Source organism: Gobio gobio (assembly GCF_949357685.1).
Source record: "Gobio gobio genome assembly, chromosome: 4".
In the NCBI taxonomy this organism is placed as follows: Eukaryota; Metazoa; Chordata; class Actinopteri; order Cypriniformes; family Gobionidae; genus Gobio; species Gobio gobio.
The window spans coordinates 24,671,812-24,743,900 of NC_137100.1; the positions used below are offsets into that span (position 1 = coordinate 24,671,812).

Below are 72,089 nucleotides of genomic sequence, written 5' to 3' on the forward strand. Positions count from 1 at the left end.
GTCATTCTTAAAAAAGGAAGATGTGTTCTGAGTTTTGCCGACCGGATACGGCAAAAATTTAATCTATCAACTAGCTCCGCTTCACCGTCTCCGTTGCTCTGGTTGGTTGTAGCGCTATCCTATTGTGTGCAGAGGGAATTTGAAAGACAACCGTTTATCCCACATCTTGATGTGGGTCTGGCTTGTCAGGCTACCAAAATGTCTGACTTCCACAACAATCTATGACTTGTATTCTCCATCTCTGCCATCACCCTCACTGCTTCTGTCCTCCTTGATCTTCAACATTCCTTTCTTATGATGGCCTTATTTTCAGATGCACTACTTTCACTATCATCAATACTTTCTGGAAAATGTACAGCTTTTCGTCTCTGTTGTCTAAAAAACTTCATTAACATCAACATAAAAGGTAGAAAGGTTATTATACTGCCTGACAGTACTGAACAATACTGCCAGCTACACAGAAAATAGGCTATATATCCCCTAAAAGGACTTGTCGTTTATGCATAATGCATATATTTTTTGGTCTTTGAGTTATTGTGCATTATTAATGAGCATTGCAAATGACCAAAAACTTTAGAAAACACATTTGGATGTTTTTAAAATGAATGTATAATGTATTTCCTAAAATGAACTCACAATGGAGCCTTGACAACATGTGACCTAACATGTGCTAATGTCTCTTTCAATTCCTTGTTGCCAAAAATGCCAAGCACATGGCACATAGATTTTAATTGTATTGGCTGAAGGGGATGTCATATGATAATACTAAATGTATTTTTGTATTGAATATTTGTATTGTATTTTAAATACAATTTCCTCCAATGTCCTCCACTGAGACATCAGAGTCTCAATTTATATAAATAAATTAATATTTTTTTGTTTTATTAAAGCTACACTATGTAACTTTTCCGTCCACTAGAGGTCGCCTGTTCAAAACAAAGGCGTAGTTTGATGACGCCACGTTTGAGCGCAGAATCTTGGGATATGTGGTCTTCAACTCACAGCCGGTGGAAAAGGGTCAGGATAGGACTCGGGCAGAAATCATGTTCATGGATGCGATTATTAACATTACTGTAGTATGAAGCAGAGCAGGACCGAGTGTTGTGGAGCTGAGCAAGGCCGCAGGAGCGATTGAAGAGCGGGACTGTTATTATGGCATAGTTGCCGGCGGGACTTTTATTATGACACGGTCGCCGGCGCCACTTCCTCTTTTCCAGTCATGAGTATGAGGTAACGCAACTCTGTTTATCGTATTAGATATATCTGAGTGTGTTGAAGAGGAAGTTATGACGTTCGCTCGGCGGCTGCTATGACACTTGTTCACACTGCAGTGAGATTACAGCTTTTTCTGCTAAATAAAACCGGAAACCGAGGGTAACACAGATATGATGCAATCGACAGGCGACTCCCTCAAACGCATAGCTCACACGTCCCGGTTCCTTGGTTAAAATAGCAATTTCTCACGATTTACAAATAGTTGGAAACATTTGGGATATTCTAAGTACTCAACTGAACAAAATATATACGTAACACAGGCCTATAGTGGTTTTTGGATATTTTACTGCAAAAATCTTACATAGTTCACCTTTAAGTATGCAAAAAAACAATTATGCAATATTACACAGTCCTTTGCACTTTCATTATTTATTTTAAGATGTTTCATTTATTATAGTGTTGAATGTAATATATAAGATTTATTTTCCACCCACATATTAATCACTGAACATCAAAAATAACAAAAATAACAGAAATGTCCAAGCGCCAGAGCTGATGTCTGAGCCAAAGATCGTCCCAGAGCCTGAGCCCAGCGGAAAATCTGACCAGGTGCATGAGCCGGCAACATTGACCATCCCGTTGGGACTGCTGGTGGAATATGAGGAGATGGAGTGGAGCCCTGTCCCTTCTATGCCTGTTTCGTCACCTGGCACCATGCCTGTTTCTTCATTCTCCACCAAATTATTGATGTCTTTGATGTTCCCATCCTGCCTACCATTCCCACCTCCAGAGAGACCGTTCCGGTCCTTTGTATGTGAATCGGTCCTCCACCTCTTTAGCTAATGACATTCAGCTTCTATGTCCCACTGTCTCTTCGGCTCCATGGCTCTGCCTGGGTCTCCACCACCATCAGCTCTGCCTCAGTCTTTCATCCCCTTGGTTCTGCCTGCCAAGTCTCCACCATGGCTCTTCCCTCTCGTCCTGAGGTTCCTGTTGGGGGTTCCGCCCTGGCTCCTCCTACCATTGTCTCCTCTCTGGCTTTTGCCTCCTTTGTCTCCTACCTGGATTCTCCCACTGTTGTCTCCGCCCTAGCTCCTGTGGTTGTCCCGTGTTCCAGCCCTTTGTCCTGCATCCAGCCTCCTCCCACCCTCCTCTGTTGGACTTTGTATATTGATGTAGTAAGGCGCATAGTAGTGTAATGGAGGCCAGCTAGTAGTTGCTGTGCGAGTAAACCTCACTCCTCTGATCTCAAGAGATGCTCTAGCGACCAATGTTTGGGGTGGCAGCCTTTAGCCTCCTTGTTAGAGCGTCCGACTCTTATGCCGGCGGACCCAGATTCGAGTCCCGCTTGAAGCGGGCGGTTCGAACAGGAGGGGTTACATTGGTGCCATGACCCTGATGAGAGTGAGGTTTAGGGGGGTGAGGGTAACGGAAGCCAGCTAGTAGTTGCTGTGCGAGTAAACCTCACTCCTCTGATCTCAAGAGATGCTCTAGCGACCAATGCTAGGGGTGGCAGCCTTTAGCCTCCTTGTTAGAGCGTCTGACTCTCATGCCGGCGGACCCAGTTTCGAGTCCCGCTGGGAGCGGGCGGTTTGAACAGGAGGGGTTACAGTTACGCCTTTTTGAGGTGGGGGAAATATTACAGGTGATCTGGTCTTGTGTTTGTTTTGGGTGAACTTTGCATGTGTTTAGTTCTTTTCTACATGGTTTTTCATTGATTTCATTACGTGTTAATTTCTGATGTTAATTTCAATTATTAGTTTGCCTGTGTATTCTTATAGCCTTGGTTTGGATTCAGTCTTGGTCCGGTCTCTTCTTGTTGGTTTTTCCATTCATGTTTTTGGAGAGTTTGTTTTGTTACATTTTGAGTTTGTTAATAAATCGAATTCCTGCTGCGACTAAATCCAGCCTTTTATTTTACCTTGCTGCAACCACTCGCTGACACACACATGACCTGGCTGTTTGTACATGTTGATGGCTCTAGGTCATTCCTCTGCTCGGTGGCTCGAGCCCCACTGTGTTGTCATTTGAATACAGATACAGAGACAGACAGCACATACTCGGCAGCTGCTGCACACCAGGAAATTGTGGGCAGGACAAATGAAAGGGAAAATGAAAGCAGCCGACACAATGATACAGCTGAAATTCAGGTAAAGACACAATACTGAACGGTTAAAATTAGTGTGTTCTTTAACAATGCTGTTAGTAGATGCTTGTCCTACTTTATACAGAGACCACATTATAGTGTCACAAACGCATGCCAGAACAGAGCTAGAGATCGTGTACTTTATAACAGCAGATGTCAATGTATTAACGTGAACAGGCTATCACTTTACAGAGTGAGGTCAACCGAGAACGCTCAGCACTGCTCTGTTTTGCCATGCATGTTATTTTAGGAGCACTTGATTGTTGTCTTTTATTTTAATTAGCATTTGGATCATTCTAACATGTGCTAACAGTGCTTTGCCAATGGCACATGCTCAGTGTGAAATGTAAAGTAATGATGAAATGTGCATATGGGTCATTCAAGAGAGGCAAACAAGAGGCAGAATTTTCAAAAAAAGTGTTTAATATGCTATATTGCGTAAAAAAAATTGAAGCTTATTGGTACCACAGACTCCAATAAAGCGTGACTTGTCAAAAATATATGAAAATGAACGAGAAAGGATAAACTCACCATTTACTCTTCAGATCAACCATCACGTGCAATGAGCACACAGAAAGAAGTCAAAATTGTATTCCCTCTTTTCTTAAAGGGATGATATCCATTTTTGTAACACCATTTTTCTTAAAATATAATAAATGATGTATTTTTAAAACTAACTCATTTAAGTGTACATCTTAAAATGTATGTTTGCCATACACTCTGTTAAAATGTTATATTGTTGCAATTACTTCCCAAGATAGCTCTTTGTTTAAAGTGGGAACATGTAGATTTTTGTTAATATCTATTTTAAACACAGATCTTTATATCAGTAATTTAAAAAAATAAAAGTATATTTTAACAATGCACAACACAGTTTTACCTTACAAAATACAAATATGCAAACATTTTATTATGCATATTTTTTTTTTCATAAAGTAGAGGGACACCACTTGTCACATCAAATGAAGAATGGCCCATACGGTGATTTATTGGTATTAAGTGCTGTAAAGACAAAGAGAACTTCAATTATTTACACATGTGAGCCTCAATTTCACTTTTCTCTCCACAGGGTACAGTGACTGCCAATATCTAACCATTCAAAAATATGAAAGTGATCGCCATCCAATTCAATAATACCAAAAACCAATAACCACAAGTTATATTTCAATATGCATCTCTTGTTTTTAATCCTGCTCTTTCTGGAGTCACACTTTTGTGTCCAGTCTACTGACAGCAATAGTCCTGTTGGAGAAAACATGGCCACAAACGGCCTTCCTTTTCCATGGAGTAAAATGCGCCTGCCAAACTACATAGTGCCTGTACATTATCATCTGCTTATTCATCCCAATCTCACCACGTTGAGGTTCAATGGTTCTGTGAAGATTGAAATTGATGTACAAAACAACACAAACTGGGTGGTGCTACACAGCAAGAACCTTAAGATCTTCACAGCCACTGTTCTGAATGAGCATGAGGCCCATCTGTCAGACAAGGTGCTCTCTGTGCTAGAATATCCTCCACATGAACAGATTGCCATCTTCTCCCCAAAGATTCTGACTTCTGGGGAAAAATACTTCCTGTATTTGGAATTTGGTGCACCATTAAGTGATGGGTTCTATGGATTTTATAAGAGTACCTATAGGACAAAAGCAGGAGAGACAAGGTATAGTTAATTTTTTTCTGAAACATAACATTTCTTAAATCATACATAAGCATATTGCAAATATTTGTTAACAAATTTTCCCCCTTAAAGGGTCCTGGCATCCACCCACTTTGAGCCCACATCTGCCCGCATGGCATTGCCATGTTTTGATGAACCCACTTTCAAAGCGAATTACACTGTCAGAATAAGGAGGGGTCCATCACATATAGCTTTGTCGAACATGCCATTAGTAAGCTCATTTCATACATCTACTTTACCAATGTACACTGTAAAAAGTGGTAACCTGTAATTGTTGTTTTAAAGAGTTATTAATAGAAATATTAGTTTTGTTGGTATAAATTAATGTATTTATGTTTATGCAATGTGATGTTAAATAATATGTCTGACTTGAATAAGTTTTTTAGGTTACCAATTTTTAAGTGTCCAGACCCATTTGTAGAATCAAATTTACTTCAACATTTTAATATTAATAATTGCTAATGATAATGGTATATGATTGTTTGGTAACACTTTATTTTGATGGTCCCTTTAACACATTTTGTTGACTATAAGTAACTCTGCAACTATGTATACATGTCAACTAACTCTCATTAGAGTGTTAGTAGAGTATTAGTAGACTGGCAAAGTTACTTATAGCTAGTAGAATGTCTGTTAATAAATATTAAAGAGTTAGCAGATATTAAGCAGACGGTTTACTAATGCTCTAATGAGAGTTAGTTGACATGTAGTTGCAGTGTTACTTATAAGCCCCGTTTCCACAGAAATTACCCGGAACAATTTGTCCCAGGAACTTTTTTCCCCCAGACCTGTTGTTGTTTGCATTTCCATCACGGTCTAAAGTACCATGAAGATTAGGTAAAATTTCCGGTGACGTGATTACGCACGACTTTCCAGTTCTCGCTGGATTTCGTCCCCCGCATATAAGCTTGATATAAGCCTGAACCTTGTCGCCGGCCCATCGGTTGTATTTTTTTAAACTCCATTGTTGATTCGAATAGCAAACAACTCTTACTGCAAGCAAATTGTAGTTGAAATAAAATGCTGCATGGAGTCAACCAATCAAAATGCTGCGTGAACTCAACCAATCAGCATGTTCAGCGGCCAAGTCCCACCCCCAAAAGTCCCTGAACTTTGAAAAAGTACTACCTCGCGAGTAGGGACTTTTTGAGGGGGACATTTTTACCCGGAACTACATTTAGACCCTGGTCCCTGTGGTCGAAACACACCAAGGCAACAGAATGTTCAAAAGGGACCATTAAAATAAAGTGTTACCCCTAAACCAAACCCAAACCCTAATGTAATAAGTACATGTTATTAATCGGTACTTAATGTATAATTACACTGTAACAAGGACACCTTAAAATGAACCAATTGTTTTATATGAAACCTTTTTCTTTTTTTTTTATGAACAAATACATCTTTATCTTTACTTTACAGGAACAAACTGTGGAAATCGGCAACGGTCTGTTTGAGGACCATTTTGAAGCGAGTGTGAAGATGAGTTCATACCTGTTGGCCTTCATTGTCTGCGACTTCAAATCTGTTAGTGGGCTAACTGCAACTGGAATTAATGTAAGTAACTAGAACTTAGAGAGGGTTAAAAAATATGAAGTAGAAACGTGAACACAGCTAATTTTTCTGCTTTGTATGAAGTTTTCATTGCAGGCTCTCAGGTGAGAAATGCATCTTGACTGCATCTTGTTTTGTCTTCTCCCAAAGATTTCTATCTATGCAGTTCCAGAGAAATGGCATCAGACGCACTATGCTCTCGAGGCTGCTTTGAGGCTTTTGGAGTTTTATGAACAATATTTCAACATACTTTATCCCCTGCCAAAACTGGGTGAGTACATCTTGCATTTTCTTGACCTTTCCTTCTAAAGTTTCATTGCATATGTTATATGATGTTACATTGATGTTTGTTTTATGATGTGTGCCAGATCTGATAGCTATTCCAGATTTCCAGTCAGGCGCCATGGAGAACTGGGGTTTGACTACTTATAGGGAGACCTCTCTTCTGTACGACCCTGACATCTCATCAGCCTCCGATAAGCTCTGGGTTACCATTGTGATAGGACACGAGCTAGCCCATCAGGTTAGATATAAAATATGTTTTTCTTCACCTCATCTGTTATTATCTTTCTTCAACTAAACCAATGAAATTACATGTAAGTCACTTTACCTTTTTTCCAGTGGTTTGGAAACCTGGTGACTATGGAGTGGTGGAATGACATATGGCTGAATGAAGGCTTTGCTCGATATATGGAATTCATCTCAGTTGGGACAGTATATCCAGAGCTTAAAGTTGTATGTCAGAGCTTCAAATATCTCTATCTATAATGTAAAGGGCAACGTAACGCCGCAGTCATTATTGCAGAATAAACCGCAATAAGTAATTAAGATTGTATCACACTGACGTGGCTTATTTTGCAATGATGACCCACTAACATCTATCTTATTACACAGCTACTCACCAAATATATAAATACACGGATATTAAATACCAAACTGAGTTGCAATATATACGGTAACACTTTAGTGTGGGGAACGGATATTCACTATTAATTAAGACTTTTGCCTTAATAAACTCCTAACTTACTGCTTATTATATTTAGTAAGGTAGTTGTTGTAGTGGTTAAGTTTAGGTATTATGTACGATTAAGGGATGTAGAATATTGTCATGTAGAATAAGGCATTAATATGTGCTTTATAAGTACTAATAAACAGCCAATATGCAAGCTAAACAACAAGTTAAAAATAAGAATTGTTACTAAAGTGTTACCGCAATTACTTTATAATTTTACCTATATATCATCTTAAAGCTTCTTCCAAAAAAAGAGCTAATTTTAACCCAGCTAACAGGGAATGGTCTAAGAACTTTGGCTAATGTTCTCTCAAAGTTATGAACAAACGTTCTTCCAGTAACGTTAATAGAATGTTCGTTCAAAGTTATCTGGTCTTTAATAATGTTCTAACATTATTATACATCATTCATGGAAGGTATTTTCCTGAAAGGTTTTAGTTGGACGTTCATCACATATAACGTTCCCATAATGTTTGCAAAATTATAACGTTTCCTTAACGTTCACATAACCAAGATATAATGTTTTCATAACTTAATATGAACATAAGCAAAATGTTCATAAAAGAAAACAATTGTAAAAAATCAATCATACTTTGGCCAAAGTGAATCAAGTAGAGAGCAGAGCAATAAATTAAATAAATATCCACACTAATACTTCTGTAGCTAGTTTTGAACAGGGTCTCACATGCTTTCTTTTACATGTTAGGAGGACCACTTCCTGGACACCTGCTTTGGAGCTATTGGACGGGATTCTCTAAATTCTTCCAGGCCAATTTCCAGTTTAGCCGAGAACCCTACTCAGATAAAGGAAATGTTTGATTCTGTGTCATATGACAAGGTTGGAAAACACTTTAGCAATGTTAAAACATTATCACTATTGCAGGTGAAGAGGAGTGCCAACTCTGAATTATTTTGTTTCATTTTATTTATCTACTTCATTATTGAATATTTTAGGGAGCATGTATTCTCCATATGCTAAGGCATTTCTTGACAGATGAAGGCTTCCAGAGTGGCATAATTCGGTACCTTCGGAGGTTCAGGTACAGCAATGCCAGAAATGAAGACCTGTGGGACAGTCTTATTAAAGTATGTCACTTCTTCGTCCTCTGCCTTTTTCTGTCATACATTTCTAATTCAGCATCACAACAAAAACTCTCTTCACTCTCTGTACAGACATGTTCTGAAGAGGAATTTACAGCAGGAGAACACTGTTACAGCAGTGCTCAAGCTACTAAAAATGCGGTAAAGTGTTGCATCATAAATAAAATATTAGGTTTTTGCTATTTAACATTCACAGCACTCCGTAAACACAGACGAAAGACATGCTTCAAAATGTTTTCTTGCACCTTGAAGGTGATAACTCTTTGTGTAACTCTACATTGCAGTATCGTTTTGCTGGGGAGCACGTAGACCTGAAGAAAATGATGTATACTTGGACGCTACAAAAGGGCATACCGCTGGTCACAGTGAAGCGGCAAAAAAGGAAACTTTATATTGGGCAAGAACGCTTCATAAAGATAGTCCTGCCTGATGATCCCTCATGGCATTCACTTCAAGATGGGTAACAACACTACATCGTTTCTTTCTTTTATGTTTTATAGTTATACTGTATGCCATAATTTTAGGTAAAAATGTCTCTTATATGACTTTCCATAGCTATCTGTGGCACATCCCTTTGACATATAAAACAAGTCACTCTGGCCATGAGATGAAGCACATATTGCACACAAAATCAGGTAAGATTTGGGGAAAAATCAATCACAAATATATATATATATTCTATATAGAGAAGAAACTGGTCTAGTTGCCAATGTGGGTTGCACTTTATTTTACAGTACGTGTACTTGCAGTGTACTTAAGAAAGTACTGTGTAATATAAGGTAACTATATGGGTTAAGGTTAGGTTTAGGGGTACTATCAGGGTTAGTACCTAGTTATTATCCAGATATTGAAATTACTATAATAAGTACATAGTATGTACACGAGGAACAGGACTGTAAAATAAAGTGCTACCAAAATGTGTTTTCTCCAGCAGTGGTTTAGTATGTTGGTTAAAAAAAAATTCATCTTAAATGTTCCCAGGAGTTTTTCATAAATGTCCCAGATGTGGGCCAGATCTGGGCCGACACTTACTAGTTGCTGTCTGGGTTTCAAACGCAAAATTTAAGTGAGGAGAGTATTTAAATGAATCATGCAAGGTGATTTACTAAAGTTTTACTTTTATTTGCACCATTGTTTACTGCCCAAAAAAAGCATGTCTTAAACCAGACACTAACTGGTTGCGTTGGTCATAATGGAAATGATCTGGTTGCGTCTGGGTTCTTTAATTTGCACGTCGTCAGTATATTACGCACAGAACTTTTTTGAAATTGCGCTTACTGTTTACTGTTTAGTAAATCTGGCCCATATAGTGTAAAAATTAAATGTATCTTTCTTCCTGGGAATATTCACGGGTGTGAGAAGTGACAACTAGCCCCATTCTCCCCAACAAACATACTGTACGGTCACTGTGATTTTGTTGATCCTGGAACAACATCTGTCCCCTAAACTTAACCCTATCCATGATATATGCCTAAAATCAGAGTGAAATGATAGGTAAATAATATTTATGTAGGAAAACCTAACACCTGGTTGTAAACCTAAATTTCACATAAACTGTAAACTTCTGTCCCTTAAATCTGATTGGTTGATTGGAATTTTGTTCCAGGATCAACAAAGATGTTGATGGGAATACTGGGTAAAATCACGTTCACCTGTACGGTCTATACATTTTATATATACCAATCTCTCAAACTCAGATGTGTTGACGCTGGATGAGGAAGTAGACTGGGTGAAGCTCAACACTGACATGAATGGATATTACATTGTTCATTATGATGAGGAGGGCTGGAACGCCCTGACAGAGCTTCTAAGAGTAAACCACACTGCTCTGAGCTTTAAGGACAGAGCCAGTCTCATTCATAACGCCTTCCAGCTAGTCACGTGAGTTACTATGCAAGTCCACTGCTCTCATAAAGCATGTCTCATATCACAGGGAAAACAGGAAACTCTATAATAACTAGCAAAAGGAGCATAATTGTATTATCCTATGAGCTCATTTGTAGTGTTATTTATTTTCTGTTTCATAATTTCCAGTGCAGGACGACTGTCACTAGACAGAGCTTTAGATCTGATCAATTACCTGAAGTCTGAGACCCACAATGTTCCTCTCCTGCAAGGGCTCGGCTATCTACAATCATTCTACAAGCTGATGGAAAAGAGAAACATAGCTGACGTTACTCATAATCTGAAGGTATGACACAAACATTTCCTGGAGTCTAATTGAATTTACTGTCCTCATTCCTCCACATATCCGTCAAAGAGTCTTTCATTTCAGGAAGGCAGCTTGCAGACCCACCCGTTGAGTTCAAATGAGATCCTCTGAGATTTCTTGTCTGAGTTTATTACGTCTTGTATGTGCGCACAGCCACTTTATGGTCTGGTTTTGTCCTGCAGACGCACATCTTGCAGTATTTCAGAGGTGTGATTGACAAGCAGTCGTGGAGTGATGATGGGACGGTCTCAGACCGGAGACTGCGTGAAGAGGTTCTTTCCCTTGCATGTGATTTTGGTTATCCACCTTGTTTGGAAAAGGCTAAACAGCTCTATGATGGCTGGGTGGAATCCAATGGTACAATCAGGTGACTTGGCAACACAGTATTTGTTTCTGCAATGATACCCTCCAAAATATATCACATTTTTAACATTTTAAATGATTATGGCAGAAGATTTCTTAACACCTAATGTTTTACAAACTATACAGCTTACCAACGGATGTTTCGGAAACGGTTTACATGATTGGAGCCCAAAATGACAGCGGTTGGGCCTACCTTCTGGAAAAGTATGGTGCTTCCATGTGTGAGACAGAGAAGAGCAAGTTTCTCTCAGCTTTAGCAAGCAGCAAAGACTCTGAAAAACTATCAAGGTACATTGTTATCAACACATTAAACATCATATGTACAGTGTATGTACACTAACATTCAAAAGTGTGGGGTCAGTAAAATGATTAATGTTTATTCATCAAGAATGCATTAAACTGATTGTAAAAACATTTATGATGTTTGAAAAATATATATATATTTCAGATAAATGCTATTCTTGTAAAAATGTATATACAAGAATGTTGGAAGAATAAAAAAGCAACGCAACTGTTTTCAACATTGATAATAAAATGAAATGTTTCTTGAGCACCCAATTCAACATATTAATTCATTCAGATTACCGTGTCCGAATCCACTTTTGCTAGTTTAACGATGGAAAAAAATGGTCGGCGCGACATACGCGTGGTCCAATAGGGTTGTACCTAGTCTCTTAATGAGTCATGGGTGTGTTTTAAGCGTAATGTGCAATAACCAATCAGAGTCTCATTTCCCATTCCCTTTAAAAGCCATTTGCGCTTGCACCATGGCGAATGCGCTATTTACGTGGTGGAATTTGACTGGTGGAAAGACTGAACACTTCTCCAGAGAGGAATCCTTTTATTTTTAATATTTAAAAAATTTTGTGTGCTGCTGCAAGTCCCTGTGTGTGGAATAAGCAGAGTGTACGCGCGTTGTGCATCCGCCTACAGGCGCATATTATTAATGTGCCCTTTGAATAACACAAAAAACACCCAATAATGACTTTAGACCAGGTTTTTGTTGGTCAATGGTGCAGTCGTTTTCAGTTGCCTGAAAATAGCAATGTGCTGAACACACCTTGTTTTCAGACCAGCAAACCCAAGGGCGAACAGATGGGCGCGAGTGCATTTGGTATTTAAACAATGTGGTGCTGGATGTGAAAATGATAACTGCGCTGAAACTAGCAAAAAACACTTGCGTTGCGTCTGGCGTCGGGTGTATGATAGGGCCCTAAGTCTAAATGAATGCCTTGTATGTCTCCATTTTTTCTGTAGGTTACTACAGCTTGGAATGGATGGAACTGTAATAAAAACACAGAATTTACCCAGTCTTATATATATGGTGGCCAGAAATCCAGTGGGTCATTTTCTAGCATGGAATTTTGTGAAGAAACACTGGAATGAACTAGTAGAAAAGTAGGTGCAATCCACTGCTTCTTATTTAGGTTATAAAGCTGTTATATAGCTCTAGTTGTGATTTGTTCATTATGAATAAGGTACTCATCTCTCTATCAAAGGTTTCCGCTGGGATCTTTTGGAATCAGAAACATCATTGTTGGCACTGTAACTCAGTTCTCATCCACAGAGGAGCTGAGAGAGGTGGGTTGTTTATATGTTGTTTAGAGGGAATGATCAGCTAGTTTTGATGGTTCATTTACATGTTTCTATTGATTCTTTTTGTGTTAAGGTTGAGGCTTTCTTCAAGTCTGTCTCAGAGCAGGTATCTCAGCTGCGTGTCACACAGGTGGCAACGGAAAATGTGGAGAAGAACATAGTGTGGCTCAGAAGGAATCTAGAGACCATGAGGACTTGGTTGCAGCAAAGACTCAATTAAATCATGAAAATCAGACCAACATTTCAGACTAGTATAATGTTTTTTTATATTAATCAGTGTCTGGATCAGCTCAGAAACTCTACGTGACTTTCCAAGGTTTCTATTATTTTGCATTTTTTAGATTGTGTTTTAATTTTATTTGGTAACGGCTTGTATAATGCATGATGTGTTTGCTTTTTCTGGTTTACTTTTATAAAGAGGTTTAAAAACAGATATGCTTTTTTCAAACCTCTAATGGTTTTGCCTTTGTGTTTTTCTCTGCCTTTGATTTGTCTCATGACAGCTGTGCCACATTTTGTACCTAATGTTAATAGGAGACTGCCTATTAATTAGTGGCTTAAAATCATACTTGAAGATACTGAAAATGAATGCACTGAATAAGGTTTGGAAAAAAAACAAAAAAAATCAATAAACATGTTTTATATAATGAATGATGCAACTGAGTCCAGCCTAAAAACAAAAATGTGTTCTTATGAAACATTAGTCAATGACAGGAAATGGACCTTTATTTTGACCTCTTGACTTCCACTAAGCTTGTTTGTTATTATCACAATCACTTCCATACACCACAAAGTGATGTTTCAGCAAGAACAATTAGATAAAATAACTGGTAAATAATTTGGAATTGATTCAATACACTACAGATAAACTAACATAACACGCCACAGCGATCCAGCACCCACACCACAAACTCTGCAAAAGTCCTTTAAGGACCTTCAACGGGCAGGCGTAAGGCACCCAGGTTTAAAAAGTCTCTTGTGTGTATGAATTTGAGCTTTTTATGGTAAGACTGAAATTGCACACAATTTGTTGCTTGCACAGATAGTCCCTTGCATGGTGATTCACAGTATTTGTTGTCTCTTTTAAAAGTAAGTCTCGTGTTTTTGTGAATTTTTAATCCATTTAATACTAGAACAGGAAACTTACCAATTACTTTTAAACTTTATGTAATCCATCAATGGCACTTTTAGCGCATGGATTTGGACCGCCGTCGAGAGGATGCGCGCAACCCTAAGCGTAAACCTCGGCTAATGGAAGAGGATGAACTGCCATCATGGATCCTGATGCAGAGGTGGAGAATGAATGAAAAGATTTTCGGCCGGGGATTTTGTCACCGCAGAGATGTTGACTACAGCGACGCGTTGACCAAAAGCAGTGGCTGAGGGTTCGCTGCTTGTGTTATTTTCAGTTCATTATAGTCATACCCATGACAAACATGTAAAGTGACACATGGCATAGATATAATCCCATCCAGATGTTGAGAGCTTTTGTTACCATAGCAACAGGCTTGATCTTTTTGCTCCAAACAGAGCAACTGGACAGCAGGTAAGTCCATTTCTTGTTTGGGTTTGGTGTTCTTAAACAACATAGAAATACAACCATAGAAAACTAAGGGCTTAAATACACACAGAGTAATCAACAGAACTAAGAACAGGTGTGGATCAAATGAGTAACCATGGAAAGAAACCAGCAGACAGAACTCAGTCAAACTAGAGTATGGCAATGAATGGAAATGAAACCAAAACAGAGCTAGACCGTAACAGAGGATACTAATTGTGGCAGTTTCGCGAATGTAATTTTTGCCCAATCTCGCCTGATCCTGATCTCCTTTTCATTAAAGGGGGGGAAATGCTGTTTCATGCATACTGAGCTCTTTACACTGTTAAAGACTTGGATTCTCATGCTAAACATGGGCAAAGTTTTTTTTTTAAAAGTTGGACGTTTTCTGTTCCAAAAATACTCCTTCCGGTTTATAAGTTTCGGAAAGTTTTTTTCGAGTATGGGTATATGTAACGTCAGATAGGGCGGAATGTCCTTGTACGGGCCGTACGGGCTCTTCTCCCGGTAGGGCGCGCGTGCGACTAGAGCGAGAGAGCAAATGCACGCCCATTATAGCGCTGTGCTCGGCTTTAGGGAAGCTGGCTGCGCTGCAGTCATAGGACGTCACAAAATCAACAATGTCAACAAAGATGTGTGTTTTTGGTTGTCCGGGAAACCCAAGACAACCCTGTACAGCTTCCCAAAGAACCCAGCGTTAATGGGGTCCCTGCATTTCGGCGACGATCGTTTTATAAACAAGGCCCAGTTCAGCTCCGGATTTGTAGCTCGTCTAACGCTGAAAGATGGAGAGGTAGATCTGATTTTGGATCATATATGTGTGGCTGAATCCGATTGATCGCCATGGTTTATTTTAGGATAACGTTTTTTCCACGTTTAAGGATATCACAGCTTTCTCAGCTCTCAACGCAATCGCTGCACGCTCGTGATTCTTTAGCTCCGCCCACACGATACGACTCCAGCCGCTCGTTTTTTTCCGGAAAGACTACACAGCGTATCTTTCTTTTATAAATATAATAAAACTAAAGACTTTTCGGAGATATGAAGGATGCAGTAGGCTACTACTCTATAGGCACTCAAGATTGACATGAGATTGACTGAAACTGAGTGTTTCACCCCCCCTTTAAGGGCCATACATTTTCAATAGGAGACAGATCTGTATTGCAACAAGGTCAGTCAAGCACATCCACTCTACGGCACAGTGTCTAAGAAACCACTCTGTTGTAGCACATGAATGAACCTGGCATTGCCTTGTTTCCCAGGAAAGGTGTAATCTTGATGGCAGTATATGTCTCCGTGCAATCCCAATATACACCTCCATGTCAGTGGTACCTTCATGCACGTCACCTATACTTGTCGCTGATGAAAATCTGGATAATCCCTTTCATCTTTGGGACTGAGAACTTTTTATTTTTCCATAAACAAGCTGAAACGTGGACTTATCTCACCACAGCACACATTTCCACTGTCTTTTGGACCATCTGAGATGAGCTCGGCCCCAAAGACCTCTGCAGCATCTCTGCATAGAATTGATAAAAAGCTTTCTCCTTGCTAACAAAGATTCAAGTTGCATTTCTTGATGCAGCTGCGGACTGTATTAGGTGACAATGGTTTTCCAAAGTCTGCCCGAGTCCATGTGGCTCTTTCTCATGCAATTCCGTCTGAGGGCTCAAAGGTCATGCACATTCAACAGAGGTTTCCTGCCTTGCCCTACATGGCCTGAGATTTCTCTGTAAATTTCCCTGATTCTTTTCACAACATTATGTATAGTAGATGGTAAAATACCTAAATACTTTGCAATCTTGCCTTGAGAAATGTGATTTTTGAAATGTTTGAAAATTCTGTCATGAAATTTGGCACAAAGTGGTGAGCCATGACCCATCAAAGATTGAGCTTTTGGTGGATGCTTCTTTTATAGCCAAATACAATACCCCCCTCACCTATTAACAACCTGCTAATTGTGGACTGTTTTAAAACAGTTTAACTTGGATATTCTGTCATCTTTTCTCAATTTTGCTTTTTTTTTTTACTTTTTGGTGTGATCATGCAGCCATTAAAATTTGTTTATAGCCTATTTACAAAATACAGTTAATTTGGCCAGTGAAAATATTAGATTTTTTTTCTTTGTACTTTTGTCAGTTAAATAAAGAATCAAGAGTATTAACATCACAGATTCTTGAAGTAGGCATAGATCTTCATCTGCAGGACAGCCAAAATCCCTTCAAATTCTCCTAAACTGTTCAGCAGACTTATGATTACATTTCAGATTTGAAATCACCAATGAATTCCACCATATTGCACGTTGCACTTACTCCCATTCATAGGCTGTGTCCGAAATCGCATACTCTCTTGAGGTACTTATTTTGAATCAGTAATTCATTCACTGTATAGAATGAATGTGTGTAGGATGAATATACTCTGGACATAGCCTACCACATTCGCCATGTTGACATTATCATGTGACCTACCGGCGTCAGTTACGTTGCTTTCACTGCCATTCATAAATCCTCTCCCGTGGCCTCATGGGATAGTAAAGTGTCCATCGTATGCACACTTAAGAATCTCACTGGAAGTAGGTCATCCGGGTACTATTTGCCTACTTTTTTTATGATTACTACGAATTAGGACATAATTTTGTCACATACTGTTTTTCACCTACTATAGTATTATAGGGAAGTATGCGATTTCGGATGCAGCCATAGTATGAGTGCACTGTCTTTGTATATCTAAAGTCTTTGAGGACAGCTGTCTTCTGTCCCCCTACGTCATACTGAGACAAAATCTGAAATTAGTTGTTTTGGGAGCTGGACTGCAAAAAAAAAAGAAGAAGAAGAAAAAAAAGCTGTTTTTGGATTAACATTTACGTTTTGAGTTCTTAATCTTACAGAATATTTTTGTTTTCTTTTTTTATTTTGTTTTATTTCATTTAATTTTATTATATTTTATTTTATTTTTATAGCAGACTAATGAACTCTTATCAGATCAAGATCAAAAGATCTCAATACAATCAAGGGACAAATTTGTTCACAGAAATTAGTAAAATACAAATAGCTAAGTTTTTAGTTGTACAAATAGAGAATGTTTCTGTCAGGGTTACAGTGTTGTGTGTTATTTAGGTTATAATACTTATAACTAGCTGTATAAACAGTGGAAATCTGTGGAATTTCCCCATAGATAGCCAAGTAAACTGTGAGTGAGGACACCTTTAACTGTCGCTAGGAGGCAGTATTGCTTTACTTCAGTTCATAATACACTCGACTCAAGCCAGCCATGATGTATCTTTTTTTAAGGTCTATGCTGTCAACGGAAGCATAGGCCTAAATAAATTAAATCATTAACATACAAAGTATTTAAGGATTTATAATCAAATTACATGTCCCTTCCATTCCCAGAGTACTTCAATCAAGTTATTGTAAATTTTAAATTGCCAGCTTAATAATAAATAAAACCACATAATTAAAACCACATGTTGCCTAATTATTTGTATGCCTATATATTAATCTGGTGATATGGTGGTTTATCAGTCTGGGATTGTAGCTGTTTTCACAGTATAAAGCTATGTCTCCTCAATAAACAGGCCCATAGGCTGGACCTACTGCTGTTCTTGGGATACAATGACCCAACTATTTATAACGGTTCCACTGGTGCACAAATATGCTGCACACTGCAAGCTCTTGAGAATACACCAGCCTATTGTAATGTGTTTTCACAGAGTGAAATAGTTTGCATGTGATTGTCCAAATGACTGAACAGTGACACCATTACAGTTGTCAGTCTGCCTTAGCGCATGGAATCCGCAAACCATTTAGATCATCAGGAATATGGAGCTATTGGTATGAATTCATCTTTTAATGAAACCTTTTTTATTTGTTATTTTTAATAGGCTAAGTATTAATCAAACCAGTTGTACCTTTTTAAATCTTTTTATTATTATTATTACTACCTTCTATATATGTGTCTGTGTGATTGTATACGCGAAGCTGTCATGAATGAGGATAAAATTATCAATATGTCAACCAGCCAGTCATTTCAGTGGCTGTATTTCTTGAGTGCAGCAGCACTGCTGTCTTAAAGCGATAGTTCACCTTTAAAAAAAAAATTAACATTCTGTCGTCATTTACTCGTTGCAATAATACTTCTGTGGAGCACTAAAAGAGATATTAGGTGGCACGTTAGGTAGAAGAATCAGATATCAGATGTAGTAGTAAGTCTTGGTGAAGCTTCCTAATCCCACACAGAAAACCAACATGGCAGATAATAAAACAAGACAAGTGATAAATAGTGTGTTTGTACGTGTACATTTGTTTTCTATATTCACTTTCATTCAATTTTCCCATATTTATCATTGAAGTCATTCGGGTTCAGAACAGCATGACAGGATGTCCATTTTGGGGTGAACTGTCACTTTAAGCGGGACAGCTGAAGGGGGAAGTAACACTCGTGTTGCTTGTTTCGCAGCAGTGATTGCCACTTTCAGCTTGTCCACTGTTGTATCGGAAAAACAGTGTGCAGCGATGGCTCAATAAACCACTGATCGATCATTTTAATGCTGTGAAGTGACAGAGCTGTTGATCAGGAAAACAATGCTAAGCTAGCACCAGTTGATCTGATGCTTTCCTGCGTTGAGTGAATGTGTAACTCTTCACCTTTCCCAGGATTAAACATCAGCACTTTCATCTGAAAAAGGATTTGTTAGTACTTCAGACGTACATTTAAACATTTAATCATGGATGCGTTTGAAAGCGGTAAGGCTGCAGCTAATATGGACTCTTCATTTAAACGCGAGGTCGTGCACCTCAAAAAAAGTTATCGGCTAACATGCTACCGCTAGCCGCTTCGCGTTTTATTCATAATGCGATTTAATTTCCTCATGTTCTGCTCTTGTGTTGTCATAACATATTTTACCGTGGTCCTTAATATGAGCAAATTCATTTACAGTTTGTTATGAAGCTGGTTTGGTTAAGTATTCAAAGATAGGATTTATGTAAACTTCAATCTGGCTAACATTTTAAATAGCCATCAGTGCATCAGCTTCACAATCTGCTGTTAACAGGTCATGACATGAACTCTGATTAAATTAAATTGTATAATTGTTTATGAGGGGAAGTGAATATAATCAGTAAATGAGATCAGTAATTTATTTGTTTTGATGACTGTCATTCACGTGATGTCCCACAATGCTCTGTTGTCAGCATCCACATTTGACTTTATATTCCCTTCAAGTCATCATCACATCTGATTTGTCAGTCTGCGTGCACCAGACTTAAATCTCCAAAAAGTCCCAGGGTTCATGTTTTGCCCGAAATTTTGTCCTAATCTTTGCAAGGTGACATCTGCTGCTTTGTGTTTTTATGGTCTTGCGCAAGTGTGGCACGCAGGTCAGCTGGTTGTCATTTTTAGTAACTTTACTGCCTTTGCTTATCTCCTAGCTTAGTTAGCTTAAAGGCACAATATGTAAGATTTTTGGATTAAAATATCCAAAAACCACTAGAACCATGTTATATATTTTGTTGACTTGTGTACTTGCACTATCCAAAATGTGTCCAAGAATGTTTAAATCCAGAGAAATAAGCAATTTTAACCAGGACACGGACCGTGTCGGTGCATCGCCTGTCAATGACGTCATACCCGCGTTACCCTCAAGTTCCTGTTTAATATATTATCCCTTCACAGACAAGGCTTAAGTTAGTGCCAGACTAAAATGCTTGTTTGAGCTGTTTTAACTGAAAGCAACTCATCTGTCAGTGCCATTGTTTTGTCACAAGATTCACACCAGTAATGTTTATTTCTAAGGCATGTTTATAAAAGCTACTTAAATGTCCTAATTGAACTGAGGGCTTATCCTAGCTTAATCTAAGCCCTGTCTGTGACACCGGGCCTACGTGTTTTATTAGACATGTGAGCAACTGTTTGGATACATCGGCAAAAAACGAATCATTGCTATATAGCTCAACACTGTTAGTCTTCTTGTTTAAATCTAATATTCATGATTTACCGCGAGTATCATGTTTTACCATGCCTAATATCGACCTAACAAATGTCTCATAGTAGCCGCCAAGAACGCACAGAGCAGCATTATAACATAGCTTCCAATACACTCAAATGTATCTGATATGATAAAACAGCGCTGCGTATGCATGACCGGAAGAAGCGGAAGCGGCGACTGTGGCATAATAAAAGCTCCGTGAAATAAAGGCGTCATCATGCTACACCTTTGTTTTGAATAAGCAACCTCTAGCGGTAAGAAATTACATATTGTGACTTTAAAAAATGTTCTGCCATCTAACAGTCACTGAATATAGTATGTGCTGTCTGTAAATGGCAAAGCTAAATTTTATTTGTTCTTGTTGACTTCCTGAATGAGAATTTGGCTGTTAAGAAAGTTTCGCTCTCAAAAGTCAAGAACATATGATTTGTCCCATTTTTTTTAACACTTTTGGGCCCCACTTTATATTAGGTGGCCTTAACTACCATGTACTTACATCAAAAAATAAGTACAATGTACTTACTGTGTTCAAATTGTATTGCAAAACACCTTTGTTGATATTGAGGTGGGATACAGGTAGAGTTAGGGACAGGTGTGGTGATATGGATAAGTTTAAGGGTAGGGTTAGGTGTAAGGGAAGGGTCAACTGTGTAATTACAAATGTAACTACAGAGATTAATTACAGATATAATTACATGCAGGTATTTTTTAAATGTAAGTACAATGTAAAAACATGTATGTACACAATAAGTGCATTGTATCAAATTATTAATTAAAATGTTAGTACATAGTAGTTAAGGCCACCTAATATAAAGTGGGCCCCACTTTTGTTTAAAACAGTTTTGTTTAGAAGCATCACAATTTTTTCATAGATTACAATTAAGCACATTCCTCCCCGTTCTGATTACTGCAAGAAAAAAAGAAAAGAAAACTGTCTTACTGTCAGGATCATACAGTAATGAGAATCCCCACTGTGAGTAATTGGGATCATTGTGCTAATGAGAATTTGAGTGTGAAATGTGATTGAAGTTACCATGAAATCAAATACCATTATTGTTCATTATTATAAAAATTATCTATGATTTATCGGTGTACATAATTGTTTAATTAATTTGCCCATGTAATCTTTTTAAAGTCAGCATGTAAAATAAGTTATGAAAATATTTTCTTCCTTATTGCGACGTATATCTTAGTGAAACCGTCTTTTCGAACCAGAAAAATATTGGATGGACCATGATTTTGTCCATCAGGAATTGATTGGATTGTTTGTGTTTGCTATTGTGACAGGTTGTCCCGCCCTAATGCTAGTAAACAAGTCTTTTTATTAAAAAATTTGAGGTCACATGAAGAAAAAAATGCACAGAAAAATAATTCCTAATAATAAGCACTGCAATATTCCATACAAAACAAGAATTGTCTATTTTGTTTTCATGGTGACTTTAAAGTGACTTTAAAGAATGCCTTCTGTGACATTAAAGGATTAGTTCACTTCAAAATGAAAATGTCCTGATAATTTACTCACCCCCATCTCATCCAAGATGTTCATGTCTTTCTTTCTTCAGTCGAAAAGAAATTACGTTTTTTTTTTTTAGGATAACATTCCGGGATTTTTCTCCATATGATGTATTTCAATGGCAACCAACGGGTTGAAGGTCCAAATCTAAGCAATTTCGAAGGGCTTCAGAGGCTCTGCACGATCCCTGTTGAGGAATAGGGTCTTATCTAGTGAAACAATTGGTCATTTAAAAAAACACATTTATATACTTTTTAACCTCAAATGTTCGACCTCGGTATTGTGATTTTTCACAGCTGTGATGTACATGGAAGTACCGACCCAGTGTTAAAACGAACGTGCAAAGACTAAATCAAACGGCCTTTACTAAAAAAAATTTACAACAATGATGTCGGCTTTCCGACGGGATGACGTCAAACGTCATGAAGAATCCCAACACCGAAGTCGAGTGTTTGAAGTTAAAAAGTATATACATTTTATTTATTTTGAAAATGACCGATCGTTTCTCTAGATAAGAACCTATTCCTCGGCTGGGATCGTGCAAAGCCCTCTAAAGCCCTTTGAAGCCCTTTGAATTTGATTTGGACCTTCAATCGTTTGCAATTTCTGAATGGTGCCCATTTACACGGATCCGCGAAAACATCTAAAAACATTGGATTATGCATGCCAGGCCAGTAGTTGGCAATGTCACTTTGTAAAAAAATAACTTATTTCTAATTTGATTTAATATTGTGCCGGTTCAGAAAGATATGAGTACTTGTATACGTTCTGTATTTTTATATTATAATGTGATATAATTAGGCAATATCACAAGAGCAAGAGAGCAAGATTTGGGCATGACTGCAAACATGATATTGCTATTGTTTTTAAAAAAAATTTAAACATTCTCAACATTATTTATGCATTTGTAATTTACCAATTCAGATGCATCTTCTGTACCACCTCTACAGTGCAAAGAAGAATTTTGTTGTTTATGATTTCAGTTGATTGGTAATAGCTCTATGTAGTGTCTTATTCTAATTATATTTATTAATTAAAAATAAGTCATTTCTCAGGCTGTAATGGGGATTTTTATTAATTTAAGGAGTGTTGGTCTGGTCTTGGTCTCAACCCCTCAAAGTCTTGTAGTCCGACATTGTTGTTATGGTTGTCAAGTACGCGCTTATGAACGCGTAATAAACATACGCATGACGTCACCGGTTTCACAGATTCACATTTTGGTAGTTTGCATAGACGATAATGATATAATTTTCAAAATCTTGCGCCTTGAAACGTATTTTCAAATGTTTTCGTTTTCAGGCCCCCTAAAATGTCTTTGTCATCTAAAGGAACGGCAAAAACGCATAAAAAGTTGTCAGTTTTAGTTGGGACGTGTAAATGCCCCCTTAGTTTATGCTGTGGTGTCAAAATTGCTATCAAGAATTGAGAAATTTCACTGGTATCTAAAATTTTGGTATCATAGCAGCCTTATTTCCTGTAAAATAAATCCTGTAATATCATGTAACTTAAATATCGCTATCGTGAAAACAAAATTACTCGTATAAGGTCTTGGTCATATCGACATCTCTTAATCGTGTTAAATAATCGTGATAACAATATTGACAAAAATAATTGTGATTTTTGCCATAATCATGCAGCAACCTGTCATTCGCATGAGGTCACAGCAACAATTCATTGATCTAATCAATTAATGATGGACAAAATCAAGTCTAACCCTTCATTTTTTTTCTCATTCAAGAAGTCGTTTCAATCAGATATACGTCATCGCAGGGAAGAAAGACGATATCAACTTCCTCTCCATGCCGACTTTAACTGACATAATTATGGTATCTTAAAGCAGACAAAATAGGCTGAATTTGAATTACATATGCAATATATATTATTAATTTATGAAACATGACCTTGATTTGTTTCTGTGAGATTTATTAAGGAACTGGAGCAAGTGTTTGCTTATATATGTGCTTATAACTGAATAGTTCACAAACTCTGAGCGGTGCTAAGCAGTAAATCAGTCATGTTATTGGTAAAAAGGAGTTGATTCAGGTTACTTAAAGAACAAGAGTATTTGTGCAGCAGACCCGAGTTTGACCTTGGGTCAGCAGGTTGGACACATTAGTGGATTCAAGCAATGTGTTAAACAATAATTTGATCACTGTTAACTCAGACAGTGCCTTGATTTGTTATTGAATTAATTTAGTCTAATTCTCTGTAGAAGGAGTAAAAGAGGAACACCGCGGTCACTTTATTTTGCGTCAGGACAAATCTTATGCAGACGATAGTTTAGCAACATTGAATTGAGTTTGAAATAGGTTATGCTCTACATTGGTGACAGTCTGTGGTCATCTGTGGAAGTATTTACTGAACCTTTACTGAAGAAAAGTTGCTTTTCTTTCATCTTTAGTTTCACTTTCTTTTGTTTTCTTCCTTTTATCCTCTGACTTATACCACTTGTGTAGGCAGAATACAAAATCACTCAACTGTTCATAAAAGCTCTCGGTTATTTTAAATGGCATCGCACTTGTCAACAGGAAGCCACAGCCAACAACCGCGCTTTTGTATTCACTCATGTTTTTCTGTTGCTACTGTAACCTACAGAAAGAGCTCCCCTGCCCAGGAACATGATTGAGAACAGCATGTTTGAGGAAGAGCCAGATGTGGTGGATTTGGCGAAGGAGTCCCCATCCTACCCCATCGACTCAGATGATGTGGTCTATGAACCCCGCACCTCGCGACTGTTAGTCCGAGGCCTTGGAGAAAACGACCTGGACGAAGACGAGGAAGATTACGAATCCTCCGCCCGTCTTCTTGGCATGTCCTTCATGAACCGTAGTTCCAACCAGCGCAGCGCTTCCTCATCCTACACCCGCCACCAGCCTTCTGGATCGTGCTCGAAGCCTTCAGCTAAGACTATGGTGGTAGGTGTTCTCATCCTGGTAGTGTTGGTCTCCTTGTTCATGGTCATTTACTTCGTTCCAGGCTGCACTTTCACCAGAAGCTGCCCAAAGACCAATTCAACCATGGAGCGCATCGCTCCTATTTCTACGAGTGGAGAACTTTTCCCATGGACAGAGTTGAGGTTGCCGTCCAGTGTGCATCCTGTGCATTACGATATTTCACTCCATCCAGACCTGAACCGCATGACCTTTCAAGGCAGTGTGTCAATCAAAGTGGAAGTGTTGCATGAAACGAAGATTATTGTCCTACACAGTTCTGATATGAACATAACCAAGGCCACTTTTCAAGGTAAAGTGGTCCACGTCCTGGAGTACAAACCTTGGCAGCAGATCGCCATTAAATTTCCAGAAGATCTTGAGAAGGGGCCATATGTTTTAAACCTTGACTACACAGCAAACTTCTCCAACAGCTATGATGGCTTCTACAACAGCTCCTATGTCGACACAACTGGTACAAAAAGGTATTTGCAGTCCGATTAACTTTTGTGTAGCATACTGAATATTTAGTATAAATGTGAATGAACTATTCAGCTTTTGTGTGTTGTTGATTGACAGTTACTTCTACTTGGTTATATCTTTATGCCTCTCAAACACTTTTTTTAATTCACTCCATCTTTCTTCTAGAGTTTTGGCCGCTACTCAGTTTGAGCCCTTGGCAGCACGCAAGGCTTTCCCTTGTTTTGACGAGCCAGCTTTTAAATCAACTTTTCTAATTAAGATTACCAGAGAATCCAAGTATATAAGTCTTTCAAACATGCCCAAGGTAGTTTTGTTTGTTTGTATATTTACAGTTTTCCCTTTAAATTAAGTGGCTAATACATACAATCTTTAAATTGCTGTTTGTTAGATCATATATTTTTTATAACATATTTTGTTATATCTCTTTTTTTGTCGTCTTAAGAGACTGTTACATAATATTTTAATTTATTTTTTAATTTAAATGGTTATATATATATATATATATATATATATATATATATATATATATATATATATATATATATATATATATATATATATATATATATATATATGCACATACTATACACACTGTAAGTATGTGTGTGTGTTCTCGTATATATGGTTTATGAGGACACAAATGTGTAATAGCATGGGTATTACTAATGTAAACATGGTTTATGATGACACTACCTGTGTTCTTGTACACCAAATGGCTTAAAAACATACTAAATGTTTTTTTTTTTTTTAATTCAGAAAATTCAGAAAGTTTTGTGTGCTGGGTAGGTTTAGGGGTAGGGTTAGCGTAAAGGGGTAGAATATACAGTTTGTTCAGTATAAAAACGTAATAGTCCACATAAACCACATATGCGTGTGTGTGTGTGTGTGTATATACACTACCATTCCAAAGTTTGGGGTCAATAAGATTAAAAAAAAAAACCTTTTATTCATCAAGGATGCATTAAATTGATCAGAAGTAACAGTAAAGACATGTTAACAAAGATGCTGTTTTTTCTGTTACCTTTTTATTCATTAAAGGATCTTGAAAAAACTGTATCACGGTTTACAAAAATGTTTTAAGCAGCACAACATCATTTACATCGTTGTTGATAATAATAATGTTGTTTCTTGAGCGGCAAGCAGCAACTGGAGTAATGGCTGGTGAATTTCAGCATTGCCTTCACAGAAATAAATTACGTTTTAAAATATATTACAATAGAAAAATTGTAATAGTAGCTAATTGTAATAATATTTCACACTATTACTGTTTTTACTGAATTTTTGTTCACACATGCAGTCACGGTGAGCATAATATACTTATTTCAAAAACAAAAAAAAACTTTCTGACCCTAAACTTTTGAATAGTCGTGTGTGTGTGTATATAATAAATATATATATATATAAATATATATATATATATATATATATATATATATATATATATATATATATATATATATATATATATATATATATATATATATATATATATATATATATATACACACACACATATAATATTTGTTTTTATACAACCCCAAATCAGAAAAAGTTGGGACAGTATGGAAAACGCAAATAAAAAAAAAAAGAAGTGATTTCTAAATTTACTTTGACTTGTATTTCATTGCAGACAATATGAACACAAAATATTTCATGTTTTGTCTGGTCAACTTCATGTCATTTGTAAATATGCATCCTTTCCTTTCATTCAGACCTGCAACACATTTCAAAAAAAGTTGGGGCTAGTAATGAGGTAAAATGGTTCAATAATGATGTGATTTGAAACAGGTGATGTCAACAGGTGATTGTAATTATGATTTGGTACAAAAGCAGCATCCAAGAAAGGTCTAATCCTTTAGGAGCAAAGATGGGCCGAGGATCGCCAGTTTGCCAACAAATACGTGAGAAAATTATTGAAATGTTTAAAAACAATGTTCCTCAAAGAAAGATAGGAAGAGATTTGGATATTTCACATTCAACAGTGCATAACATAATTAAAAGATTCAAGGAATCAGGAGGAATTTCAGTGCGTAAAGGACAAGGTTGCAAGCCTAAGCTGAACAACCGTGATCTCCGATCCCTCAGGCGGCACTGCATCAAGAATCGTCATTCATCTATAAGCGATATCACCACATGGGCTCAGGACTACTTTGGCAAACCTTTGTCAAGTACCACAATACGTAGTTACATCCACAAATGCCAGTTAAAACTGTACTGTGCCAAAAGGAAGCCCTATGTTAACAGTGTCCAGAAGCGCCGTCGACTTCTCTGGGCTCGGAGGCATCTGGGATGGACCATCACACAGTGGAAACGTGTACTGTGGTCAGATGAATCAGTATTTGAGGTATTTTTTGGGAGGAATGGACGCCGTGTGCTCCGGACCAAAGAAGAAAAGGATCATCCAGACTGTTACCAGCAACAAGTCCAAAAGCCAGGGTCTGTCATGGTATGGGGTTGTGTCAGTGCCCTTGGCAAAGGTAACTTGCACTTCTGTGAAGGCACCATTAATGCTGAAAAGTACATAGAGATTTTGGAGCATAATATACTGCCTTCAAGAAGACATCTTTTCCAGGGACGTCCATGCATATTTCAACAAGACAATGCAAAACCACATTCTGCACACATTACAAAGTCCTGGCTGCGGAGGAAGAGGGTACGGGTACTTGACTGGCCTGCCTGCAGTCCCGACCTGTCTCCAATAGAGAATGTTTGGCGCATTTTGAAGCGCAAAATAAGACAACGAAGACCCCGTACTGTTGCCCACCTTAAGACTTGTTTGCAGGAAGAATGGGACAAAATTACACCTGAAACACTTCATCACTTGGTGTCTTCAGTCCCTAAACGTCTTTTAAGTGTTGTGAAAAGGAATGGCAACATTACAAAGTGGTAAATGCTTTACTGTCCCAACTTTTTTTGAAATGTGTTTCAGGTCTGATTGACAGGAAAGGATGCATATTTACAAATGACATGAAGTTGACCAGACAAAAAATGAAATATTTTGTGTTCATATTGTCTGCAATGAAATACAAGTCAAAGTAAATTTAGAAAGCACTTTTTTTTTTTTTTTTTTTGCGTTTTCCATACTGTCCCAACTTTTTCTGATTTGGGGTTGTATATATATATATATATATAGACACACACATAATATTTAAAATATTAATATAAAATATATATATTAAAGTAATATTTGTTATTTTGTTTTATAAACATTGTCAGATTTTTGTATTGATACTTTTATAGCTTTGTAATTGTATTGTCCATACATTTTTGTTTGTAATTTTTTTAGGTCAAAACCACAGATTTAAAAAATGACCTTCAAGAAGACGAGTTTAAGGAAAGTGATATAATGAGCACTTACCTGGTTGCATTTATTGTGGCTGAATTTAGTAGTTACAGCACGACTGTCTCTAATACTACGGTATGTATTATTTTCATTATTGTCTTGTGTTGAAAATATTCTGGAAACATATTGCATTATGGTATAGTTCATTTTTTTTTCAAATATTGTGCAGGTGTCTGTGTATGCCGTTCCAGACAAAAAGGAACAAGTGCATTATGCTCTGGAGGCAGCTGCAAAACTGTTGAAGTTCTACAATAAGTTCTTTGAGATCGACTATCCGTTAAGCAAGTTAGGTAAGACACCTTTCCAACTCTTCAAACAGGGATTATTAGATTCCTAGAATAGCTGGATGTACACGCTAATGTAATTTTTACGAATAACATGTTTAATTTTCACCTTACATGACCAAGTTTTCATTTAAAAATCAATAGATTTAGTGGCCATACCTGACTTCCTCGCTGGAGCCATGGAGAACTGGGGACTAATCACATTCCGTGAGACAACTTTGCTAGTAGGGAATAATTCCTCCCCTATAGACAAGCAACTGGTGACTTCTGTCATTGCTCATGAACTTGCCCACCAGGTAATTCACTTTATAAATAAAGCAACATTCTCAAGACAAGGGTAATAATAGTCACGTTAATGGTTTACAACAGTGTTTCTCAACTGGTTTGGCCATGGGACCCACATTTTCCTATGGTCATTAAGTCAAGTCATGTCACATTACCTTCATTTATATAGTGCTTTTTAAAATACAGATTGTTTCAAAGTAATTTTATAGTAATAATAGGAAAATGAATGCAACAAAGATAGTTTTGGCTGTACAGCAGCTTTAGAAGAAAGTCACTGTCCTGTGAAAACGGTGACGGCATGCACATACGCATTACCTTTTTAGTCTATAGGCATGCGCGTTTGAATGCTTATGTGCGTAGTCTTTCTTTACAAAGTGACATCACCAATTACTTGTCTGGTATGCATAATACAGCATTTTTAGTCGTTTCCGTGGATCCGTGTGAACGGGAATCATTTTGATAACGTTTTCATCTAGCCTGACGTAGGGATGGGCAACAGTGGTCGAGTAATCGAGTACTCGAACGTAACAGCGATCATCGATCATGAGAACGATGATTGCCCTGACTTTAAAAAAAAAAAAGGTCTCTTTTTTTATTGGTTATTGCGTAATTTTGCGCGGTACCTGAGGTCTGATTGGTTAGCGTTATACAGCACGCCTCTAGCCTGGTTAAAACCAGACCATTCTCAGTAGTAACTGAGTTATGGTCTGGCAAAGCTTCATAGACAAATCATTTCCAAAGGGGCGTCACCAACGGGCGTCGCTCAAATGCCTCTCGGCGCAATTGGATAGACCTCAAACCAATCAGAGCGATGAGGGAGATGACGTATGCAGAGCGACGGAGAAAAATCTGACTGGCCGTTTCTTAATATGCGTTCTTGTCTGTACTTGTGTTCTCAAATAGGAAATGTCCCCGGTTTCCATTTCAGAAATCTGGTCACCTTACCTAAACCACATATTAATGTTTAATATATTATTTTTAAAATGTAAACGAAAAGAGGCAGGGTGTTTTATTTTAATTTTTTTATGAAATGAGGCAGTGGTGTTTTGACATATTTCGTACGCGAACTTCTGACTTGCGTCCGTGACTTACCAAGTTTGACTCCGGAGAATGAACTCCCGAGGACGGGAGGACACTAGTCCGCCTACAATGCTCTTGACAGTATCACTCAGTATATATTTGTATATGTAGTGCAGGCAATGCATATTATCTTCAATGCATGTTTATAACAAAACGAATTCTAAAAAACCCAGCCTCTTTTCGTTTACATTAAAAAAAACACACATAATATAGGCTATGATTATCACTGTAATAAATTAAATATGACACAAAACACAACCCAGTCTCTTTTTGTTAAATGTCAGTTTATGTGTGATCATCAATAGCAATTATAAAAGTATAAGTAAAAGGTATAAGAAGCTATACAATAAATAAAGCAATTCAGTCAAAGTCAGCGCCAGGAGACTACAACGGTAAAGTTTAATATCTTAAAAATATAAAGTTATGAAACTTCACTTTGCCCTCAGACAAAACGATCTGTCTAGGAACAAATTATAGATTAATGAGAGCAAAGATCAGCCGTTAGATCTACACAAAACGAGATGGTTTAACCACTACAGAGACATCAGAGCAAGCGGCAGACGGCAGAAGGACTGGCCGAGGAAAGGCGCCTCTCGGCGGGCTCAATGATCGATTGAGCGCCGCTGAACCACTGGAACTCAGAACTCCGAAAATGGCAGATCAAATTTTTTAAAAAAAGGCGCTCTCTTTATGAATAAACCACAGATTTGAGCTTTAAACAACTTCATTTACTCCTGAAAAGGACTTAAAACTATATTTTGTAAAACATTAACACTACCAGAGGACTCTCGCTAAGACCCATTCGTTTTTCCACACGACTTTTGCCGAATCCAGTCGGTAAGACAGCGATAACATCTTTTTTAGATATAAAGGCTTCGAGTGTTGTTCTTTGCTCGGGTTTTAACGAAAATAAGTTTAAATCGCTTAAAACAGACGCGATGGCTGATTCGAACGAGTGATGCTCCACAGCAGCTGCAAATCTGCTTCAACTAGAGGTGGGCAGATCGATACTAATATCGATAATATCGATACTAACGTTGGTATCGGTATTGATTGATACCAACGTGAAAATATCGATACTTAAGTTTCAGTTTCTCTCGTTTTGCGACCTGGCCGTGTTTGTCAAAATGCTGCTGCTGTCACAGGGCAGAGCAAGCTCTCAAGAATGCTGCTCGTGCTCGACACTGCTCTCCTCCCCCTCTCCTGTGTTGTACCGTCACGTGACTCACCACTAGCGCTACCACCAGCAGTCAGGCGCGCGCGCCGCTCAGCCGCGCATTTCTAACAGCAGTCAGTCAGAGGCGGAGAATGGCAGCAGAGAGAAAGAGGAGCGTTGTATGTAAAACTTTGTGACTTTGTTTATTTAAGAAAAAAATCCTGAAAAGAAGTGCACTAAAGAGGAGAAACATTTTTTGTTAACATGCTACTTGAAAAGAGAATTTGTTTTTATATTTGTGAAGTAATCATTTTGTAACTTTGTTTATTTAAATAAAACAGAAGTAACCAAAAGTTGTTTCTGAACAAAAGCTTTTGTAGTACTGATTAATAACCCAAAATGCAAATCACAAAAACAAATTAAAAGTCATGAAAATTCATTTAGATTTAGGTTGAAGACACATCCACCTTGATTATTAAAAAGTATCGATATTGGTATCGGTATCGGCGATACTGGCCCTGTATTTACTTGGTATCGGATCGATACCAAATCTAGCGGTATCGCACACCTCTAGCTTCAACGTCGCTGCGCTGTCGTCATCGTGTAAAGCCCGCCCCAACGTTTCTAATTGGTGCCGCGATATCTAGGGTTTAGAAATGGGTTTGAATGGACTCTTTGCCAGACTACTTGCAGAGCAAATCTAAATTTGCCGGAAGTGGTCTGGGTTTTCCCAGGCTAGCACGCCTCCAGACCGCGGCAAAATAAAGTGAAACTGAGGCGCGCACTGCAGTGATGTCTGGAATCACTGTGATCATGAAATGTTTAGTGCAAGATGTGCAGCGCCAATCTGTCATAGCCTACATAGCATTATAACGAGAACACGATGGAAATAGAATGCTGTAAATTCTCTGTGCTTCCCCGTGGATCAGCTGATCCACGGAGAAACTAGCGAGAACACTCAGACTAGCGCGTGAAGTTCATGTGCGCATTCGCGTCCTTTTCTGCAGATGCAAAAAAGTATGATTACTTTTATGTTGTCTATATCTGATTAATCTAATATAAAACGCGTTTGGTTGAGCTTAATAAGCTAGCAAAGCGCTGCCGTTATACCGTCTGTTGTTCATTCTCTTCAGTTTCAGCTCAAATGCATTAATGCTCGACATTATGGGTTAGAGACGGTCATATTCTTTTTAGATAGGCTATTTCTTTCTCAGAATCATTGATATTAGTAATGCAGCAGTGCTATAGGCTACTGTTCTCGTATTTTTTTAACAGTAGACTAGTTGTTTTTCGTTATGAGTTCGAAAACGCGCATTGATGTCTGCAAACACTTCGATCATGAATAATAAAATGAAGTGCATGATGTGTAGAGTCAATTTGTCATAGCATTATAGGGGAGAAAACGATTTTAATAAAATGTTGTTTCTGTGTGCTTTCGTTGTCTGTGTATCAGCGTTGTTAAAGGGTTAGTTCACCCAAAAATGAAAATTCTGTCATTAATTACTCACCCTTATGTCGTTCGACACCCGTAAGACCTCCGTTCATATTCGGAACACAAATGAAGATATTTTTGTTGAAAGCTGATGGCTGAGAAAGGCTTCAGACAGGCCTCCATTGGCATTCAGTACATTAATACTCCCAAGACCCAGAAAAGGCACTTAAAACGTCGTTACAAAGTCCATCTCACCACAGTGACTCTACAATCATTTTACGATGCGACGAAAATAGTTTTTGTGCGCAAAAAAAAAATCAAAATAACACCTTTATCCAACTTGTTATTGCCTTCCGTGTGTGCCTCCACGACGCATGTGCGAGAATATGACACAGATCCGGCGTTCGGACAGATGACCCAGAAGCGATTTGTTGACAAGCAGAGGAAGACGCGCGTGTCTTAGCTGTGGGATTCTACATTGATCATGCTTTAGGTCTCGGCGTAGTTCTCAAAATGGGGCTTATGTGTGCATTTCATGGATTCCCGAACCCCGGCGCTACGTCATATTCTCGCGCATGCGTCGTGGAGGCACACACGGAAGGCAATAACAAGTTGGATAAAGGTGTTATTTTGATTTTTTTTTGCGCACAAAAACTATTGTCGTTGCATCGTAAAATGATTGTAGAGTCACTGTGGTGAGATGGACTTTGTAACGACGTTTTAAGTGCCTTTTCTGGGTCTTGGGAGTATTAATGTACTGAATGCCAATGGAGGCCTGTCTGAAGCCTTTCTCAGCCATCAGCTTTCAACAAAAATATCTTCATTTGTGTTCCGAATATGAACGGAGGACTTACGGGTGTCGAACGACATGAGGGTGAGTAATTAATGACGGAATTTTCATTTTTGGGTGAACTAACCCTTTAAGGGTTCGAGCGCATTCAAAATGTTCCGTTAAAGCCTGTAAAATCTAGCACGCTGAAGTTCACGTGCGCATTCACGTCATTTTGTGTTGATTTAAGTTGTAATAGGTTCATATTAATCTGATATAGGGTGCGTTTGGTTGAGTTTATTAACCAGCTAGCAAGCTCTGCAAGGTGGTGTTATTTCACAGTTTCAGCTCAAATGCATGCAATGCTCGATATTATTGACGTGGTTATTTGAGGTGGTCATTTTATAAAGATGTTTCTTTTTCAAAGACATTTATGCATCATAATCTAGCAGTTATTTTTTGTTTTATATGTACCTGTTTTCATGTTACGTTTGTATTTGTCAACAACCATTTTCATAACAGTATTTTCATTATCTCAATGACGGACATGCCCCGCCCCCTGCACATGCCCCGCCCCCGAGTACTCGTTTTTGAGACCTATCGATGATCGAAATGAGAAATTGACAAAAATGCCCATCCCTAGCCTGACGTCGTCATACTCTAGATTCTAGACAGAATATGAGTCTGATACTGCTCCATTGGGCTGTGATTATGGGGCGTTTCAACCGAACCAGGAAAATGCCTCTGCACTCAATTGGATAGACCTACAACCAATCAGAGCAACGGAGTAAGTGACGTATGTTGAGCAATGCATAGTTGTCAACAGAACTCAACTGCACACATGCTGGAAGAACAAGATGAGTGTAAACGAGCTTTGCTGGTGTTGTAAAAATAATTTAAGGATACACAGAGTACTTACCAACACGATCATCATTTTTGAGAGAAATAGTAAAGATGAATGCATATACGAACAAGTTCTCCGTTTAGGATTTGAACGAATTCAACCCAAGCGCTCTTTGGTGACTTGGATGATTACGTTACTGTTGATCATCTGTCCATCATCGTATAAAGCCCGCCCTGACAATTTGATTGGTCCAAACAGCTCTGGTTCGAGCATAGTTGCTCCACAATGGATCAAGTCCAGACCGAACTTCCCGACCTCAAATGTTGTGGGCGGGGCTAAGTTCGACTGGCATTCAGGCTAGTTTTCATCTGTACAGAGGAGAGAAAAAAACGTTTGCCGTGCCGTTAAGCCACGACCACATTTTTTTTAGCAATTTGACCTAACTGATCTAGTTATAAAAAAATTGATAATAGAATTAGCCAATAAAGATTATAATAAATTTGCTTTTAAAAACCAATCAAATTTATTTCACAAAAATGGTTGACACACACACAAACACTAGTCCCACTTAACAAACTAAAAATTGTAAGAATATGACTAATACTGATGAATAAACAGTGTAAGGTAATGCTATTAATTAGCAGTCCAAAACTAGTTTTTGTTAATACAATAAAGTTAATAAGTTAGTTTGAGCCACCACAGTCATTTAAAATGTGTGAATAAAGTGGCATTTTGTGGTTACTGAAACAACTGTTACCATGGTAAATACACAAGTTACATAATTTTTTGATACTTTTTGGTAATTTCACGACTTGCCAATTGACAACATAACTACGACGTTGCATGATCATAATTTCTTTTGCGCTTTATTTGTAATGAAGTGATATACAGCGCACGCCGCCGCATTTGCATGTGCAATTGAAGAGTATGTGCTACGAGCACAGAATAAGGGCTGACAGGACAGGAAAGTTCGCTTTTCTGAGGTGAGAGACTTTTTATTTTGTAACAAGTTACGAAAAGAACGTTAGAATAACAACACTGACATATAGCCTGACAACATTTAATCTGACCGCAGATACTGAATCACTACAACGCATTTTTCTCAGGCACTGTTTACTTAAACTGCATCTGACAGAAGTGTCAATGGCTTTCATGAAAGTCTTTCGAAATAAAAGTCTTGGATCAGAAAAACGTAGAATTACGTTTGATGTTGTTTCTTTGACTGCACACTCCGCAACCCACTCAAAATGGTTATGCGGCCCACTTTTGGGTTGTGACCCACCAGTTTAGAAACACTGTTTTACAAAACACATGATAGAAATGTCTGAGTTGGTAGCTACTTTACAAGGTAGTATTGTTTACACCCACCTTTGATTACATTGTGGACCTATTTCAGCTTCACTAAGATCTCCCCAAATTCTTGGGCCCAGAAAATGACAATACAAATACAAATACAAATTATAAATCTGAAATTAAGTCTTTCAATTCTAATAAAAAGAAAAGGAGAGTCACATTATATGTTGCTTTTCTCTTCAGTGGTTTGGAAATCTGGTCACTATGAGATGGTGGAATGATCTTTGGCTGAATGAAGGATTTGCAACCTACATGCAGTACTTGTCGATTGACACTGTGTTCCCAGACCTTGACATAGTAAGTTTAAGACTATATTTAAGGGTTAGTTCACCAAAGAATTTAAATTATGTCATTAATTACTCACCCTCATGTCGTTCCAAACCCATAAGACCATCGTTCATCTTCTGAACACAAATTAAGGTATTTTTTGATGAAATCTGAGAGCTCCCTGAACCCTCCATAGACAGCAGCATAATGAACACATTCAAGGTCCAGAAAGGTAGTAAAGACATTGTTCAAATCATCCATGAGACTACAGTGGTTCAAACATAATTTTATGAAGCGACAAGAATACTTTTTGAGCGCAAAAATAATGACTTTATTCAACAATTTCTTCTAGTCTGTGTCAGACTCTTATGCTGTTGACTTAGTGTAAACAGTGCAGAGCTTCCAGAACACCGGCTTACCATTGGCTGACGCTGTTCACGTGAGCACCACGATGCATGTGCACAAGTCGTTCTGCTGTAGAACTAGGAAGCACTCTGTTTACACTACGTCAACAGCGTAAGAGTCTGACAGAGGCTAGAAGAAATTGTTGAATAAAGTCATTATTTTTGATGGTTTTTTGCGCTCAAAAAGTATTCTCGTCGCTTCATAAAATTAAAGTTGAACCACTGTAGTCACATGGAGGGCCCTATTTTAACGATCTGAAACGCAAGTGTCAAAGCGCGAACCGCAAGTAACTTTGTGGGCGGGTCTCGGCGCTGTTGCTATTTTCCCGGCGGGATAAATGGCTCTTGCGCCCGGCGCAAATCTAAAATGGGTTGGTCTGAAGTAGCTTCATTATTCATAGGTGTGGTTTGGGCGTAACGTGAATAAACCAATCCGAGCGTCATCCAACATTCCCTTTAAAAGCAGGTGCGCAAGTTCCATTATGGATTGCTATTATTATGGCGTATTTACCAGGCGCACGCCAGGAGCGGTTCACAGCCGAGGAGACTGATGTTCTTGTAGAGCAGTGAAAGACAGAGAAGTGAAGTTGTAATGTTGTACATTATGGTAAAGGTGATTTCACAGTCTTTTTTTTCTTTCAGTTTTTTCAGTTTTTCAGTCGATTTTTTTTCCTGGTTCTTGACGGACAAACCAATTTGTCAGATGTCCTTATATACATATATGTCTTGCCACTATTGGGCAAACAGGTCTTATCCTTAATTATTACAATTAGCCTGAATCATTTGTAAGCTAGATTTATGCCTATTTTTTCACATCTTCGTGGCACACCACAATGATTTCCGTCATCTCATGTGTTAATATTTTTTTAGTGTAACAATTTATGATTTGCAAAAATAACTGTTGCATCTGTGTAGATTACATGAGCAAAGTGTATGCGCGTTGTGCACGCTATACATTATGGTCAAGCATGCGCCCTTAAAATAGCATAATGAACAACGGGCAACGCGCCACTGACTTTAGACTAGGTTTTTTCTGGTCAGTGGCGCAATTGTTTAATGGAACAGCAAAATAGCACCAGGGATTGTTTGCGCCGGAACACGCCTCCTTTTTTGCGCTGAACCGCCCAGGTAGCGCAAGTTCATTCACTAGTTTAGCGACGTGCTTCTGTGGAGGGAAAAGCGCGCTTTGCGCGGGTGCAAAATAGGAATGACACATGCGTCGGTGTACAAAGTCAATTGCGCTGGGTGCAAGATAGGGCCCGGAGTATTTTAACGATGTCTTTACTACATTTTTGTCCCTTAAAAGTGTTAATTACATTGCTGTCTATGGGGGGTCAGAGAGTTCTCGGATTTCATCAAAAATATCTTCATTTGTGTTCACCAAAGATGAACGAAGGACCATGAACATGAGGGTGAGTAATTAATGACAGAATTTTCATTTTTGTGTGAACTATCCCTTAAAGAGTTAGTACCTTTTTTTATTCCTTTTGTTTCTTTCAGTATGTTTTTTTGTTGTTGTTGTTGTTTGAATGCGTGTCATTTAAAATGTCTATATTTAACCTGGTGTCTTTCATTTCCAGGACACTGAATTCTTAAATGTTCGATTTAAAGCACTGGCCAAAGATGCATTGAACTCGTCCCACCCAGTATCTACTCTCGTGAGCACCCCAGAGCAGGTGGAAGAGATGTTTGACTCAGTGTCTTATGAGAAGGTATATCATACATTACCTGTTGCTTGTGAAGTTGCTTTAATTAACCCTCTTTTTGAAAACTGGCACAGTGTAATCATTTGTCATTTGATTGTGTATTCTCATAACTTGTTTTTTGAACTGCCTTTTCATGCAAGGGTGCTTCAATACTGCTGATGCTCAATGCAACACTCAAAGATGGGGAGTTTCGAAAAGGAGTGATTGAGTACTTACAAAAGTATAACCGATCAAACACAGAAAGTGAAGATTTATGGAACAGTCTTTCCCAGGTCAGACCTTTTTTTACTAGATTGAATTTAAAATGTCTGAACAGTGATTGCCTTTCAACATTTACGATAACAAAGCAAATAATTTTTTTTGTGTCATGCATAAAGTTACAACATTGAGCAATGTGCACCTTTACTTAATGGAAAAGCAACTGAGCTGACATCTGACCTATGTTTTTATTAGCATGCACTGCCATCCATGTTCTCCATAGGTGAGCAAACAAAATGTAAGTGTATCGGAGATGATGAACACCTGGACTGTTCATAAGGGCTTTCCTCTGGTCACAGTGAAGAGGAATGGCACTCAAGTGACATTGTCGCAAGAACATTTCCTTCTGAATGCTGAAAACTGCACAGACAACAGGTAGAGGATTTTATCTGCCACTGTGGACATTGATCTAAAAATGTATTATAATGAATTAGGTTGAGATCTGTTTGCTGTTGCTTAGTAATGTTTTTTAGACTCTTTTTGCTACTTTAGGTATCCGGAAAATAATTTGCACTTGACTATCAGTTAAAATTATGTTATTAAAGGGTTAGTTCATCCGAAAATGAAAATTCTGTCATCATTTACTCACCCTTGTGTTGTTCCAAAACTTTCATTCATCTTTGGAACACAAATGAAGATATTTTTAATAAAATCTGAGCCAGTTCTGTACCCTCCATTGACAGCTACGCAACTACCACTTTGTTTGATGCTTCACAAAGTTCATAAAGAGATTGTAAAACTAATCCATATGAATAGAGCGATGAATTTTCTGATGAGACACAATCACTTTTTATGATAAACAGATTTAATTTAGGCTTTTATTCACATATAAACATTGATCAGCGAACATAAACAGAAGCTCAACCAAACCTACTTGACTTGCGAGAATAAACCTCATTGGTTCTTGCGGAAGCTCAAACGTGCTGCGTAACACGCAAGAATAAACCTCATTGGTTCTTGCGGAAGCTCAAACATGCTGTGTAACACACGAGAATGAACCTCATTGGTTCTTGCGGAAGCTCAAACGTGCTCTGTAACACACGAGAATGAACCTCATTGGTTCTTGCGGAAGCTCAAACGTGCTCTGTAACACACGAGAATGAACCTCATTGGTTCTTGTGGAAGCTCAAACGTTCTGTGTAACACACGAGAATGAACCTCGTTGGTTCTTGTGGAAGCTCAAACGTGCTGTGTAACACACGAGAATGAACCTCATTGGTTCTTGTGGAAGCTCAAACGTGCTGCGTAACACACAAGAATAAACCTCATTGGTTCTTGCGGAAGCTCAAATGTGCTGTGTAACACACGAGAATGAACCTCATTGGTTCTTGCGGAAGCTCAAACGTGCTGTGTAACACACGAGAATGAACCTCATTGGTTCTTGTGGAAGCTCAAACATGCTGTGTAACACACGAGAATGAACCTCATTGGTTCTTGCGGAAGCTCAAACGTGCTGTGTAACACACGAGAATGAACCTCATTGGTTCTTGTGGAAGCTCAAACGTGCTGTGTAACACACGAGAATGAACCTCATTGGTTCTTGCGGAAGCTCAAACGTGCTGTGCAACACACGAGAATGAACCTCATTGGTTCTTGCGGAAGCTCAAACGTGCTGTGTCACACACGAGAATGAACCTCATTGGTTCTTGCGGAAGCTCAAACGTGCTGTGTCACACACGAGAATGAACCTCATTGGTTCTTGTGGAAGCTCAAACGTGCTGTGTAACACACGAGAATGAACCTCATTGGTTCTTGTGGAAGATCAAACATGCTGTGTAACACACGAGAATGAACCTCATTGGTTCTTGTGGAAGATCAAACGTGCTGTGTAACACACGAGAATGAACCTCATTGGTTCTTGCGGAAGCTCAAACGTGCTGTGTAACACACGAGAATGAACCTCATTGGTTCTTGTGGAAGATCAAACGTGCTGTGTAACACACGAGAATGAACCTCATTGGTTCTTGTGGAAGATCAAACTGAGGTTTATTCTCGTGTATTACACAGCACGTGTAATACACGAGAATAAACCTCATTGGTTCTTGTGGAAGCTCAAACGTGCTGCGTAACACACGAGAATGAACCTCATTGGTTCTTGCGGAAGCTCAAACGTGCTGTGTAATACACGAGAATGAACCTCATTGGTTCTTGAACGTCATGCGAACATGCTTGAGCTTTTGTTTACCGCAACTAATGTGTGGGTTCATGATGCTTATATGTGAATAAAAGCCTAAATTCAATCTGTTCATTATATCAAGCGATCAAGTCTCTTCAGAAAATTTGGACTAAACCGCTCAATTCATATGGATTAGTTTTATTACCTCTTTATGAACTTTAAAGTGGTGGTACTGTCAATAGAGGAACAGAAATCACTCAGATTTCATAAAAAATATCATAATGTGTGATTTGCAACAACGTGAGGGTGAGTAAATGATGACAGAATTTTCATTTTTGGCCGAACTAACCCTTAAGAATAAACTAAGATTGCATCGGTGTGGGGATAATTTTTTGTTATTACTTTCAGAAATAAAACAGAATGTTTACAAACATTTAAAGACACTATAAACAAATATACTTGGTTTATAAATAAAAGTCACAGCATGTTTCAGATGATAAAAAACATGATTTATATTCTGGAAAATATGGTACTTGAATTTCCACTTTAAAGGTTGTCTGTAAAAGGTTTGTATACCCTACCATATAAAAGTTTGAGCTCAGTAAGATTAGTTATTAATAATACTTTTATTCTGCAAGTTAAATTGAGTTCAATTGATCAAAAGTGTCAGTTAAGACATTTTCTATTTCAATGTGAATGATCATGTGACACTGAAGACTTGGAGCACAGCTGTGGCCAAAAGTATTAGCAGTGACATACATTTTGTGTTTGGCAAAGTTTTCTGCATTAGTTGTTTTGGTGTTGATTCGCATTGTTTCTAGATTATTGTGCAGAGTGATTTATTGTGCAAATGCATTTTAAATAATTGCAACAAGCTTCAAAATGACCAGCTAATATCATTTCACTAATCATATCACTAGCACATGGGAAGTACTAGTCAGGGGAAATCACTCTTATGAAAGGCTTATTATCATTATTTTCCATACATATACCATTGAAACGGGAAAATATAACCTAAAAATACTGAAGCAGCAAACTTTGTGAAACACAAAATGTATGTCACTGCCAATACTTTTGGCCACGGATGTAATGGCTGCTGAAAATTCAGCTTTGACATCACAGGAATAAATGATGTTTTAAAACATATTAATATAGAAAGCAGTTATTTTAAATATCTTATATTTAATATTTAAGAATACTGTTTTTACTGTATTTTTGATCAGCATTAGAGACTTCTTCCAAAAACGTTTAAACTGGTGTATATGTCACACGTTATATTGATCTATTAAAACAGCAAGCTTTACGTGAAGTCTGCCTCACTTAATGTTTAATGTTAATTGATTGTCTTTTGTGTTATCTATAACAGCTTGTGGCATATTCCTCTGACATTTGTGAACGACAGCTGTAGTGTTCTCAGCTCCTGCAAGCAAGTGTTTCATCTCAAGGACAAAACAGGTGAGTATTGTCCTCAGGACCGAGTGTACTGACATAGACGGATGATTCCAACTACTGGAAATGATGATATTCTGTTTGATGCTTTAAATCTTTTCCAGCCATATTAAAGCTTCCAGGTCCGGTGAAGTGGTTGAAGTTCAACTTCAGGAGTGATGGCTTCTACATAGTGCATTATGATGTGGAGGGATGGAGGGCCTTGATTGATGCTTTGAATGTGGACGTGAATGTCCTCCCCTATGAAGACAGAGCAGCTCTCATCAATAACCTCTTTGCTCTCTCCAGGTAGATCTTATTTTAAATGAAAGGTTAAAGTTATTAGACAAGACTTTAAAGAGCTGATGCCACAGGATTCCCACAATCAATGAAAACCTGACATTACCAGGGAATCATTCATTTATTATTAGGGTAACACTTTACAATAAGGTTCGTTAGTTAACATTAGTTAACTACATTAGCTTACATGAACTAATAATGAATTGCATTAATAAAGCATTTATTTATCTTTGTTAATGTTAACTTCAACATTTACTAATGCGTTATTAAAATCTTGTTAACATTAGTTAATGCACTGTGAACTAACATTAACAAACCATGAACAGCTGTATTTTTATTAACTAACATTAACAAAGATTAACTAATGCTGAACAAAGGTGTTGTTCATGGTTAGTTCATGTTAACTAATGCATTAAAGCTACACTGTGTGATATTTTCCCCCATCTAGCGGTTAAAAGGTATATGACCATCCAGTGAATATTAGTTTCTCTTCCTCTCAATTCCGATTTCGTTTTAACTTCTACGGTGGCCGATTTAGTCCAAGATTAATATGGCTTCCAGTTCGACCTCGTCCACATTCGACACGGTGCCGTTGAGTGTTAAAACGCGAAAGGCGAAGCTTGAATTTACGGGTATGTCCCTCTTTGGCTAATGTACTTTCAAGATGGAGGGGCAACATGGCGACCCGCATTCGAACCCCTTACCCGTATGGATTTTCAATGGCATATTATAAACTTACGAGAATACTTTATTACTTGAAAGAAGTAAATATACATTAATGAGCACATATATTTTTGAAAGAACTAAGTGTTTTTAGCTAAGAATAAACTAAAAAAGTTACACAGTGTAGCTTTAACTAATGTTAACTAATGCAACCTTATTGTAAAGTGTTACCATTATTAGTTATCAATAGTTTTTCTTGTTGTGATTTAGCTATAACATTTTTATTAGATACATTTGCTATTTGAAATTGCAGTCTCACAAAAAATAATACACACATTTTTAGTAATTTGATAAAAATAGAGAAAAGTGTTGTACATAAGAGAACATTTCAGTGATATGATAATATTGTAAAACCCATCAAAACCAGTATGCAATATGTATATATTTTTTAATATATTCCAGAATATTTTCTACAGTTTAACATTAAATGATTTGTCCTTTTTAATTTCTTTCTTTTGAAATACACTACCATTCAAAAGTGTTAGGTCGGTAAGATTTGTATGTCTATTATGCTCATCAAAGTTAAATCCATTTGATCAAAAATACAGTAATATAGTTGAAATATTATTACAATTTAAAAAAGGGTACATAAGGTTACAAATAAGGTTTCATTTGTTAATGTATTAACTAACATAAACTAACCATGAGCAGTACATTTGTTACTGTATTTGTTAATCTTTGTTAATGTTGGTTAATAAAAATATAGCTGTTCATATGTTGTTCATGTTAGTTCACAGTGCATTAACTAATGTTAAGATTTTAATAAAGCATTAGTAAATGTTAGAATTAACAATAACAAAGATTTAAAAAAATGCTTTATAAGTGCAGTTCATTATTAGTTCATGTTAACTAATGTAGTTAACTTAATGAACCTTATTGTAAAGTGTTACCCTAATTTGAGATTTTTATATGAGGTTTTATAATGTTTTTAAATTTTTCGAGATATGTGTAAAATAAAGCCTGTGGTAAACATTACTAGACATTACTTGGACATTTTGTTCTGCAACGTAAATTACACACACCCATAAGTATCATCAAGTTGTGTTTATTCATATATTGAAGAAGAAAAAAAAAAGATTATAAAACCCCATAGGATAATCTCGAAGAAACCAGCAGCGAATTAGACTTCCGGGTTCGTACCTGTACGTCATAACTGCGCCACTGTATTGAAAGAGAACATGTTGACAATACGATTGAATCCAATATGTAATAATGTAGCATAATGAGCGATTTGCAATCAATTCTTAAAAGGCCGGTCATCAGACCGGGAACATCAAAGGTGTTACAGGGTTTTAAACAGCACAAGGGTTAAAATGTCATTTATTCCTATGATGACAAAGCTGGCTTTATAGCAGCCATTACTCCGGTCTTCAGTGTCACATGATCCTTCAGATATCATTATAAAATTATGATTTGATGGTCAAGAAACATTTATTATTGTCCGTGTTGAAAACGGGTGTGCTGCTTGAGTCCTTTTTAAAAAAAATCTTACTAACCCAAAACTTTTGAGCAGTCATGTACATGCCTGTAAATAGTGAAAATTAAAATAAGTGAAAATAAAGAATATTGCCAGGTTTTCTGAAGTGTGTTTGGGATGCTTAATTATGCTTCATCTGTCCTCCAGATTGGGCAAGGTGTCCTTCAGGCAGGTCTTAAACCTAATGGAGTACATCAGAAATGAGACCGAGACGGCTCCTCTGACTGAAGCTCTCTCTCAGCTTGGTCAGATTTACAGGTTGCTGGACAAAAGATCAGAGTTGAACTTGGCCTCTCGAATGACGGTAGGAAACAACCTCATCTACAACATCTTGCGCAGCTGTTGTATTCTAATGTCTCTCTTTATTTCATCATAGGACAACGTATTTAGTTCTAAAACTTGTTTGACTTCAATCTTTGCAGAGTTACATTGACGACCATTTTGGAAGTTTGATGGAGAGTCAGTCATGGAAACTGGAAATTTCTGTGTCGAAGATGACGCTTCGCTCTGCCCTGCTGGAGATGGCATGTTCCCTCAACAGACTCAACTGCACAACACAGGCCAAACATCTGTTTGATCAGTGGGTCAATTCCAACAAGACTTTTCAGTAAGTTTGAGTAGTGATTGACCCATTACCCTTAACTGAATTATTTGAATTGCTCTTCATTAACTAATAGCTAGTCTTGTGATTAGCAAAAAAAAGTAAAAGACAAGAAAAGTCCTTGACTCTTGTACCTCTCACTGCAGTTTTTTCTTTACTTGTGATATGCTTTGTTGTTTTAGGATTCCCAGTGATCTCATGAGAACAGTCTTCAAAGTTGCTGCCCTAACAGATGACGGATGGGATGTGCTTCTAAACTCATATAAACACTCCATCTATGACTCAGAGAAGCGCAAGACACTGGAAGCTTTGGCCAGCACTCAGGACGTACGGAAAATCATTTGGTAAGTCTGGGCGTCATGTTCTGTTGGAAGGAAAATTCTTTTGAGCTGTCGGCACATGCAATACTAAATTTGACTTGGTTTTCAATTTTAGGATTCTACAGAAAAGTCTTGATGGAAGTGAGATTCAAACTCAAGAGTTTCCTTTGGTGATCCACACAATTTGCAAGAACTTTGCTGGGTACCTCTACGCTTGGGATTTTTTGAAGGAGAACTGGGAAAAAATCACTCAAAAGTGAGTGGTGAATTTTTCATATTTAAAGAATCAAAGAACCCCTGGAGGAGGAGAGTTACTTAAATATTAGTTTTTTTGCCAACATTTTGAATCCACACACATTCAATGTAAATATCATTACACCTTTTAGTCTTTACATGCATGTGCATACACTGATGTGCATAATAACAGTAACATACATAATATAACAATAATAATATGTTTTAAGTCCTGATATAGAAACCTAGATATAAACACTCTAGATATATACAGGGAGTGCAGAATTATTAGGCACGTTGATTTTCTGATCATAATTTTTTTCCAGGCACATTTGACCAATTCCAAACCACAGTAATCCTAATAACTACTATTGATTTAGTATTTAATAATGTATAAGTGATATATAATTGTTCATGAAGGCTGGAAATGAAAATCACCTTATATTCAGGTGTGCAGAATTATTAGGCATGTTTTCTTTTACAGATAAATTGAGCCAAAAAAGAGATTTAACTCAGACTGAAAAGTCAAAAAGTATTAAATGCCCATGAGAAGGATGCAATACTAATGCAATACTAGACATTGCAGTTAAGGCATGACCATTGGACAGTGAAATGCTCGTTGGGTCAGCAGGGTCAGACAAAAACATGTGGCGGAGAAAAGACACCTGTTAACTGCAAAAGAATTAAGAATTAAGGTGAAGAATTAAGGGTGAAACCATCAGGAACCCTTTAGTCTCCAGCGCCACCATTTTCCAGAGCTGCAACCTACCTGGAGTCTCCAGAAGTGCAAGGTGTCAGGATCTCAGAGACTTCAGTTAGGTAAAGAATCCTAAAAAATGACCCCCACTAAATAAGAATCATAAGCTGAAGTGTTGTAAAATACATGAAGAAGGTTTTTTTATAGGCTTTATAGGTTTTATAGGTTGAGAGTGACTCTTAAAGGACCAGCACCACATCCTCTAGTACCACTGTTTGAAGAATTCATCTTCCAGAATCTGGCAGTACGTTTTGGGAGTTCATTTTAGTCCATCCTGAAATCCGTTTTGCAGAGATGGACTAAAAATGAACTCCCAAAACGTACTGCCAGATTCTGGAAGATGAATTCTTCAAACAGTGGTACTAGAGGATGTGGTGCTGGTCCTTCAAGAGTCATTCTCAACCTATCTGTCCATAAAGCCTATAAAAAAACCTTCTTCATGTATTTTACAACACTTCAGCTTGTGATTCTTATCTAGTGGGGGTCATTTTTTAGGATTCTTTACCTAACTGAAGTCTCTGAGATCCTGACACCTTGCACTTCTGGAGACTCCAGGTAGGTTGTAGCTCTGGAAAATGGTGGCGCTGGAGACTAAAGGGTTCCTGATGGTTTCACCCTTAATTCTTCACCTTAATTCTTAATTCTTTTGCAGTTAACAGGTGTCTTTTCTTCACCACCTGTTTTTGTCAGATCCTGCTGACCCAACGAGCATTTCACTGTCCAATGGTCACGCCTTAACTGCAATGTCTAGTATTGCATTAGTATTGCATCCTTCTCATGGGCATTTAATACTTTTTGACTTTTCAGTCTGAGTTTAATCTCTTTTTTGGCTCAATTTATCTGTAAAAGAAAACATGCCTAATAATTCTGCACACCTGAATATAAGGTGATTTTCATTTCCAGCCTTCATGAACAATTACATATCACTTATACATTATTAAATACTAAATCAATAGTAGTTATTAGGATTACTGTGGTTTGGAATTGGTCAAATGTGCCTGGAAAAAAAATATGATCAGAAAATCAACGTGCCTAATAATTCTGCACTCCCTGTATATGTAAGGAATAATTGATATAATGCACACCCGAGGTGGTGACGCGAAGCGGAGTGGCCGTTACACCTCGGGTGTACATTATTTTTCTAATAATTCAACGGCCCGGAGTCAATTATTCCGCTTATACTACGCTTACCACCATAGTTACCACACCTCAAGACATCGATCCGATGATATATTTAAAGGGATTCGTCCGGTTTTTGTACTTAAATCGCTATTGTGAGTAGGACTATTTCTTCCACGTCTCATCCAACGGCTCTTTTGCTAGTTCCAAAATGTAATTTTAAAGCTGGTAACGGAGGCTTGAGCCGTTGATAGCATTCTACTGTAGTTATTAATGAAGTTACTAGAAAGAGAGCGACAGAGACACAGAGAGAGAGAGATTGTGTGAATTAGGCTACCTCTGTGCGTCTATACACATATATATAATACGAAATCAGTTCATCCAGATTATATAAGTTTGTGTTTAAAATACATGTGTGTGTACTGTGTAAAGTTATTATGTATATATACACACACATGCATGTATATATTTAAGAAAAATGAGTACCAGGGAAAGCAAGAACTGACAAAATGTAAAATGTGTAAGTCGTTTTGGATTTAAAAAAGCGTCTGCCAAGTGCATAAATGTACATTTAAAATATTTATATATAATATAAATATATATACAGTATATACATGCAAATATTTCTTAAATATATACATGTATGTGTGTGTTTTCAAATATACATAATAATAATTATTATATTCAGTACACACACATTATGTAAACACAAACTTTTATTTTGGATCCGATTAATCGCGATGAATATGATGAATCTTTTGGCATATTAGAACGATTTCTGAAGTATCATGTGAAACTGAAGACTAGAGTAATGGCTGCTTTCATTAAATTTTTATTACATTTTACATTTATATTAAAATAGATCACAGTTCATTTAAATTGTAATAATCTTTATTAATATTAATGTTCCTAATGTATTTTTCATCAAATAGTGTAGTCTTGGTGATCATAAGAGCATAATTCAGTCATTTTAATGCCAAGACTGCAGAAAAACCTTGATAAATATGTAAAAGCATTTTCTTATGTTGGTGGTTTATTGATTTTAAATGTTTTTTTTGTTGTTGTATTTTTTACTCAAATGTATCAATTGGTTCATTGTATTTTAAAGCATTCAATGTGTATTTTAATGCTTTTCCTTATCGATTTTCTTCATGTAAGGTTTCCTGTCGGATCCTTTGCCATTCAGAGCATCATCATGTCCGCAACCAGTCAGTTTTCCACAAAAACGCATCTCATGGAGGTCTGTTCTGGCAAAAAAAAAAAAAGATCATCATGACTTTGATCAAATGAAAAAGTCAAATTTGAATTCATGTTTTTGTACTCAAGTGTTATTTTTCACCCTTCTCATCCAGGCCCAGAACTTCTTCAGTTCTCTCGGGGCGAAAGGTTCTCAGATGAGGATCGTGCAGGAGGCCACCGAGACCATTAAGCAGAACATGCGATGGATGGAGAGTAACTTGGGCACGCTCCAGCACTGGTTGTAGTGCGAGGAGGAGACCATTCCTCTCTTGTGCCTCTCACTCCCTCAGGTGATGTCACAGGGCACATGCAGATGTGAGTGATATTACCGATGTTACAGCCAGAGCCATAAATGTACAAACCTTAGGTCAAACTCAAGACAGAAGGGCAGATTAACTTGGATGTAAAGGGCCGTTTAAAAACATTTCTTTTCAGGGCGTCTTATAGGGAATTTTCCTGAGTACTCCAGTGAGCTGTGACCTAGCCAGAAGCTTACTAGATATCTGCCTGAAAACATTTAGCCTTTAATACTAGCTATGTAAATGAACAAGTCTGGATATTAAGTGTAAAGCAGATGCATTTTCTTCCTTCCTTCAAGTTCTTAGTGAAATGAAAGCGTAAAGTCAGCAGCATATGATTTCCTGTGTGTCTTTAGATATGCTGCTTGGGAAAGGTTGATGTGTTTTCTTTTCCCCAACTCAGTATGTGTATGGCTCTGGCCTCCAGCACTATTTGCACTATTCAAAAATTCACCTTACTCAGGGCAAATCTGGTTGTTGTTGAAATATCATGATGCATATAATCCCTTTTACTTAATGTCGGTGGCTACAGACCAAAACCTTCCATCAGTATCTCTTAAATATGCCCTTACTATCATGCATTGCCAAAAGGAAAAATGTTGCGTAACGAAATACTGAAATCAGTGTCACAACAAGCCCCTTTCTTCTAAGAATACAAGTTTTATTTTTGTGTGTGGCAGTGATGCTTTTAATAATTTGCATAGTCTGCAATGCTTGTAATCCAGCACTGTGTAAATGTTATTGCCTGAGAAATGTTCCAACTTTCATCCTTTGCACAAGATGTATTTTGAATTAATTTAGAGTTGAGTGTGTATATTATGTATTATTTGTGCAGGCTTGCATATAGGTAAAGGAGAGTTTGTTTGTTTGTTTGTTTGTTTGTCATTGGAAAGATTAAGTTAGCATTTCTGAAACATATAAGTGTGGATTTTATTTTGGGGTTTGCCATGCACATTCTGATGAAGCTGAAATATTTTACAGTTTTGTTGTTATATACAAGAGGCAAAGAAAATGTAAACTGTGGTTTTATCTATATTATTTGACTCAGAGATATATATTTGTTAGCAAGTTTGGAGAAGTCTTTGTGTACAGAACTTTAGTTAAGGCTACAAGACAAAAAAGAGTCGCATCACTGGTGGAGAGTTGTTACGTTTTTCACTCCTTGCTAATCTTCACAGGTCGCTACTGATTTTTACTCTTCGAGGATTGAAGGTTTTTGTGTGCGTGATGTGTTTTCCTCACTGATTTTCTAGCTAATCTGGAATTGTTTTTTCAAGTGCTTCAAAACTGTATCACATCCTCACACAAATGCATGTGTCAAGATGCACATTTATTAACCTTTTTGTAAACTCATAATACAGGCCACAAATACACACACACAATTTTGCTTTAATGAACAAAACTTACTGGGATATTATCATAAATATATATATATGTGCATTTTTATTTATGCATTTTTAATATCGTTTTAACTCCATACATAGATGTGTGAGTGTGAAAATCTGTGCTCTGTCTAAAGCTCACGTTAATACACTTCCAGGTTTTTGTTTATAGCTCAATGCTTTGACCTCTCAAAATGTCAAATATGACTGGTACTTTGTAATACAGCTGGTACATTGTAATTATTTTGTATGTAGCAGTTGTAATTTTGCTCTTGATCATCAGATTTATTCATATATTTGTGATAGAAGTGAATGATAGTCTTTAAAGAAAGTACTATGGCACCATTGTTACACTGTAACGTCTAATGTCAGGTTGGAGCGTTACAGTTATCGATGAATGTATTCATGTTTGTTACTATAGATCTGTTTAAAAACAAACATTTTGACTGTAAATCCCATGTATCTGAATTTATCTGGATTGCAATATGGTTAATTAAACACAATGAAGTGTGAAAAACAGTGTATCTATCAGTAGAATCAGTTTTCTGGAATTATTTACTTTAGATGTCACCGTTTCAGCTGTCATAATTTAGGATTCATATCAACCTGTTGATTTCTGTGATTTGGCTGCCATTCACAAAATAAGTATCCATGTAATAATTTTGCCCCCTGAAATGTTTCCTTGTGCCTGTGACAGGCTGCTTTATAGAAATGCTATTTTTGCAAGAGAAATATGCTTGCTTATGAAACATTTTCTGTGTTAAATGACTTGGACTTTATTTGTTTGAACAAGTTGCAGGGGAAATTGTCTTATTTCATGTTGTTGAACAGCTTTACACTGGGTTTGGATTTTAAGTTTTTAGGATGTTGCTTAATGAAAAACCACTGACCCATCTTTATAAAAGACAAAAAAGGAATAAAAACATTTTGTGCACAAATTCCACAAGTTTTCTTTCTAGATATTCAGCAGATGGCACTGTTCTCTCTTGTTCTCTTGTTCTTTTTTCCAAACATTTAGCTGCAAGGATCAATGAAAACACATGATGTGAATAGGTAAAATATAAATTAATATGCTCCATATAATATTTATTTGTATTAAATATGTATGTTTATTATAGTGATACGATTTTTGGTGGAGCTGATGTTTGTTAAAAGGGTCCTATAATGCCCCTATTTATGTAAAAAAAAAAAAAAAGTCTCTGGTGTCTTTTTGTGTCTCTTTAAATGCAAATGAGCTGCTGTTCCCGAAGAGGGCGGAGCTTCAAGAGCTTTTGCTAGCAGCTCTGCATACATGAACAAATGTCAAACTTAATGTTCAAACCGGAGTCGGCCAATGATGGATAGACTAAAGAAGTGACAACATGTAGAATGCAACAGGACATTTCTGAATGGTTAGTTGATGAATTTATGTAGCTTATGTGGAGTTAACTATCTTCAAGTCATTGATTAGCATATTCTGTCATGATAATCTATAAATCGCTCATGTGGGAACTGTTGAGCCAGAGAATATTAGATAGTACAGTATAGTTTAGTTTAATAACTTATGTTGTCATCTTGCTTTTATGACATGCTATTGCATTTGGGTTACGTACTGTATTGCAATAAATGTGAAAAGACGGATGCGACAGCTTGAAAAATGTTACTCCCAAATGTGATCTACTACAACCTCTTCTCAACATGACCTTTGTGTTTTTTTCTGGGGGCAGGGTTTATGTCAATTTTAGGGTCAGTGATGTCACTAACCCGTGAAGAAGCTTGTTTTAGTCCCTACCAACCGTTGTTTGTGGTTGTCCTTAAAAAGTGATTTCTTTAAAGGTAAATATCTCCCTTTGCTTTGAACTTTGAGCATCGTAACGTGTTATTGTTGCAGCAGTTTTTTGCTCAAACAGCAACATTACACACTAACTAAAGTAAAAAAAAAGTGAAATCATACTCAGCCTACTCAATACATAACAACTGGTGAATAAAAGTGAATTCAGAATTACAGGTTTTATTTTGGTGTTTGCATGAAGAGTTTTGCAAGTGTTATTTTTAGTCTTAAAGGGTTAGTTCACCCAAAAATGAAAATTCTGTCATTAATTACTTACCCTCATGTCGTTCGACACCCGTAAGACTTCCGTTCGTCTTCGGAACACAAATTAGTCGAAATCCGATGGCTCAGAAAGGCCTCCATTAGCAGCAACGAAATTTACACTCACAAGACCCATAAAAGGTACTAAAGACGTCGTTACAAAGTCCATATCACTACAGTGGTTCTAGAATAATTTTATGAAGCGACGAGAATAGTTTTTGTGCGTGAAAAAAATCGAAATAACTACTTTATTCAACAAGTTTATGTCTTCCGCCTGCGCCTTTGACGCAAACTCACGAAGCACCACGACGCATGCACATTTGTACAGAGAGTCTGGCCACTCTCCATTGACAAGCGTTAACTTCCTTGAAGGCGGGAACTCTTTTGAAGTTTAAAACTATTGGATCTGCTCAGAGCCACTCTGGATCTGCCATAAACAATCGTTAACGTTTGGCCGTGACGTATGTCACGCGCAAACTAGCACACGACATCAACGTCATCGTTCTCAGCCACTCCCTCTTTTCGCTGATTGGACCGGTCAAAATTTGGCTGGAGAAAACCAGTGAATATACCACAAACCCAGACAACGTACTGAAGGAAAATGAAAATTGAGCGAAGTATGTGGAGGGCAGAGCCAGGCTAGTTTTGCTGAGGCTAGTGGCTTACTTTGGGCTTGTTATTAATTGGGTTCAGTTGTAAAGCTATCCTTCGCAGACTAGTTTTGTGTTCACACTTGTATGAAGACTTCGCTCAGGAAAAAAGCATCTGCTAAATGCATAATGTAAATAAATGAAGACCTGCAAGTCTACCTGCGCAAGTCCATTGAGCAGGAACACTCTTCAAGTTGACTTTTCTGACTTCAAATTCTTTAATTTATCCTTATTTTAACATGTCGCTAATACATCTCCACAGGCACAAACCCCATTTCACAGAGGTAAAATGTATCCCATGATCACCTGTGTGCTGAGCTCGATTAACAAATGCTTTTCATTCCTTGTTTTCATTTTATCCTTTGCTAGTCAGTCAAATCTCAATGTACTAGCTCTGAGACTTGGATATACACTTGGAAAACATTAATTCCTGAAGGTCTCTTCTCAGCTTCTCCCACACTGTTTGCCTGAGCGGGCTGTAATGTTACTGATCCTGATAAAATTCACTTTTTGATATATGTTGGCCACAAGCTCAGCAGGGCAACTTCAATGGTGAGCCAGACTTGCTCTTTCTCCTGAAGATGACACTCCATTTCTGGTTTTTGGGGATTAAAACATTCACTAGCAAACCAGTGACTTTCAGTTTTCTCCTGGCCTCCTTTAACAATAATATAATATAAAATATATAGTCTCTGTATTGGTCTTATTGGTTTATTTAAAGGATTAACGGATCAAAAGGGATTGAAGGAAATGAAGCAAAAGAAATACGAACGGTAAAAGTTCCAGTTCTATTGTTGTTATGAAGTATCATCTATTAAGCAGTTCTGCAGAAAACAGTGATGTCATCGTCCAGCTCAGTTCAGTTCTCATCCATTAGTGTCTGTGCAGTCAAATCAATAATATTGTTGAATATTAAATGTCCCCAACTGAGCAAGCCAGGGGTGACCAGTATTTTCCAGTATGCAGTATTTTACTGCCTGTTTACTGTTCATTTCAGCTGGAAACGGCAACGTATTGCAGAATTGGGTTTACAATGACAGACTATACATCATCATTACTGTTTATGAAAAAGCAAACGTGTTCAGAGAAATTTCTAGGTTGTACCTTAATCTGATGGAATGCAGAACTATTGTCTCATTATCTTGTCAAAAGTAAGAACTGTCAATCAAAGATTATGTTTCCTCAAGTAGCCTACAGCTATTGAGTTCAAGATATACGTTACATATAGAAATACTAATTGCACAATACTAATATACATTGCCTTTTTATTTTTATGTTATGCAAAAGAGAGGGTTTGGAACACTGTACCATGCAATGACCTTATTTAGGGTCAAACAAGTGTTGCATAAGAGCCTCGTATGAGATATTTGGTAACTCATGCTGGAGATTTTAATCTTCAGATGGGTACTGTTATCTGATGTTAAAGATTTTTTTAATAAGAGGTGATCTGTTGGCGCCACACAATGAACATCACATGATAGATTGTTAGTGCGGTTTGCAGGCTGGGAGTTCAGCATCAGGACATTAGTTCTAGGCTTTGATTGAGACTTTGAAGGGCACTGGAAATAATAGACTAAAAAGAAAAAAGAACGACCAAATATCTACATTACCTAAAGTGTAACCTAAAGTGTAACCTACAGTTCTATTTATAACACAACCAGGCATGCTGGTTAGGGAAACATTAAGCAATATACAACAGAAATGATAATGATCTGTAGAAAATGATTTTAAAATGATTGTGATGTTTTGTAAGTATATTTAAGTATTATGTACTGTACATTAAAACATTTTGTTTCTAATGTATTTTGTGTACAACATAACTATGTAATATAAACATCTTTGTTAATTCTGACAACTTTAAATGTTTTTTCCCCAAAGTTTAACAGGTCATTTGTTTGTATAAAGGAAAATATATGAATCCATTTCCTGACATCTTTAAGTATTAGCTAAATATATGTTAAACATGATGTAATAATGTTTTATTCAATTTGTTTTAGTTTAATAAAGTGTTCCAACAATTTTATTTAAATAAATAAATCTATAATAAAGATGGGTAAATTCCTATATTCCAAAAGAGACTGACAACTTTTATGTAAAAAAATATGTTTATTGAAATTTATAAAAGTCATTTTTAAAATAAGACACAAAGCTGTTACAGATGATGAAAACATTGAAATAATGCAGGCTATCTCATAATACATTCTCATTTATCTCTGTGGGGTTTTTTTCTTTTCAGCTCCATGCTGCTTATGTACAGATGAAAATGAGTTAAATCTGGAAAATAAAAAGTGAACTGCACCAGCAAATATGATAAAAAAAAACAAGTATTTGTCATACTTGTATCTGCCTGGAAGCTAAAACTTGACTAGCTCATATATTAGACACATCATGAATACATTTTGACAGCTTTACACCACAACAAAAATGTTTTACATTCTTATTGTGTACGTGTTCTTTCTGTTGTTTTGACATTTCTACAAACTAGATCATATCTTGTGTTGGCCTATATGAGTATATATAATTTGTTAATGAATAATATGTGCTTCTGTTGAGGGAAAAGTATGTCACTCTTTTTGAAACTGGCAAATGTTAAAAAAGCAAAGTAAAAAAGGTGCTCATTGAGTGTGATGTTTAAAAATAGAAAAATGTCCCTCAGCGATTTCTCTGTGGCATTTTCTTTAAGCAAATAAACATCATGTGAACCATTTACGGGAACTTTATAATTGAGTTAAATTAAGTTCAACTGCCTCAGAAATCTTATTTGTTCTACTCTGTGTGGTTTCGTCTTGCTGAACTTCCACTGTGCAAACATCCAGATGCTCTTGATCTTTCTTTTCCATTGCAAAAATTAAATCCTCTTTCTTCAGCGGTGATTCTATATCTTTGACTTGCATCTTCTCTTGTTTTTGCCTTTGTTTGTCGATTGTCTCCTCTTTCTTCATCTTCCAAAAGTATATTAGGTTTTTCTCAGGGTAGGTGACTTTAGCAAGGGGCAGTTTATGAATGTTTTTCGTCTCCGTAGTGATCAAAAGGAAAGTGAGGGCAGAAAGACAGAAGGGCCAGGTGCATGCTGGGAGTCCAAACTGTTGAAATACCATGTAAAACCATTTAAAATCACACACTTTTGTAAAATAAATTCTGTTTTGGGTTTATTATACTTACAGTAGACATCACATTTGCAATTGCCGAGCCGAGATATGCACAGAAGAATGCTACAGGAAAACAAGGTTGTAATTTCAGTGATTTGTCCATAGGAAATTGTTGTTACATAATCAGGAAGGAAAGGAAATATCTGATATGAACCTACCACAGGCCACAGCCAGAAGATGAGTCTGCCATGTGAGAGCGTAGAACATCCCACCAATGGCAATGCAGGCCAAAACACAGTTATAACCCCACAGGCCAAAGTAGATGTTCTGGAACGGTGCAGCAAGAGCAAGACCTGAAAGTTACGTTAAAGTTACACCTTAATCGTCAATCTTAAAATGATATTGATTATTAGATATTCTAATGCGCTTTTGATCTCTTACCTGACACCATACCAACTGCTGATCCAATTGTTGCATGTGCTAATGTTATGGGTGAGGAGATGAACAAGGCCATCATAAATATCCCTCCTGTCCAAGCATTGTCACACCCATATACCTGTCCAATACCCACAGGTATTGAGCGGAAAAGCTGTAAAAAAAACCAAGATTATATTTAATATATATAATATTTTACTGCAGCAACAGATATTTTCAACATTGGTATTAATATGAACCATTATCAATAATTGAACACTAATAATAAATGAGCTCCAAATGTGCATATTAGAGTAATTGCTGAAAATTCAGCTTTGCCATCACATAAATAAATTACATTTTAAATTAAAATTGAAAACAGTTCTTTAAAATTGTAATAACATTTCACAATATTAATGTCTTACTGTATTCTTCATCAAATAAATGCAGCCTTTGTATAAGAAACATTTCAAAATGATTCCAAACTTTGTATGAAAACTTAAGTTTGAACAGAAAATCTGGAATTTCCTGCTAGATTGAATTCCATAATGTCAGTTATTGTGTCTCGTGATAAACCTGATCTCTTCAGTGCCATGTGACATCAATCTAGATTCTAGAAGATTCCTAAACAGAACTGTTGCACAATCGCCCTTTTTATCAAGATGCAACTTTGGGACAGTTTTCCCTTCTTTAATGTTGACCTCATTTTCACTTGTTATCTCTTACCTTAGCATAATCCAGCTCAGACCATGTCATGTTATGCAAGGATGTGCGCGGCTGGATGAGAATCTGCGGGAAGTGATGATTGTAGTGGCCTGTAGCCACCATATGGAGGCACACTAGTATGTTAAAAGGCAGGGTGAAAACTGGAAGATCCCACCGACTGTTGATGGAAGCCAAGGCACTGGACACTATGGGACTGGAGAAAACAACACTGCTAGAATTCTATAATTCAGCACAGAGTCTAAACTGGTGGTTCTCAACTGTTGGGTTGTGACCCAAATATCGGTCACTGGGTACAAAAATAAATAAATAAATAAAAACAACTCCCAATGTAAGGGTGTGTGTCCAATCAGATTCATGTGTGGAAGCTTGGCAGATGGCTAATTTGCATGACACTTTCTGTGCCATGCCCTCATCCTCAAAAATGAAGACAACTATGCAGAGTAAAATAGATATTAATAAATTGTTTTTCTTTTATTTCTTACTTTTTGTTTACTGCTGTATGATAAATCTGTTTGGTATTGTGTTGGATCACCACTAGATGTCCAAAGTAAAAAGCAAAATTGGTTGAGAACCACTGATCTAGACTAGCAAAATATTTTAAATGAAAAGGCATCGCTGAACTGTGAAATGTGCTCTGTGTAAAATGCCAACCAGCATGAATAACTATTTATATAAATACAATCAGATAAGTCATTTTGTACTTATATAATCCTACGCAGATTTTTTTTTTTTTTTAAATGTTTGAGTGTTTCCTTTTTTGAACATTCTGTTACCATGTGACAATGTCAGTAACTCAATCATATGACAGTCTTTGACTGATGGAACATTCTATTTGCGTGTGTCGCAGTTATCTGCCTTTGAAGAATCTAAATTCCTTGCATTTTAGTACTTCCTGGAACGTGTCCTAGAATACATGACTTTTAAAATCTGAACATATTTTAAAAAACTAGACATCCTACACTTGCCAATTTGTGAATGGTTACAGAGAAAAACTGGGCGTCATACACTAAGCGACTGAGGATCACAGACTCAAATTATCAAAACATTTTAATACCCTTCAACTGGATGGAATCAGTCAGAAGCTAAAAAAATCTGTACCCATCATGCACTACATTGTTTTTGCCGACCATATTTCTGCAGACTGGATCTGACTGCAAATTGGGGGGGCGGGTAGAGGGGATCTGTGCAATAGTTGTGTAGTGTATTCCAGCCTTTAGTTGTTTTAATTTTTTTTAAATACAAGTCCAAATTATCCATAAATAAACTGAAGAACCAAGAGATGAACTCACCATGCCATTGACATGAAGATGTTGGGAAGAAGCAGCCACCAGTACCAATCTCCTGCATTTGAGAAAACAGCCATCAGAAGACCAACCAAGATGCCGTTATACCCATACAGGCCGGCTGCGATAGCTCCTCTGAGGGGAAATATAAAATAAGCATATATAATTCTGAATCTACGCTCAAATGTTTAGGGCATCAGAATGTAAATGCAGTCATCACTTAAATACCTGTTTTGACAGAGGATGAGCGCAGAAATCGTAGCAAACAAAGTGCCGACAAAACCATTGAGTGCCCACCATCTGTTCTGAAGGATCAGTCCAGCAAAGATGATCAGTCCACTGAGAGGGTTGTTCACAAACATCACTTGAGCTGCTCCACGCAGCACCCAGTCAAGAATCTGGAGCAAGATAAATTGCCCTGCACAGTGTAAACATGTGAGAGTACAAGTGAGTATAAAGAAAATCTCTGTAGAGGTTTGCATAGAAGTTGGAATAAAAAACTGTATTAACATTATCTTTAAGCAATCCATATATTGTCCTAATCCTTAAATTTTCCTTTAAATCCTTTAAATCTTAAGTAATAAAATAACAGCTTTTCTTTTCTTTTCTTTTTTGTAGTTGTAGGTATACGGTCATTTGAAAAATTGGAAAACCACATGTTGTTTGTTTGTCTCTTGCTTAGTAAAGTATGCTTTGTTTTTCAGTTGGGAGTGGATCACTCATTATCCAACTTCCTAAAGACAAAGTGTCCGTATGAGGAGGACTAAAAAAAGTAGTGAGTACATTAACTGAGCACATCTAGCAGATTCCTAGAACGGTCTAACAGTTTTAGAACGACACAAAGTGTTCTAATATTACAGTTGTTCAGTCACCTTTGTGGTGAATTAAATAGATATGTTTAGTTGGGTTAGAACGAGGCTTTTCCCTGGTTGAATATGATTAACTCATTGATGATTTTCTAAATTACTTTAGTGCAAACAATCTCCTACTAACTATTCACTTGCAGAATCAATGTTGTTGTTTTTCCTTCTTTCTAAATTTGGCTCCTTATAGAGATCTAAACTAGCTTACTCTTGTACCTTTCATCCATTCACCGAACGAAGCCATGTCTCCAGTAATGTAAGTGAGCCATTGGGTGAGCTTTGCTTTAAACTTCTGGTGTGAAATTGGCCTCTCTGGTCCCTGTGGCTGCTGTTTCTTCTGCTCTGTAGTTTCATCGACTGGATTTGCCATGAGTGGTTGCAGCTCCTGTATGTTATAATAATGATGCTGATGAAAAACAGGCTTAGGATTTATATTCTTTGCTGGGGTTTGTTTACATTCTGGCTCGAGCATGACCGGATTTTCCTTTACAAAAGACAAAAACAGGAAACATCTCACCTTTGTGTTTTGAGCACTGGAATACTGTGAAGTAGAAGTTCTGCAGAGATGTTGACCAGCCTTCAAATAAATAATTAACTATTATTTAAGTATTCATTATTTAATTATTCATTATTTTATAGATTCCATCATAGTAAATTAGACAGAGAGAGAGAGAGAGAGAGAGAGAGAGAGAGAGAGAGAGAGAGAGAGAGAGAGAGAGAGAGAGAGAGAGAGAGAGAGAGAGAGAGAGAGAAGATCTACCTTAGTTGGTTGGTATCCAGGCATATACGAAGCCAGCTATAGACGCAATGAAGTCCGTGCTCTGATGGTCCATAAAGCCACCTCTCTGATGGTTTTATAGTGCTGGGCTGCATGCGTTGCTCCACCTCTATTCATGTAGCGCTGATGCAAATGAGTGATAAAGCCTCCTCTCATTCCTTCTGCATTCTCTCTGCGGTCCTTGAGCAGGTTACTTGAGCACGGTTCACTACTTGAGCAGTGTCACCAATTTAGCGTTTTCACTCTGAGTATGATTAGATGCTAAAAGCCATAAAAAATAACACTTTATGGCTGATGAGAAATGCATTGGATATGATCGATATAAATTGTTGATACTTTTCTTTTGCAGTTACTGAATAACTAAAACAAACACAAATTTGAGTAAATTTTTATTAAGCAGAACACATAGAACAAATATGGATTAACACATATTTGAGGCAAATCATAGCTTGTTAATAAGCTCATTTGGAAAAAACAAAAGAACCTCTGTTGTTCAGGCCACTGACTGTTATGTTCATTGGCTGTTCAAGTGCATTTATAAGACATAACTGAGTAAAACAGGAGACCTGCAGCTCAGCTCTCTTCACGTTGGAGGTATTCTAGTACTACCATTCAAAAGTTTGGGGTTGGTAAGATTTTTTTTATTGTTTTTGAAAGAATTCCCTTATTCTCACCAAGGGTGCGTGCGTATATTTTATACAAAATACTGTAAAAACAGTCAATTATAAAATATTTTCAAAATGTAATTTATTTGGTAAGCCAAGAGAATGGCATCCACAATCCAGTGGGCTGTTCTCTGTTTGGAAACAGCCTTCCCCTTCTGCTGACCTCCAAAGCAGACAAAGAGCTGCTCAGATCTTCTAAAGCTCTCTGTGCGGTCCAGGTATTTGTGCAAAGCACGCACCAGGCACAACAGAGACATGGCTGGGTCTCCCTCGTCAGGAGGGAATACTTGCAAGGAGTAGAGGGAACTTTGGGCACATAGCCGGGAAGGAGGGATCACTTGCAAGGAGTTGAGGGAACTTTGGGCACATAGCCAGGCAGGAGGGATCTCTTGCACGGAGTTGAGTGAACTGTGGGCACATAGTCGGGCAGGAGGGATCACTTGCAAGGAGTTGAGGGAACTTTGAGCACATAGTCGGGAAGGAGGGATTACTTGCAAGGAGTTGATGGAACTTTGGGCACATAGTCGGGCAGGAGGGATCACTTACATGGAGTTGGGGGAACTGTGGGCACATAGCCGGGCAGGAGGGATCCCTTGCAAGGAGTAGGGGGAACTTTGGGCACATAGTCGGGCAGGAGGGATCACTTGCAAGGAGGTGAGGGAACTTTGGGCACATAGCTGGGCAGGAGGGATCACTTGCAAGGAGTTGAGGGAACTTTGGGCACATAGCCGGGCCGGAGGAATCACTTGAAAGGAGTTGAGGGAACTTTGAGCACATAGCCGGGCAAGAGGGAGTGCTCATCCATTCAATCCCTGCCTTACCATTACTACCTGTGTTTGTGTCTCTGTTAATAAACATGCTTTTAAGTTTACCTCTTCCTCTGCCTCCGTCTGTGCCTGACACCAAGAGGGGATGACGCATAGTTTTGGGTAATTTAACCACTGCACACCTCTGAGGAACCAAATAATTAGTGTGCTTTACTATAGCAAAGCTTGAAGCATAAGAAGTAAAGCTATACTGAAAACTGAATGTAATTACATATTTACAAAAACAAAATAAAAATAAAGAATTCTGAAAAGGAAAAAAGAGTGTGGCCAACAAAATGAAACAAGGAAAACCAAAATGTCAACTAACTAAATGCAGAAAAGGCTTACCTAACAAAACAAAACACAAAATAATTCTGCCTACTCTAACTGGAACAATAATGAACAATTGGTGGCCTCGGACAGGGAATACCACAGAAGACAGTGGGAGGATTCCTGGGAAGCAAACAGGTCTCCGAATTGACTCCAGATCAACTGGACAACCTGGGGTTTGAGTCTCCACTCTCCGTAAAACGTAACCTAAAAAGTGCAATGACAAATCAGCATGATGGTCACGCAATGTGTGTCTCATATGCATCATCCAAGCCACGTCACCGTGGCCGAGGATGTCATATGCCCCAGGAGCCTCTAAAAATATTTCAGAAACGCAACTGTCTTGCGTTTGAAGAGGTTCAAGCAGTTCAGCACTGAATGAGACTGACTGTTTTGTGAAAGAGGTGTTGTCATTGCAATCGAGTCCTACTCCACACAGAGAAAAGAAATAGACACTGTATGGGGGAGAGCTTGCTATTTTTCCAGTTGATCCAAAGTCTCTGTCAGGCTAAGTGCTCAAGCACCAAGTCCCTGTGCACACACAACATATCTAGTTTGTCGGCTAGTATTAGCCAGTCATCAAGGTAGTTGAGGATATGAATGCCCATTTCCCTTAATGCCTCTGCAACTTTTGTGAAGACGATGAGCAAGCGTGATGGGTTGGACACATGTCCAAAGTGCACACCAATGGCACCAATTGAACAATGTCTGGCGTATCCATGATAGCTAGCTCGCGGCAAGGTGGAGCAAGGCAAGGCAGGTGGAGCAAAGAAACGAGTGAGACGCAGGAAAAGAGTGAACTGCTCTTTGGCTGACCATAAAAGAGCCGTTGGCCTTCCGACGTCTAGCACAACAAAATGAAAACGAAAATAAAAATTCTCCTTCCGTCCCTCCATCGGGAGTGAGGTCTGTTCCAAGTTCTGGGGTGGGCAGGTCAGCGGCCCCTCCTCCTTCCTTGGGTCATCCATCTCAGGGCCACTTCGAAGCCTTACGATGGTACATAGCAGCCTGCTGGCAGGGGGTGCCACCTTATTACACTCTCAAAAAAAAAAAAAAAAAAAACATTTACAACATTTTACTTTTTGAGGTACAAGTGGCCGTCACTGGGTTGATACCCTTAAGGGTACATTTTTGTACCTCTAAGTAGAGCAAAACAATGGTATAATTGTACCCTAAGGACCAGTTGTGTACCTTTAAAGGTACAGTTATATGTTTTGTTCCCCAAGACGAGCAAACACGATGTTAAGCATTCTGAGCAAATTGATTAAGACACGATTACACGATGGAGTTCTTCAATGTGTGGTGTTGGGAATTTATTATATATAGAACTTATGTGGATATCATTTATCGATTTAGATTTTGATGTTTTTAATTTTTGAGATTATGTTCAGATAATGCTTTAACAATGTTATAGATAGCTTTTTTAATGTTTAGGAGAACATTGAGAATGTTAGGGTATAAATGTTCTAACAATGTTACAAGGTATGTTATCCTACCTTTTAGAAGAACATTCTGGGAACAAAAATAAAACTTCCTGCTAAAAACTTTATAAGAACGTTAGGAATTAATGATCTAACAGTGTTATCACTAAACATTTTTAGAATGGTTTTAGAGAATGTTATCCTACCTTTTAAGAGAACATTCTAAGAACAAAAATAAAACTTCCTGCAGAAAACATTACTAGAACATTTTTATAGCAAAACAATTCAAGCTGGGTTGCAGACTCAGCTTTGGCTGCGCGTTTTCATGTATTTCGGAAGAGGCATGACTTTGTAGAGTGCTCTGAAGGGAAGGTGGGATCTTATGCGTTCAAAGCAAGCTTCCTATTGCTAGCCTCTCCGAAATTGCCTACCCTATACCTTTAACCCTTAATCGTCCCTCAAGTAGGGTTTACGTTTGAGTCCCTTGGGGTCAGATAGACCCCAGACTTTTACACAGCGATTGCATAAGGAAATATAATTTTTTTACATGGAAAACTATATATGATTTTTTTTATTTACTTCTCAACTATACATTTATGCTGTGTTTTTGTGGGTATTTGGTAGTTTTTTACCTATTTACTGCACAAATACTTAATTCTGTCTTAAATTGGCTCATTAAAATTAATTTTTTTATGAAAAAATCACGTGAATGATGATCTTAAATAAATATAAATAGTTTTTGGACATTGCTCTATGTGTTAGGGATAGAATACCGCCATCTGTAGGTTTGTGGAAAAACTTTAGGAATTATAGTTAAAGAGAAAGAGAGTGCAATGACCACATTATCCACTAGAGGTCCATAGGGAAGTTATGCAAAAGTTAAGCTGAGAAAGTTCGTTCCACTTTGTGTTTATGCTCTAGGACCAGATCTTGATATACATGTAGACATTTTCAGATTTATACTGGATTTAGTTGATTTTTTTTTACAAACAAAGTGAAAAAAAGCATTTTTTACATTTTCCCATTCATTGCCAAAATCCAAAAAAATGCTCCACACACCTGTGTTTGTGTTTGTCTGTGAGTGAACATGCTTGTTCCATATTGCATTTGTGCTCTAGTATTAGTACTTCATTTATGTATGAAAATCTTTCAGATTTATGCCAGTTTTGTTGATTTTATTTGCCAATTTCAATAAAAATACTCTCTGTTGCAGTCACACACATGTGTGTGTTTGTGTGTGTGTGTACGTGTGTGTGTATGAGATAGAAAGTTCGTTCTACTTTGTGTTTATGCTCTAGCACCAGACCTTGATATAAATGTGGAAATTTTCAGATTTATACTGGATTTAGTTAATTTTTTTTGACAAAAAAAGTATTTGGGAACTTGGGATCAATAGTGGAAAGGTGAATATTCTCTGATACTCAAATGTGGAAATTTGAAAACATTAAGTTAAACAATAGACATGTTTTTTTTGTTTTTTTTTGTTTTTTGTAATGGCCTGAAAGGTTTAATACCATTCACAGCTTTTATATTTAAAATTAGAGGAAGCTAAAATTTATATAGTTATAGTTATTTAGTTATTTTATATAGTTATTTATTATCATGACAAACATCTTCTTTCCTACTACTTTTACTACTCATATTATTTGCCATTCAACTGGATTGTTTAACTTCAAAGAATTGGTCAACAAGCCAAGACATTTTTGACATACCAAGGCATCATATAAGCCATTTTAGCACTGGTTAAGTGTGTTTATTTTATATTGTAAGCCAGGTGTATTTATAATGCAAATGATGGATTAATTTCCCCCTTTTTTACATACATTCAGACAAAATAATAGTAAACAGAACAAAAAGGGATTCACTTTATTTCCTTACATAATCTTGGCAGAGATCGATCTGTTAGCGTAGAAACTATCTTTTGATCAAGGAATTTATTTCTAACTGAGACTGCTGTGCAACTTTCTCTCATTCCCTGAAAATGTTTTCATTTTAGTCTCATTAACTCTTCATTCATTCATGTTTCATACTCGGACCATGTGTTCCCCGATCTTTGCTTGTATACACTTGAGCTTGAGTTTTCGGAATAATTTTGTTTCAGTTTTTCTTTGGCTACCTAAAAAAACAGCATAAAGTATGTTGTATGTTGCATGCTGGGACCAGCATGGGATGCTGGTTGCTGGTCCCGCATGAGAAGCAGGAGTGCTGCTGGTGGTGGACCAGCTACATCATCTTCGTTTGTGAACAGCGCAACTTTGCTGCTCCACCAGCTAGACCAGCACTATAGGAATTTTTCAGCAGGGTAGTACCATTTAAAACTATGATAGGGTGAATACAGGTAAACTGGTAAAGTACCTTAATCATCTTTATCATGAGTAAAAATCACCACTGAGTAAAAATCTGCATTAAGTTAAAGTTATATTTTATTCAAAAGAGGTGTAACCACTGTAACAGTAAAGGTGATTGACTGTGAAATTATTACATTATAATATATATATAAAAAAATTCTGTCAATCCCAAAATGAATGTAGAAACAACATAAAGACAGTATATTTGAAATACTTGTTTAATGACATCTTTTTATGAATGAAGGCCAGTGTCACTGATACTAATACAGCTACTGATGTCTCTATGAAATAGATTCCCCCCCCCAATTTTAAACATTTAGCCATTCAATATTACAGTGTAGCCTAATTGAAAGCTATCGATTTTGTAACATTTATTAGGTTTCAAAAAATATCTCAAAAAAAAGTTATCAAACAGTCAACAATGCATAGATTGATAGATTAGATTAATTAAATATAGATTAATCCTTATTAAAGCTACAAAGGTTCTTTAGTCAAGAGCTGTGAGTAATTGTTTTCTGATACCTTTGTTCTTTTTTTAACATTAATGACAGATAATCATTAGTGGCTGCTGTAATTTTAATATCTGCTGCTGTACATGACACGTCTCACACGTGTGCCATATTCTCACAACTCTTTACGTTCATTTAAGAGTTAACTTATTCAAGAGTTAACTTATTTAAGACTGCTCTAATGAAGATACTCGACAAAATTGACATTTTGTCGAAAGAGAACACGTTTCTTGAACGCTGTCTGTGCGCACGATACTGGCTGTATGTCGTGTGTGTCCCCCATAGACAGGACGTTCATAACAGGGCGTTCTCTTTTGTCTCGTCGCGCTTGAACGTTTTAAAAGCATTTGCATGAATAAGAGCGAGATCATAATGTAACACTAGCCAAAGGATGACAGATAAATAGGATACTGCATTATTTGCTTTAAATAGGCCTTTTTTAATACATATTATGGAAAAATGGGCCAAATAGTGATGGCTAGATGACTGGGTCAACGCATCTCCAAAACAGCAAGTCGTGTGGGGTGTACCCGGTATGCATACAGTAGTTAGTACCTACCAAAGGTGGTGCAATGAAAGGACAACTGGTGACCCAAGGTCATGGGTGCCCAAGGCTCATTGATGCAAAGGCTAGTCTGTCTGGTCCAATCACAGAGAAGAGCTCAAATTGCTGAAAAACTTAACCCTGCCCTTGATAGAAAGATGTCAGAACACACAGTCCATTGCAAGGGTCTACGTAGCCACAGACCGGTCAGCCGCAGAGTCCCATGATGAGAGATGGCAGCAGGATGCTCTATGGGCAGCAGAAGCCAGCTGGCAGAGGAAGTGTTATGCTCTGAGCAATGTCTGCTGGGAAACCTTATTCATGTGGATGTTACTAAGATTTGTACCTCCTAAAGATTGGTGCAGACCTTGTTATCTCTTCATGGCAATGGTGTTCCATGATGGAAGTGGCCTCTATCAGCAAGACATAATGCACCCTGCCACACTGCAAAAATTGTTCAGGAATGGTTTGAGGAACATTGTCAAGGAACACTGAGGAACAAGTTCAGGGTGTTGCCTTGGCCTCCAAATCCCCAGATCAATTGAGCATCTATGGAATGTGCTGGACCAACAAATTCGATCCGTGGAAACTCCACCTCACAACTTAAAGGATCTGCTGCTAATATCTTTCTGCCAGATACCACAGGTCACGTTCAGTGCCACCTCCATGCCTCAGCCCTCAGCGCATCACGGCTATTTTGGCAGCCACAATATGAGGCAGGTGGTTTTGTGTTGTGGCTGAAGAAAAGAAAAGAAAAAACACTCAGCAGAGCACAGAAAAAGAACAGAGAATAGAAGAAGAGGCCCATTTACCTGTTTTTGCTTCTGATTTTATCCTATATGTTCCCTGTTATCAGGACTGAACAGTGGTGATGGTATAAAAAGAAACAAATTACTCACATAATGAGAGATCCTCAAGTACCCTTGGCAATGTTTTTTCTCTCTGGTATGATTCACAACTGTAATAAAAATGCACTGTAATTACTGTGGATTCTTGTAGCCTACCTGTGGGAATGAGCACTGCCAGTATCCTATTTAAAAAGCAGACTGTCCACTAACTGGGTTTGCTCATTTTTCAGTGCCAAATATTTGGTCGAATTAATGGTAAAGTTGCATTCATTCTCCCTTTAAAACAAGATGCACAGCTCCACCTCCAGGCAGGACAGATGATGATGATCAATGCACCCATTGAACACCAGAGGGCAGAAGAGTTCCACTTTTAATGCTGTGAAGTATGATGCGTTTTCATGTCTAAAGCAGAAACACAAAATGTTGTTTAAAAAAAGAACCCTTTTATTACCATAGAAGATTGCAATTTCGCTTTAAGTTTCTTCATTGACGGTTAATGCATTTCTTATATTTAAGCCAAAGAGTATTAAAACATATTTTCCTGATTACAACTATCCATTCATTGAGTTACATTTTTGATGCCTCAGGAGAACAGCACTATAAGAGCATTCATCTCTCCATCTGTGTATTATTTTAATCCAACTAAAGTCAATTGAACTTGATACATCATGACACTCAATAACAGGAATGCAAGTTTTCATTTTTTAAGAGAGGGTTTGGCAGGCAACGTGATGAGATTTCCATATGGAACTCCAGCTTTAAGAGCAAATACAATATTGGCCAAACAATGGGAGATTGTGGTTAATTCATAGTTAACTTAACTTACCCGTCATTTACATTTATCATGCACTGGACTTCAACCAATCAATTTTTTCTCATGTCTGACATCAATCAAAAAAATCAATTAATTGAAGAAAATGTCTGAATCCAATTTTTTTTTCCCTTTTTTTTTTCTTTTTTTGTTGTGCTCAAAACCATCACAGTTAACTGAATTGAAAACACATGTGGGGTAAACTGCTCTGCCTAATTTCTAACAGGCAATTTACGTATCATGAAATGAGGAAAACATGCGCTTCTTCTTCCTAGTAATATAATCTATAATATACTAAAGCAAATTTTGCCAACTGTCTTAAAATAACCAATAATTATTTTTGAGTAGGAAATGAGGTTATAAATTCTGCAGCTTTTTTGTCATGTCTGCAAAATGGAGCTGCACATCAAAATGTGAATTCCTCTAGTGTGAGTGCCAGCGCGTTACTTTGCAGACGGTCAGACCACCTGCCCAAACAATTACGTATTGCCTGAAAGTAGTAGCCTATTTGAGCTGCCAGTAGGCCTACCAGAGAATGAATAATCCTGTCTGGCTTTGTTTGCATGTGCAAATTTCTGCCATCACACTGAAATTACAATCTTTATAGTTTCTTGAAGGAACTAGTCACTAACACAAAACACAACCGGTGCAGTGCAGGTGAGTATGAACTCACGAGAAGATCAAAATGAAACAGACCTGAGGGAGAAATTCTGATGGAGCATGATGTTCTCATTTTGTTTTATTATAAAAAAGAACCTGGTCGAATTTTCCTTGTAAAAACAAGTAAGATTCATGTAAAGTGATTCCTGAACTATAAAACGCCTTTATCAAAAGTCCACGGTGGGAGCTAAATCTACAAGATTTAGTGATAGGAAATACCTAAAAATGAGACTAAAGTTCTTTCAGGTCAAGTCCCGAAGACTACATAAAACACAGGTGACAGGTCACAAATCCCTGTAATTCATGCAATGGTCCTTCATATTATCACTGAAGGATCTGTCAAGTCATTAGTCAATGTCAAGAGCGAGTGGAGCGACATCTACTCTCTCCCGTCTACAGCACTGTCCCTACATTCCATATACAATAGGTTGGCTATATATGGCCAACTACCTTACTCACACTAGGATGCAGACAGCCAAAGGAGCAGAAGTGGTTTCCAGATGTTGACACAGACAGACAGTAATTGGAGTTTGTGATGGCTTCCAGCTGCCATGGAACACAGCCAGTGAATTCTCCAAAGGGAGTGAATGTTCTGTGCCATAACTCACACAGCAAGGTTTACAATAATAATAATAACATACTTTGCCATCTTGTGGGGAAAACATGACATAGTGATTGCAATATTTTCTCCTTTTTTTTCATTCAGGTAAGACGCTCAGACAAGAGCTGATAGTTCTGACCAGAACAACACCTATATCGATAAAATTTTTCCATTCAAATGTTTCCCCATTTTAGAACAGCACTAATAAGTTTACTCCTTCGACTTGTGATCTTGCAAAACATTTCATTTTATACTTAGGAATTTGGCATGTGCTTTTCATATTAGCTTACATTGCATTTTATAAGTTCAATTGGAGTCGAAGCCATGACCTTGACATTGCTAGTGTCACGCTCAGTGTTGGTGGTAACACATTATAAGTAACTTGAGTTATGTAATCCGATTACTTTTTTCAAGTAACTAGTAAAGTAACGCATTACTTTTAAATTTACAACAAAATATCTGAGTTACTTTTTCAAATAAGTAACACAAGTTACTTTGTTTTTCCATTTATTGACTGACACCTCTCCTGTCAGTGAAAAGAATAAAAACAGTGAAATGCAATCTCAGAATATTACGCAAACCTGCAATAATACAATTTTAATTAAATAAATATTAAATTACCCAAATATACTTTATGTATTTAATCTCACTTTATTGTCAATATATTTGCCGCTGACCTTCAATGATCCAGTTCAACCATACAATAAGCAAAAATGAATTACTTTAAAAAACATTACTTTTTTATTGCTGAAGTAAGTATTCATTTTACTTTTGGTATGAAAGGGCCTTTACATTTGTCAAAAATAGAACTTTTTTGTTGTTATTAGAAAAACAAACAAGCAAACCCAGCCCAGGTGAGAAAGAGTAACGCAAAAGTAACGTAACACATTACTTTCCATAAAAAGTAACTAAGCAATGTAATTACTGAGTAACGCATTATTGATTGTAATGCATTAATTTTAAAAGTAACTTTCCCCAGCACATGCTACTGTTTAAGCTACAGAAATGCTTATACAGGAGTGCAAATATATATTACCGGTTGTTCTTTTACAATATTTCACATTTAACATGCATTCACACATTTATACAAGTAAATGCTGAAATGAACAGCAGATCTTCTCCAGATGCTATATTCAAATATTTAATGTCATATAGCCTATTTTTCTTATTAGTCCAATATTTGAAGTTGAGTAGGAAAAAACACCTACGGATGTTCTCTCCAGTGATTTCTAAAAAGCATCTAGCATGACGCCTCTAAAAACACATCTGCTGTTTGCTTGTCAAAGTCACTATAAGTGACTATTTTTTTAAAATCCCCCAACGGTCACAATGCTAAAAATTCTCTTCTCAACATCTACTAATATACAAAAGACAACAACAAGGCATGACAGGTGTATAGAATATATGGAAATTGACAGGTTTAATGCAGTTCATCTGCACTATTTTGTCATGACTCCAATACTGTTGGGCTACACAATACTTTGTCTTTAAGACTTTAACTTCCAAGAACAGACCTTTCTGTAAGATCTGATGAGTCGCGCAAGCACGTCCTGATTTTGGCGAGTTAGTTCCTGGGTCACCATCCAAAATTGTAATCCTATCCATACCCTTAAACCTAACCCTACCCATAAGTTATCTCTAAAATCAAGGGAAAATAACAATGAATAACACTGATGTAGAAGCGCCTTACCCGCAACTTGACATAAACTGTAAAATTATTCCTCAAATCTGGTTGTATTGGAATGTTGATCCAGGATCAAACAAGATGTTGATCCAGGAACACTTTTTAAATGTAATCATCCTCATGCCATTGCAAGCATTTATTTGCGATGACACACAACATTATAGTTTTATTAAAGTTTAGGGTGAGTAAAAGATTTCAATTTCATTCCATACTTTTTTATTTTTAGGGGAAATGTGCATTTAAGCAACAAATATTATATGTTTATGCAGTGCATTACATTCAAATAAATTCTTCACATTCTTAAAATTGAACAAAAGTAGTGTTACTAAATTTGAACATCTAATGCCAAATAAAATGGCACATAGCACAAAGGCTAATCAGATATTTTGTCATATTTCATGTAGTCATTTGACTCACAATAACATGTAAACCTGAAATAAATAAACACTTACAGTATACCATACC

General features: G+C 37.3%; 3 protein-coding genes across 5 annotated transcripts; 2 read left to right on the plus strand and 1 right to left on the minus strand.

Moving 5' to 3' along the window:
• The first annotated feature begins 3,188 nt into the window (after positions 1 to 3,188).
• erap2 (endoplasmic reticulum aminopeptidase 2) lies at positions 3,189 to 13,531 on the plus strand. Its single transcript, XM_079815515.1, has 19 exons — positions 3,189 to 3,365; positions 4,431 to 5,024; positions 5,115 to 5,253; positions 6,462 to 6,596; positions 6,744 to 6,864; positions 6,962 to 7,116; positions 7,215 to 7,328; positions 8,312 to 8,443; positions 8,560 to 8,691; positions 8,779 to 8,847; positions 8,991 to 9,166; positions 9,262 to 9,341; positions 10,404 to 10,587; positions 10,741 to 10,897; positions 11,101 to 11,285; positions 11,408 to 11,569; positions 12,539 to 12,679; positions 12,781 to 12,862; positions 12,951 to 13,531. The coding sequence occupies exons 2-19, from the start codon at positions 4,531 to 4,533 to the stop codon at positions 13,095 to 13,097; spliced, it is 2,805 nt and encodes a 934-aa protein (XP_079671641.1). The 5' UTR covers positions 3,189 to 3,365; positions 4,431 to 4,530; the 3' UTR covers positions 13,098 to 13,531.
• Positions 13,532 to 18,192: 4,661 nt separating this feature from the next.
• lnpep (leucyl/cystinyl aminopeptidase) lies at positions 18,193 to 51,703 on the plus strand. 2 transcript variants are annotated; one of them, XM_079815513.1, is made up of 18 exons: positions 18,193 to 18,268; positions 24,530 to 25,349; positions 25,513 to 25,651; positions 28,634 to 28,765; positions 28,860 to 28,980; positions 29,119 to 29,270; positions 36,077 to 36,190; positions 38,145 to 38,276; positions 38,411 to 38,542; positions 38,752 to 38,903; positions 42,011 to 42,099; positions 42,198 to 42,381; positions 44,720 to 44,876; positions 44,995 to 45,179; positions 45,356 to 45,517; positions 45,609 to 45,749; positions 48,762 to 48,843; positions 48,956 to 51,703. In XM_079815513.1, the coding sequence occupies exons 1-18, from the start codon at positions 18,223 to 18,225 to the stop codon at positions 49,085 to 49,087; spliced, it is 3,072 nt and encodes a 1,023-aa protein (XP_079671639.1). In that variant the 5' UTR covers positions 18,193 to 18,222; the 3' UTR covers positions 49,088 to 51,703. The 2 variants fall into 2 exon arrangements, with proteins under 2 accessions (XP_079671639.1, XP_079671640.1); XM_079815514.1 differs by lacking the exon at positions 18,193 to 18,268 and adding an exon at positions 18,836 to 19,180.
• A 3,631-nt stretch (positions 51,704 to 55,334) lies between these two features.
• Positions 55,335 to 60,577, minus strand: slc14a2 (solute carrier family 14 member 2). Of its 2 annotated transcripts, XM_079815517.1 has the most exons (10): positions 60,380 to 60,577; positions 60,137 to 60,196; positions 59,836 to 60,004; positions 58,985 to 59,174; positions 58,763 to 58,891; positions 57,474 to 57,666; positions 56,775 to 56,922; positions 56,552 to 56,686; positions 56,407 to 56,456; positions 55,335 to 56,327 (listed from the first exon to the last, which is right to left on the minus strand). In XM_079815517.1, exons 1-10 carry the CDS (start codon positions 60,401 to 60,403, stop codon positions 55,962 to 55,964), a joined length of 1,464 nt encoding a protein of 487 aa, XP_079671643.1. In that variant the 5' UTR covers positions 60,404 to 60,577; the 3' UTR covers positions 55,335 to 55,961. The 2 variants fall into 2 exon arrangements, with proteins under 2 accessions (XP_079671643.1, XP_079671642.1); XM_079815516.1 differs by lacking the exon at positions 60,137 to 60,196 and having other exon boundaries at positions 59,836 to 60,103; positions 60,380 to 60,449.
• Positions 60,578 to 72,089: the final 11,512 nt, after the last annotated feature.

Excerpts from the sequence above, each read along its gene's own strand:
- erap2 (XM_079815515.1), top strand. The coding sequence starts at position 4,531 with ATGCATCTCTTGTTTTTAATCCTGCTCTTTCTGGAGTCACACTTTTGT. Across the intron at positions 5,254-6,461 it reads CTTTGTCGAACATGCCATTA|GAACAAACTGTGGAAATCGG; the intron begins GTAAGCTCATTT and ends TTTACTTTACAG. Across the intron at positions 7,329-8,311 it reads TATATCCAGAGCTTAAAGTT|GAGGACCACTTCCTGGACAC; the intron begins GTATGTCAGAGC and ends TTTACATGTTAG.
- lnpep (XM_079815513.1), top strand. The coding sequence starts at position 18,223 with ATGGAATCCGCAAACCATTTAGATCATCAGGAATATGGAGCTATTG. Across the intron at positions 25,350-25,512 it reads GACACAACTGGTACAAAAAG|AGTTTTGGCCGCTACTCAGT; the intron begins GTATTTGCAGTC and ends TCTTTCTTCTAG. Across the intron at positions 38,277-38,410 it reads ACTCAGTGTCTTATGAGAAG|GGTGCTTCAATACTGCTGAT; the intron begins GTATATCATACA and ends TTTTCATGCAAG.
- slc14a2 (XM_079815516.1), bottom strand. The coding sequence starts at position 60,403 with ATGCCTGGATACCAACCAACTAAG. Across the intron at positions 56,923-57,473 it reads CTGAGCTGGATTATGCTAAG|CTTTTCCGCTCAATACCTGT; the intron begins GTAAGAGATAAC and ends TTTTTTTTACAG. Across the intron at positions 56,687-56,774 it reads AGCAGTTGGTATGGTGTCAG|GTCTTGCTCTTGCTGCACCG; the intron begins GTAAGAGATCAA and ends CGTAACTTTCAG.